Genomic DNA, 72,089 nt, shown 5'->3' on the forward strand with positions numbered 1-72,089 from the left:
AGACGGTTGTGGTGAGTGCCTTCTTCTACGTGGTGGTGTGCTGGGGAGGCAGCATAAAGAAGAAGGACGCCTCACGGCTGGACAAACTGGTGAGGAAGGCAAACTCTATTGTAGGCATGGAGCTGGACAGTTTGACATCTGTGGCAGAGCAACGGGCTCTGAGCAGGCTCCTGTCAATCATGGAGAATCCACAGCATCCACTAAACAGTATCATCTCCAGACATAGGAGCAGCTTCAGCGAGAGACTGCTGTCAATGTCCTGTTCCACTGACAGACTGAGGAGATCGTTCCTCCCCCATACTATGTGACACTTCAATTCCACCCGGGGGGTAAACGTTAACATTATACAAAGTTATTGTCTGTTATACCTGCATTTTTATCACTCTTTAATTTATTGTTTTTTATCAGTATGCTGCTGCTGGAGTATGTGAAATTCCCCTTGGGATTAATAAAGTATCTATCTATCTATCTATCTATCTATCTATCTATCTATCTATCTATCTATCTATCTATCTATCTATCTACCAAATCCTGGGCAGGGCACCAGCCCACCACAGGACACACACACATACCAAGCACACACACTAGGGACAATTTAGGATCGCCAATGTACCTAACCTGCATGTCTTTGGACTGTGGAAGGAAACCGGAGTACCCAAAGGAAACAATGGGTAAAGTGCGTTGACATTATAATTTGGAAACATGTTTAAAAATAAGATGAATTGAGGAAATTATCGTATAGAATCAAACCAATCAAATCATGAAATTGAAATATATATTTTTTATTATTACATCCACATCTCACTAAGAAAGGAACACAATTATTTAATAATCGATATAAAATAATATCCCCTTAAAGCAGTATTTATTTGCTGTGTCCTTTTTAAAGGCAAAGGCCAGGCCAAATCTGCAGTGTGCTTTCGCATTGACCCGTCACCACTCAGACAGTATTCTGACGAGTGCCGAATGTTGATCTCATTTCTATTCATTCCAATAAGTATTCCACTACCTTTGATTATAAATACATTTTTATCGTAATATGTTAAACAATAAACAGGTGATCTAGGATAATTTTTAGATTTGCATACTATTAGGAAACATATAAGACAGCGATACATTTAAGCGTCACGGCAGTAATTTATATCTGTTTTATGTTTTGTTACGTTTCAAAGCGCTGTATTAAACATTAATTTTAACGTTGCTGAGCATCTCAAATAACGGAAAACCACATCTCCGAACACCCGGTCTGTTGGATTCGTCACCCATTATAGGAGCTATCCAGCAATTCAGCAATTGCCTGGTGAGGACCTGAACAGTCTTTGCCGCAAGTATCTAATGGTGAAGTGAGTGAATATGTACCGCTTAGTGTAGTGTCCATTTCTTATTAAATTAAAATTACATATTCAATATTCGGTTACAAAAAACAGACTTAACGGGTCGTTGTGTTAACGGATTCAGCGTTTTAACAGTCAGGTTGTGTGTATCTTCGATCAAAGGTTTGAAAATTCTGTAGAACAGTTCTTAATGAATGCTTCGTTGTCTGTCACTCTGTCTGTCCTTAAAGCGTCTCCTTAAAGTAAATCCCAACCCTACTGCACTCTAAAAATGTTTTCATTATTCGTTTGTGATTAATCTTGATTTTTTTTATTTCCATTTCTTTTCTTATGATTATTCTGGGCTTTATTCATTGATTACTGATTTACTTTAATATTTTGAATCATTCAAAAGATTATAACGTAGTTGCTAATATTACATTATGATAATGCAATTACTTGATATTTACAAACAATTTTATTTTAAACTATTTCAAATTATGCTCCTATATCGTTTAGAAACCATTACAGTGTAGACTCAAAGACACGACCTTTTAGGGAAAGTGCAGAAAATGTGTAAAGTCCATTCATTATTGGGCGGCGATCCACTAAAGCAAAACCCTGCATAGGACTCTTACCAACTAGACCCCCGCCTTCGAGGTTGTTTTTAATTCTTCTCGTAACATAACTGAAGAAGCTTCTGGGGAGTTCCCCTTATGAAGCTGACGCAAGAATATAAGAGAAAGAAAGGGTGGGGAAGAGGAGAATGCAGTGTCGGGAAAGCCAAAGCGTGGAGATGGACACTTGGTGGGAAGACGCCCGTCTTCTCCGTGGACTGGGCTAAGGAAGGTAAGACCCCGTGCCTGTTCATTTTAGGTTCTGCTCACACGATCCAATACATGTGTAGAATTGTTTGGATGCGTGCATGGATGATGACATCTACGTCTATAACGATTGGCCGGCGCGCTCCTGCAACTCTTTTCTATTCTCAGCAATGACGTAATGCGCGTCTCCGTGCGTCCACACACTGCGGTGCGGCTGCCGGCGTGTCTGAAGGAGCAGAGCACGTCAGCTTGTGTCCAGCATGGCTTTGAACATTTCGGTAGGTTGATGTTATTTTGCATTTGTTCTCGCCTTCATGGTGGAAGGTATTGGTGCGACGTGCTGTGGTTCGTTTCTGTCTGTAGGGTTTCCTCTCTGTAGACGGTTTCTGCAAAACATGTCTCTCTGGCCAACCACTAACCTGAAGGATCAGACATGTTGGCTATAAACTGAGTGGCAGCCACCCAGTAACCTCTGTCAGGTAGCAGCGATGGAAATGGGTACTGGTTTTTGACAGACCGTTCCCGACAGCATATTGAGATACAGTATGCTTGACAGTGAAGCCATGTTGAATAACGTAATTAACCTTAGATTATTAATATGATTAATACTACAGACGATTCGAGTGTATTTTTCTGTGTAGTATGGAATGTGCCATTGCCATATTTTGTGGATTTGTTTGTGTTCTGGTTTGTGGCATAATGATTTGAAAATGATAAAAATAATTTAAAATGAATAATTAATATTCTCTTTAAGTCAACTGCACAGTCTTGCTTATTTGGTGTTGCTGTTGATATTGCAGTGTTAGTTAATTTGTCAGTTTGTTTATGACAATACTCAGAATGAAGGGCGCTATAAAAATTAAATCAGGCTTATGGGAGAAAATATAAAATACAGATTGAATGATTAATGCTAATTGTAAATGTTGCATTATCTTATAAGTAAATATCATATAGTTTTAGTTGATTGGCCATTAACCAAAATGTTTCAATCGAACAAATGTTTACTCCCTGGGTGGATAGCACTTTGAGTACTGAGAAAAGTGCTATATACATTAATTAATTATTATTATTGTTATTACTTTTTCACCTTCAATCACAGCCGTTTTGTGTGTGTTTTCAAATGACTGTATAATTCATTTAGATGTTCTTAATACAGATTTACTAATGACCGAGACTGTCTTTCCACTCAGAGATGAAAGTGTGTAATAATGACCTTGTAAATCAATGGTCAACATCTCTCCAGTTTAACAATAATTTCTGTTCATCTAGACTTACCAGAAAGTTAAAAATATGTTGCTCTTATTCAGACCCAAGAGGAGGACCTATATTGATTTGAACTCCTGGATGGTCTGACTAACTGGTCAGTTGTGAAATTCATGTGGCTAGTCCCTGCAGGCGGTCAGTGAGGAAAGTCAAGGGTTAGGATTTCCACTGCTGATAAAAGCTGGTTTTATTACATTGAGACTGACCGCACCCATTAGCTTCAGTGTAAGAAGAAAGGTAGACAGATGAATAAGCATGTGAACTAGAAATAAACACAGAATATTACTGAATACATACAATTATTATATGTTCATTTTGAAAATATTCTGTCTATATATACGCATTTACAGTATCTGCATAAGTGTCCCCCCAGAGATCCTATTTTTATTTTGTTCACAGTCCAAGTATGCAGTCATTCTTCAGAAACATATCTGCATTTGCCCTGAGTATGAGTTCAGGAATTTGTGTGCCCTGCAATGAAGTGATGTCTGTTCAGGACTGTTTCCTAATTTACTTCCGTTGCTTCCATGATGTAGCTCTAATTGTTTGATAGTGTGCACTGGAGAAAGCAGGCCCAGAAAATGGAGATATAGATGGATGGGGATTAAAGATAGGCCATTCTTAGAGTGACACTTTTGTAAAGCCCACTCTCCCAAGAGTCCTTTACATCAGATGCTGGAGGTGTGCCATGTATTTGATCTTTTTTTTAACATGCCAGTACATTGTGGAAATAGCAATAAAAGTTGTAGCATTTACTGCTAAAGTAGTAGGAGCCTATTTATTCTCTTTTTTTCATTGGTAAAGAGATTCCCTTTCTAAGATTCCATATGAGGGTCAGTCTGTAGGAAATGATCCAGTTGTTAAAATAATTTAAAAAATGAAAATGCTTTTTTTTCTTAATTGTGTGTAAACTTCAAACAAACAGCTAAAAATCATCTTTATGAATTCAGTATTATTAAAGATGACCAGCCCAGCCTCCTTTAGTCAAAGTGGGTTTAAAACTGGCTGACATTTTATACCAAGGATGGAGGATCGCAGTGGCTGCAGGCTTTCTTTCCTGCCACTTTCCTGATTAGTGACCAATTTCTGCTGCAAAGTGACTTCGTGTCTTGTTCAAAAAGCAGACGCCAAAAGCCCCTACTATAAACCCTGAACTTAAGGTTCGTGGGGGTAAGGCCAGGTACACCAGGGTCCCTAATCTTAAAATTTAGATTAGGTACCTAATCTTAAAATAGTGTAAGGGTGCCTAATCTTAAAGTTCAACCCTGGTGTATACTGATGGTGTCCGCTTTTTAAACAAGACCCGTGACTTCTTTTGTCTTGATTTTAATTGACTCGCTTTTTGAGACTCAAACCCCTTAATTGTTTCTTTATTCCTTCACTAGCAGACAAACAAAAATGCCATGTAAAGCAAGGCAACAGATGACCAGCAAAGTCAGGAACTCAAACTCCAGCCAATTTAACTCAAAGCCAATCCTTAATTAGAAGCTGATTCTTGTTGTGAATTAAACCCGTTATTTAATTCCATGGCATGTTGGTGCTTTCATTTTTCCACAGCAGACATTTTCCTGAGGGCACTGTCATAATATTTTGTGGACCAGAGTAGATTGATATTTCCCAGATCTTTCACTTTTCTTTATTTTCCAATATTGCATAACTGCACAGGTTAACTGTTGGCTCACTTTGCGTCTCATTATTGTTTGATTGCTAATTAAGGAAAAAAAAACAGTTAAGGGAGCTAAGTCTTAAAAAGCATATCAGATCAAATTAAAAAGAATTGATTAGCATCAAAATTTGGGCACTAATTAAGAAAATGGTTGGAATGAGAATATGTAGCCACTACAACCCTCCAGGAGCTGAGTTGGACAACCTTTTTCTATACCAACCAAAATACAACATATTAGGGAGAGATTTTGATAGTTAGTGAATCTCTTGTTTAGCAAATCTTTTTTTTTAATTTGCAGTATAATGCTAAGGCAGGCCTCTGAATTTATGGTCGGGGTCAAACAAAAGTTTCCGTCCATTCATGTAGTTTATGAGACTGTGGGCTCTTGTTCAGAAAGCGGACGCTACTTGGTTGTTTCACACAGGCGTCACTTGGTTGTTTCACAATAATTAAGATTAGGTATATAAATAGTTTTCACATTTCTGTTATCATTTTAGCCCTAAAATAGTGACTTAACATCAGGGACCTATTTTATTGACCTTAAGGTTAGTGTTTGGGTGAGGGGAAGGCCGACTCAAGTGGCATCCGCTTTCTGAACAAGACCCAGACTGTTTTTTTTTAAATAGATAGATAGATAGATAGATAGATACTTTATTAATCCCAAGGGGAAATTCACATACTCCAGCAGCAGCATACTGATACAAAAAACAATATTAAATTAAAGAGTAATAAAAATGCAGGTAAAAACAGACAATAACTTTGAATAATGTTAATGTTTACCCCCCCGGGTGGAATTGAAGAGTCGCATAGTTTGGGGGAGGAGTGATCTCCTCAGTCTGTCAGTGGAGCAGGACAGTGACAGCAGTCTGCCGCTGAAGCTGCTCCTCTGTCTGGAGATGATACTGTTTAGTGGGTGCAGTGGATTCTCCATAATTGATAGGAGCCTGCTGAGCGCCCATCGCTCTGCCACGGATGTCAAACTGTCCAGCTTCATGCCTACAATAGAGCCTGCTTTCCTCACCAGTTTGTCCAGGCGTGAGGCATCCTTCTTCTTTATGCTGCCTCCCCAGCACACCACCGCATAGAAGAGGGCGCTCGCCACAACCATCTGATAGAACATCTGCAGCATCTTATTGCAGATGTTGAAGGACAGCAGTCTTCTAAGGAAGTATAGCCTTAATTAATAATTAATCAATTTAATAAAAGGCGGTGGGAAATTGATGCACAACCTGGTAGCACTAAAAACAAGGCAGAAATGAGTCCTGAACAGGACACCTGTCTTTATAATAAAAACATGACTCACATGCCCAGTGGGCCAATTTAAGGTTACCAGTTAAACTCACATAAATATTTTTGGGATGTGGTAATAAAGTAAAGCACCTACTGCAAACCTATCTAGTCATAAGAGAAACAAGCATAACACTTCACAGTGACAGGGTCAGGAATCAAACCCAGGTCTATAATACTGTAGCAGCTGCACCCCCATTGACATGCAGCAGATCTTCCAGTCATTTTAAGCTCTTTTAGTAGCAGTTTCTCTATAAGGTGCTTTAAAATAGTGCTCACTCTAAAAGGTATTATATAACCTAAAGTTTAACTTTTTTTATCTTCCTTTTGGCAGGTGGTGTGAAGGAAGACTACATTTGTTTATCCCTGCACCTTCGCTGGCAAGTTAAGCCCTTTATGATAATTTTTCTGCCAAAATAGCAAAAAGTAAGAGGCTGACTTTCACATTACATTGAACTGAGTATCACTGTGGCTCTCAAAGCAAGTAGTTGGACGGTATTCAAGTTTGTTCTGTTCAGAGGTCATTTCTAAAAACTATTACATCACCTAATTTGAAATGGCATGCATACAGATTTTAGAATACAGTATAACTCTATCCAGACTATGGCTTGCAGTGTAAGATACTTCAACCTACAAAATGCCATACTGTAATGTGAAGTGCTGAGCTCAGAATTGTGGAGAACCCCATTTACAGCATAGCATCCTGCCAGCAGTTATCTAAAGCACATCACTGTCAAGTCTGTAGCTTGTGAGATATTCTTGTTACTAGTATAGAATATTATTGCGTGCATTACCTTCCTGTTCACTCTGTTGTACAGTATTAACAAGCTATCCCCTATAATAAGTGGTGCACACCCTTTCAAGCTAACAGTTTTCAGACATTAATGTACAGCACTACCTGGCTTGTATTGTACATAGTAATAGTATGAGTGTAGCATTTAAATTACACCTCAGACTTGAAAAGTTAAAGTTTCACCAAAAATAATGTCCAGTGAACGGGGATCTTTTTAAAATCTGCATCTGTCAGGTTACAATTTTAACCACCAACAATAAGCATCACTATAGTCATTTTGTAAAACAGCGGAGCAGATGCAACTTCAGAAGCTTTGCCACTGAATTTTTTTTACAGTCCTTACAATTGTTTATTTTAGCATTCATCATGATCTCATCCCTGGCCAACCTTTTTTCTTCTACAAATTTAACTAAGTCTCAAATACTGGACAATCATAAATGGGGAGAGATGGAAATGAGAAAGACTGCTGCAACTGGCATCCAGGGGGCTTCAGAAACAAACAAATCTGACAGCAGTGCTGCTCCGGTTCTATGGCAAACACTAAACCCAGGTGCGTGCCAGGAAGACAAGAGTGATATGATGAATGAGGGGGCCCAGAAATGTGTGCAACTGCTTGTAGGTGAAAATGCCAAGAACCCCATCACACTAAGACAGAGTTGCTCCCACTGCCTGATTGATACAGGATGCGTGGAGCGAGGTCAGTGCTTTCAGGACAGTAGGAATGGTAATCAGTTAGCTGACATAGAAGGACAGGTAGCCGAAGAACTCGATGCAAATTGTAATGAACCGTCCAAGGTATGCTTATGTTGCCAAAAACATGACGTTGCAGACAACGGTAATTTTCACCTTAGCAAAGAGATAAAGGAAGATACCGAATTAGCAGAAGAGCATAGTCTATCAAGGAAAAAAGGGCATCGAGGGTTGGCACCCCCCTCAAGCACAGACAGACTGTTATCACCAATGGAATTCAGGCTTTCGGCATCCAGTTGTTCTTCTATTAGTAGTTGCTCCGACTTTGAGACAGATGTCAGTCCTGAATTACATCTGCATTGTTCCCAAGATAACGTCGGAATGATTAACAACCTTTCACCTGATGTACAGCAGCAGCCACACATTGTTCCACTAGATGATGAGATGAATACTGAGTTTTTGGGAAGTCAAGTCAAGCAGATGATAGATACCATGATGCCATGTTCCCCTGATGAAGGTTATCCATCTGGGCACTGCTCCCAGTCCTCTTCATTTCCAGAGCTGGCAGAAGATGAGGCAATTGAGAATGGGGAGTTATTGGATTCTTTGGCTGGCAGCCCTGAAGAAGTAAATGAGGTGAATATTCATTCATCCTCCGGAATGTCTTCAAGCGGAGCTTCACCCTGCTCAGACCAAGAGTGTTCTCCCAGGACCAGCAACAGCAAAATTCAGGTTCAATGTCCAGATTCCTCCAAATGTTTCTTTGATTACCAGACTCAAGTGCAACCACTTTCTGGCTTTCTGGACACTTCCAAGAACACTCCAAAAAATGTTGCTGTAAAAAATTCAAGTTGTGAATTGCTGCAGTGGAACGATATTAGGTCAAAAATGGACAGGCTGGTTAGTGAGGACAAATCTGGGAACACGAGTCAGTCTGGAAGGACATCTTTCTTGGATTTTTCCTCCTCTTCATGTACAGAAACAACATCTAAGACTAACAATAGTACAGATCCTGCCACTGTCCAAAGCAAACGTTCTCACAATTGGGAAAAAGAATTGGACCCAAATTCCAATATGGTTTCAAAAAATCACTCTTTAAGGAATGTGGACAGATCGGCACTGACCTTAAATTTTAATCCACAGCAACCTCAAGGTATAGCAACAGATGCGGATTGTGAAAGGAAATTAGCTGTAACTGATCCATGGGCCTGCTGGGCAGATGTCTTGGGTGGTAAAGAAGATGATAAGGATGAAGAGAAATCCAGTGTTCTGAAGCCCATCGGAGGTTATGTGGATCGTCTCTTAGGCCAACGACCGCCATTGCTAGACTGCTGCACAGGCAGTTGTGAAATACGCAAGAATGTGACCTCGTTCCATGAAATGGCTAGACGAAGGAAACGTGCTGCAAATCAGAACTCTTTGAATAATGAAAGAGCAGATTGGCTCATTATCTTTTCACCGGACACTGAATTTCCTCCAAAGTCATTTAGCACTGGCTTGGGGGGGTCTGACCAAGCAACAGTAGAAGAAAGTCCACAAAAATGCTCTGACCAAGGAGGTTCTAAGGTCACCACATTTAAAGAGCTACGATATAAAAGTAAGCAGCCCCATAGTTCGGCAAACACTTCTGGATTGACCTTTTGTGACAAAAATGAGAGGGAGAGCCTTGCACATCTGAATGCGTCAAATCAAGGGTTAAACAACCTACCCCCCAATAACTGGATGTCCAGTCAGTCCAAAACAGAAAATGATAGTATTCCACTCTGCTTTGAACCAAAAACATGCACTAACGTCCAGAAGCCCCCTGCAGGATTGTATCTCCAAAGTCAGTCACAGTCGCCACTAGTTCGGAAGTCATCCCGGTCAACACTGCAGCCAATTGCTGAAGGGGTCGGAGAAGGAGATGTTAACCCAGTGAAGATGGGAACATCCACCAGCGAAAACAGTTTTCTGGCATCAGGATGTGACCCACTGGTGGACCGCGGGACTGCTGATGGCGCAAGGAGTAAGGACCATTCAGCTACAGGTGAGGCATTTAAACTTATCTTTCATTGTAATGCAACTGGCTCTTAGAACTTGCTTAGAACGCAACTGATGGATGAATGTCCTTGATCCAAACCTATTATGTGGTACTTACTTCCACATTGGTTTGTTTTAGCTCTTGATGGCATTATAAATTGCATTGAGTTGTCTACATTTGCATGGTTTGTAGGGCTGGGTGGCTTACAGTCCACATGAAAGGTTCTCAGAATCACTCTGATCCAATTTGTATGGCCCTAAGAGAGAATGACAGTATTATTTTCTCATTAAATGGATCTCTCATTTATTTGTCACAATGATATGCTGTGCTTGTTCTGTACTGTATCTTCATTTTACTCCTTTTTTGTGTAATGTATTTCTTACCATTTGTATCTCTAGTGCCCTTTTGTTTTTTCCTTTATGCTGTATGGACATCTTGCCTAGGCAGACAGTGGTAATGGTAAATGTGCTGGGTTAGGGTCAATCTGAGACAGACTGTTATAGATTTATAGGTTTATTGGATCATTATTGTGATTAGACTCCTTGTTTTTGATACTTTTAAATATTGCAGTTAAGTACAATTTATAGTGCATTTTGTGAAACATCCATTGAATTATCCCAGGATTGTCTTAGGTAGGGAACATATTCTAACATATTTTTAAATCTCCAGAGCTATTGTAAATGGCACCCACTAGCAAAAGATTAAAAGCCCACAGTGATGGCAATATGGCTACAGAGGGGACAGAGAGTGATCCACCCTATGTAATAAGAGGTGGGCAATGTGCTCTAAGGCATATTGTATACTGTATGTTTCCTGTATTGTGTGTGTTTCCATGATTGTGTCATATGTGCATTTTTGCCTGTTATTTTCATAGAATTTTTGAATGTTTCAAAGATGCCCCGGTCACATTCTGCATTTCAAATAACTGACTTATATTGTTTAAGTAGGAGTGCTTTGGGATGGATTTCAACATAAAAGTCAATACTTCAAAATGTTTGTTTGGCAGTCTTTCATTTTCATTGCCCAGGTAGTGAAATCCTTTATGTGTTGTTTTTCTATACAATGGCCCATATCAATAGTGCTTTATTTTAATTTAGATAGAGTAGACAGATATACTGTACATATATATTAAAGCTCTTTAAATGATGTTTTAACTTTCACACAGCCCTTATTTGTTAGACAGTATTTCCATGAAGAGACATTTTGTGTTCTTGTTGTCCTGGAAACCATTTATTTGGAAGTCATAAGAGTAGTGGGAATAGTCCTACAGTCACCCCAGGGCAATCTTATGAGGCGCGATGCAGATACTGAAGCATTGCAAAATGCAAGGTAAGATAGACCACTGGGCTCAAACTAAGTTGCTGAGCCTTTGTTACTTAGTAGAACCCAGAAGGGGTTCAGTGTTTTAGTTCATGAGACATCACATTTATCAGGAAGATCTGATCCATCTTTCACTCTTTTCTAAGTTTAGAGTTTTAATCTCCCCTGAAAAAAATCAGTTATGGAAAATAGATGAATATGAACAAAAATTTCAATGGAACAGAGAACTTCCATAATGGAAAACTTGACAACCTGACAAAGAGCAGTGAAGTCACAGGTACTGTTTGTGTGTCATTGAATGCCTGTACTATCTCATCCTTGAAAGAGTCTATTGGGAACATGAAAGAGGTGTCATTAGAAAGCATAGCATTAATCTGTTTTATAAATCAAATGCCGCAAGATCCATACATACAAGCGTTTATTGGCATGTTAGCTGCCTGGAAATGTTCTGACAAGATACCCATCTTTGCATGAGGATATCACCCATAATGAGCACAACTTATGAGAAGCAAAGAGCAGACCCTAGCCATTCTGTAAATGATGTGCTTCATATCGACAGAAGGGAGGAGCTGTGGGTTGAATTGAGTAGATGTGGCAGAGGGCAATCTGGGGAGCTGGATACTGACTGACTGACTGATCCTTTAGTCAGCAGAGAAAGTCGCTGACACAGCCGAGGTTCACAGTCTGCACTGCGCAACCTGCAGTGCTTGCTCATTACATTGCCTCCCTGGCAGGGACCCTTCCAGCCCTGCAGAACTCATGTGGTACTTCCTCCCTCCCTCAGGATTGTGCTGCTGTTTGACTTTTGGTGTGATGGACCTTAAGAGTGTCTGCTTATTGTTGTCCTTGTTGACTTTCCTTCCTCTGTCAGGACTGCCATGGATAAATATGCCAGAATTTCCACCTACCGCCCTTTTCTACAGGCCTGTATTCGGTAGATTCTAGTCAATGCTGAACCGCTGTGTAGTGGCAAGACCACAGACATACTTTTTATAGGTCTTCTCAGCCAACTGTAATCCAAGTAAGCTATCGTAGTTCTACTCTGCAAGGCTGCAAGGTGGGGAGACGGGAACACTGTCTTGTATGAATACGCAGGTTTCAGGTGTCATCTTTACAGCTGCAGCATCCACGAGATCTTTTCACAGTCACTTTTGTGAATGTGCCATCTTTCTGTCATCTGTGTTAAGGTACTAACATAATCTTCCACTTTTTTCCACTCTCTCTCTCTATTTCTCTCTCTCTCTCTCTCTCTCTCTCTCCATCCCTGACCCATTTTCCTGCTGTGTACCTACCTGTGCTCCTGTGTGATTGAATGTCTCCCCTGCTGTGCTGCACCATTTGCTTTTTTGTGAACGCTTCCTGAAATTTCTTCTTCTACCTACTTGCCAACTGCCATCCTTCTTTTTTCTCCTATACATTTTCCCCCTTTACACTTCCCTTTCATTCTTTTCCCCTTCTTCTCCAACCCTTCCCCATTTTCTGTTTCTTTTTTATTCTTTTTCATCCCCTGCTTTTCTTTTTACTCCTTGGGCTATCTGCAGGCACTGCTCCTATTCTGCCTCAGCAGCTTTCCCCTTACTTTCTGCACCAGTACCAGGGCAATGTCAGCCTGTCCTCTCTGCCATGTCGTCACCAGCGCCTGTTGTTTCACCACCACTTGGCCTCCACAGGAAGTCAGCTATTGTTTGGCACTGACTCTAATCCAGAACTCCCAGTTCTGGGGCCCAGGCCTTTTCTTTACTATGGACAGCTTGGGGAAGCCCTTTTTGGGGCTACTACACCTCCCTTTGACCTGTTCTCTCCTGATGATCCTCTGTTCCTTCCCCCAACTCCCCCCCGACTCTCTCCTGTAGGTGCCTATTCCCCTCCTCTAAGGTCATCCTTGCCCATTCTAGGTTCTGACCTAGCTAGTCTCTGCCAACCAATGTTCCCTCGCAGTTGCACCCTTCCCAGCCTAAAAACTGTCCACCTTTCTTCCCCGGACCCCTCATCAGCTCAGGACAGGACTGTCTGTAGAGATGCCACAGAAGGTAGCCACCCAGAAATGAGCGGAGAAGGCCAAGGGGACTGGGCATCAGTGTCTCCTTCTTCTACTAGATCATGTAAACAGCGTAAGAGTCTCCTTTATTTTTATCTACTATTTTCAAAGGTACTTAATTCATAAGGATGAGAGGTGTATATAGCATCTTGATTCATGTGAGAATTGGCACATCACTAGCAGCACAGGTATGTCCATAAAAGTGGGTGTTTCATTTACACTAATAAGTGAACAGAGGTTTATTTGAAACAAAGCTTTGGTTCATATGATCTTTATGTTTCGAGGAGCTTTTGTTCACCAGTTTGTTTATTTATTTTCATTGCATGAACTGGAACGATTTAAAAACTACAATGACTTGACGTTGTGGGGTTAAACTAAGGCCCACAATAACTAGGCATTGTGCAAAGTTTTGCATTTTACCAGTTGCTTTTGAACAGGTCATTTAATCTGCCTTTGAGTCACTGTTAAATTGTTTATCAGTATCTGCCAAGAAATTTGTCTCCACAGCACATTACAACAAAGTGAGAAATTAGAATATAAACAGCTTAAATCTAAATAACTGACATTTACCTGTGAATGACTATTAAAAAGCCTATTAGCACTAGGGTTAGAGTTTTTGTAATAAAATATGTTGATTTATGCCTAGAGAAAAAAATTAAAAACATTAAAACTTTGTCAGTCCCAATCCACAGATGTTGATGGTACTTTATGAATTATGGTATGGTTGATAGTGTTGGAGATATTACTGGGGGAAATTGCAACCCAGGTACTTCCTGCAACACACAACTTTTCTGCTGTGATTTTTGCAAAATATAAAAATATACATACTTACATAGTACAGGGTGATTCAAAAAGATTCATCCAATTTCAAAGTGCCATATTTTTACAACCGTGAGGCGCCTAGGAGCCAATCACATACCAATTGAAAGAGGGGTGTCATAGAGTTTCTGGCTCACACCAGAAGATGGCTCCCTTCAGTCTGCATGTAGATGGCGACCCCTGAGCAGAAAGCGTTTTGTGTTCTCCACTTCAATAAGAGTGACTATCGTGTTGATTTTGTCCATACAGCTGCAGGAGGTCATATTGAGCACTTGTAAAATCACATAATAAACTTTATGCTCACCTAAACCATTTACAATTTACTGCATTGTTCTGTAATGATTTACAAGTGAAATAAATCATTTTGAAATCGGATGAATCTTCTTGAATCACCCTGTACTTTATTGTCACAAGGTACAATTTTGCCTTTTGCTTAAGAACTATAGAAATATTATAACATACCATAACAACAACAACAGTGACCCTCAAACACACACAAGAATTACAAAAACGAACATAAAAAAAAACCTCTGACTTGGCTAAAGATAAGAGAGCAGTCACAGTGAGCCAATATAGAGGCATATTGCTATAGGTGTATGAAGGAGCCCCAGTAGGGATTCTTGATACACTACTGATGAATACTTTGGCTAAAAGCACCCAATAATAGTTACTCTGAGAGAGGGTAAGTGGCACAATGGTCATCTGTTTTGTCTTCATTCTGTCCTTTGCCACAACCTCCAGAGGTTTGAGACTGCCTCATATTAATAAGCCTGCCTTTTTATTCAACTTATTGATTCGATGGGCCTCTCTTGAAGTGATGTTACCAGCCAAGCATATTAAAGTGTAGAAAATTACACTGGCAATCACGGAATTGTAGAATATGTATAGGATGTCACTACACACATTAAAGGAGCACAGTCTTCTAAGAACAAGGAGCCTGCTCTGCCCTTCCTATATAGTTAGTGTGTGTCAGTAGACCAGTCCAGTTTGTCACTGATTTGGACCCCTCAAGTACTTGTACTAGTGTGCTACCTCCACATACACTCCCTGAATAGTGACCAAGTATTAAGACTCTTTGGTGCTGCAAACGTCAGTAACCAGTACCTTGGCTTTGTCTACCTGACTCCTATATTCTGTCTCACCCACCGTAGTCAATACACCCCATCTGTGCAGAGTCATTGGGGATTTCTGTAAATAACATGACCTGGTATTATATTTATGGTCTAAGGTGTATAGGGTAAACAGACAAAATGACCAGATATTTTCCTGTAGTACTCAAGTGTTGCTCACATCCACAATCCTTGAACCTCAAACTCTGGTCTGCTAGAAGATAGTCTATTATCCAGGATACCTTAAGCTCATTCCTAAACCTACTCCTTAACAGGGATAGCTTGATGGTATTGAAGGCACTGGAGAAGTCAAAAAACATAATCCTCACAGTGCTGGCAGCTTTGTAAAGATAATGGAGAACACAATTAGGATAGTTTGTCAATAGAGAAGAGACTCAGTTATACAGAATTATATGACTGTCAATTGTTTGTCTGGTAGTAGTCAGGAAATAAAGAGGCATATTGCATAACTGAGGAAAATCTGTGACAGGCAATCATTAGAATGCCTTTTAAAAGCGGGCCAAAATAACTGCCTCAGGGACACTAGGATTGACAAACATTATATATGGTGGGAACAAAAGAGTTGCACTGAACTGTCCATGAAAAATGTCCACACATTATCAACACAATATGATAAAATATTGTATTTATATTGGAATGTCATTATGGGTCCATTTACTGTATTTGCTAATCTGAGGCCCACTGCAATGACAACGCACTAACAGTTCCATTTGGTTTAGCTTATTTTTGGTTTTGACAGAAGAATGACAAATTAAAAAAAACACACATTAGTGCAATGTTAAGATGAAAATAGGTCTGTAACAAACATTGCATGTTGAATATGGCAATATTGTAGTTCTTAAATTTTTAAGATCATGTGGCAACAAAACAAAAATACTTTTTCCCTCCATTATCAAACTTGTTTAATCCAGTTCAGGGTCATGAGAGTTGGAGGCTATCCTGGCAGCACTGAACAAAATACAAAAATAAAACCCATTTGTAATAATTAAATTAAATATGGACATTACAAGTTTTCTTACCACATTTTACAACATTCTAGTTGGAACTGATGGAACAGGGCAGGTGTTTCAGTCATTAGTGAATTGGTAGGTGAAAGGAATTTTATGCAGTAACCCAGTAATACTTGACCTAGAGGCTGACCACTCAATGTATAATTTTATGATGTTTATATATTGTTATATAAATCCATAGCTTCTATCAATGCATAGCAAACAATAACTAATGATTTAGATTTCTTACTGAGCAGATTAGATATTCTAAATGAATAAAGAAGTTTAATTGTTTATGCATTACTACAGAGTTTAGTAATTTGAACAGACATTATGAAGGAATTTTCAATACAGTGAACCTAGGGCGGATCTGCTATCAGAATGTTCTGGGTGCATGCCCAGGGGCATGTGACGGCAAATAGCCTCCACTCGATGAAACACTGTACTGTAGTAACTGGGCATCAAAATGACTGTGGCAGAGAACTCTCCCTAACACCCACTCAATGAAATGATCAAGTATCCAGGAGTCGGAATAGCCAAGGGAACCTGCCGAAAGATGCAACTCAGTCCTGCACCAATGTCAAGAGTGAGAAATACCATACGCTGCATTGTTAAAAGAATGATCATCTCTCTGTTAAGTAGCTTAGTGACGCAGTGGCCTGTGAGGTTCTTAATCCGGCGTTGAGTGAATCAGTGCAGTGGTAAACCTGAAATATTTGTTCCATGCATACTTTCTCTTACATAGCATTCTAAGAGACTGTTATCATCTTTACGCCATGATGAATATCTTTTAACTTTAACCAGCCTTTTCTTAAGAAGATCTGATTCATTTATGCCTTGTGCCTGAGGTTCTCAGAAATATCAAGTCCCAATGCTATTAACATAGCATGTTGTACTGCTTCCTATATTCACTGGTGAAAACAAGCCCAGAAGAAAGGTAACTGAATAATTTATCTGAAACAGTTGAATATTCTGTATATTTAAATCCTACCTGTAATAATGGTTGAAACAGTGCTAAGTCACAGTGAGTGACAACTATAAAGGCGTAGTTTTGTGTCCCAGCCCCAGGTACTGTCTGCGAGGACTTAGTATGGTCTCTCTGTACCTTCATGGGTTTTTCCTCCTGCACTCTAAGAAATATTAACCGTCAACTCTAAACTGACCCTGTGTGTGTACCCTGTGATAGACTGGCACCCTCTTCAGGGGTGCAAATAGGTGGAAGCAGAGGATTGCTAATTTTCAAATGACAATGACTGTCTACCATTCCTGGCGGACTAAAGTACAGGTCTCAGTCTTCAAGGGGGATTGGTCATAGCAGATATTGCTCTGTCTTTAAAGGGGATGGCTGTAAGTATACAGTACTGCTGACTGAGCTGCGTCACTACAGGTCCAAAAAAACAAAAAAATTGGATACCCACTTCAAAACAACTCTCTGACCCTCAGCATCATTTATTCCTACCTAGTGCTCAGTGCTGCCAGTTTAGGCTCCACCTCCTCATAACATTGAACTGGATTAGCAGTGAATGCATACACGGACATCTGATAATGATGATAATATGTGTGATTGTGGTTTGGAGCTGTCAAAACTGTGGAAAGCTACTCCTTTTAACTTTAGCAGAGACAAACACAGGTTTAAAAAACTGCTGTGGGTGTTTGTCACAATGTTCAGAAATGTATAGTACAGTGTATAATGAATGGCTACTAGAGGGCCGATTTAAGAATGCCAAACTCTCATAAGTACAAGAAATATGTTGTGTTAGGCCTCATATTTTATTTTGTTTTGGTATCTAACATGTTCGCCTCAAAATATCTAAAATCACTTTGCATTTAAAAGAGATGTGATTATTTATAAGAATCAATCCGAGCCATCTGCTTTACAGATTTCCAGCGCCGCCACACGTCGGTAAGTGACACGGTCCTAGATGGAATCACGGAGACATTCAAAGCCAAAGTTGTAAACGACTGTAATATAAAGACTGTCACTCTAGCGCCACGCCCCATTTTGAGTCAGGTGTGCATAAAGTGCGGGAAGTGAACACTCTCGTTTGCACCGTTGGTAGACGCACAGCAGGTACACGCGCACAGTCGTGGCATATTTAACGAATGGGATCGTGTAGATACATTGAAGAAGCCTCAGTATTCAAAAGGCTGTGCTCCCTAGGTTATGAAGTTGCCTTGGGTGGTGTTTTAGTGTAAAACGTAGGGAGAAGCGAAAGTGAAAGCGCCGAACGCTTACGTGTCAGCAGGCCGCTGAGCCTAGCCGCTGACATCCTCCTGGTGCGCGGACGCAGAATGACTCAGCCTCACGCAGCCACTCGTGTGCGGAGGCAAAACAGACTTTCGTGACTGTCCTCTTTCTGTCCTTTTGGGAGCTGATAGTTCAAGCAGAGGAACTGTAGGTACGCGTCCAGTTTTTTTTGTGCATTAACCTAAATTTCCTTTCTCTGTCCTTAGCAGCAGTGCGCAGCCTTTCTTTCGCCGGCTCGCTACACGCTGGAGATGCTTGGATGGCCCAGTACGCCAGGACCTCTCTGTTGGAGCAGGAGGTGTGCCTTCAGCAAAAGAGAGGTAAAGGTACTGAACCGAACAGCCTTGGGGGCACTCTACGAATGACCCTTGCCTAGCAGGGCGTGGGATACGAAAGCCCTCCCTTCATTGGTTTTCTGAAGCACGAGTGGCTGCGAAAATAGAGGCAAACGGGGCTTAAGTGGAGTGAGTTGTAGCCTTTAGGTGCCCTAAGAAGGATAATGATTTGCCCCCATTGCAGTTATTACTGAGGTATCCTTTAAAACATAAACATCATGTACAACACATGGGAATCTAATTTACATATACACATCCAAAGGATAGATATGTCACCACAGACAGAACCACAAGTTATAGGGAAAATGTACATTTTTCAATAACACAACTCTTTTATTGGGACCTAAATGCAAAATATCTAAAATTGTGAAAAATGTGTAAGTTGGCAAAACAAAGCCAACAAAACAATACAGTATTTACAGTATAAACAATAGTAGTCATGGTACCAAAATAATACCTACACTGCAAAAAATGAAATCTAAGCAAGTGGAAAAGTATTTATATGATGACATTAAATCTTGTTTTCCTTATTGTAAGAATTATTGACTTATAATAATCCGTATTTACAGTTGTTTAGCTTACTTTAAGAAATCTTGTCAAGTAAGTTTTGCTTACCCCATTGGCAGATTTTTTTGCTAAATAAAAGCAAAGCAGCACCCATTTAAAGTTTTTTTTGTCTAGTTTTTGCATACGATTTTTTTTGCATTTTTTCCACTTAGAATAAATCATCAAGTAAAGATCAGCATGGAATGGTCTAAGTACTTCCATGTAAATTTTAGTTTAAGATACCCCAGGAAATCAGTCAACAGAAGATTAGACAATACAATACAACTGATTGTACTGTATAAAAATACTGTGTTCCATTTACTTGGGATGTCAGAGCTGGGAATGACATCACACCTGAGTTGACTACGTTCCTGTAAAACGTTAGGAAAACCAATACAGATGCATCTAGGAAAACCATTGTTGTGCTTAGTCTTTCAAAATACAGACAACTACCGAACAACACATTATGGATTATTTTGTGCATCCGAACACCATATCAGCATGTCCACAGATACTGTAGAAGTTGGATTGTACTCTGTGTACATTGTGATTTAATGATATACAAATAGAACAGAAGTGCTAATAAACAGTACAACACTACAGCTTTCCCTTAATGTTGATGGGAAGTGCAGGCATCTTGGATTTTAAGGGCAGGGTTGGTGAGGCTGTCACGGTTTTCCGAGTAGGAAATCTGACTTGTGGAGATGTTCCAGTTGAAACTACTTCCCAGTCCAAATGTAACACAGCATAATATACAGTCAAGTACATTACGTTTTATATTTATTATGTACACAAATAAATGCAGGGCTTGAAGTGGGCTGGTCAGTTTTTAGCACTTGCATACTGGCAGTGTTTGCTTCATACTGGTAGTATTTTCCAGCGTGCTAACTCACATTATGCATCTCCATGCCACAACCCCTCACCAAACTTTGATTAGTTGGCCTTCTCTTCCCGTGTTTGAAACTCCAAGTGGGACTCCTTTCTGCCATGTTCTTGGAATGACTGTCAGTCGGTGTTTAGCAGAAATAGAAACTAAAGCTTCCCAGTCTGGAATTTAATAAACTAGTCTTAAATATAAAAGTACCATCACTTATGTACAGTATATCCTCTTCAGGCACTGAATAAATGTACAGTAAAATAAACAGGAATTGAATCAAGTAAACACCTTCAATTATATTGAATTTGAAATGAATCACATTGGGTCAAATAAAGTAAACCAAGTTGAATAGATAGATTGATACAAGGATGGCTTAATGCTTCTGTCCATGTCGGCCTTTATAGATCTAGTTCTCTGTGTGTGATTTTTTTTTGTTTGTTCATTTATTTCTCTTCATCATTCAGCACTTGAACTAGTACAGCAAGCAAGCAGTCATTTTATCTTCACTTTTAAAGTTCTTTGGGTGTGTAAGTGTGCTTGTATGCAAGCATGTGCTTGTGTGTGCGTACATGTATATTTAGAATATAATGTGTACCTCAAAAACTGCTCATGCAAAAACTTTGCAAATCAACAAGCCTGGTTCCATGACTAAATGGAGCTGACTGCAGAAAAACAAATTCTAGATTAATTAAGCAATTTCCACAGCAGTTACTGTTGGACATAGATCAAACCATTTTTGAAGTATCTAGAGATAAGTACTGGGCCCAACTGGACAAAAACAATAGGTCTGGGGCCTAGTTGTTTGAAAAAGATAGGTCAATTTTTTCAGAAGTTATCATTGTTCACAAGTCTCAGAATTATGGACAGATATCTTGAAAACCACTCATTCAAAATTTTTATATCTTTGTTAGAATGTAGTCTGCTTGGAGTGCCACACAACATGAAACTTCTTCTGAAGAAAATTGTAATTCTAAATGAAAAATCAGTTTCAGTTTTCCACAAACACTATGATAAAATCAACTTTTATCAACGTTTTGAACATCGCAGAATCAGAATATGACCTTAAATCTATAGTGAGTTTTTGACTCCACTGCCAAACTTTAATTTATATGGAAGTAAAAAGGAATTAATAAATAACACAATTATGTTAACAGCTGGGGCTGAGGTGGTGCAAGAACAGTGAGTTGTGCCAGTTATATGTGCACAGGATAAACCATTAGGAAAAACTTTTTTTTTTATTTATTTTTTTTTTATTACTTACCTCTTGTTGTTTGTAGCAATGGAGAAGAACATTTTTTATTTCATGTTTTTAAAGAGAATGGAGATAAATAAATTTTTGATACAATGGTAGGAGAGGCCAATATTTAATAATGAAAAACAAAATTAAAACATCCATAGAATATAATCGTAAGTTGTTCATGTTACATAATCTGTGTCAGTTATCCAGTCATATGCTAACAGTATCCAAAATGCTTACAGTCTTTTGTAAAATATTGTTAAATAAATACAGAAAATCACAGTTGTGCAGTTCAAAATCTGGATCCCATTTGAGTGGGATCCTTTAATATAATTTTTGGGTCATTTTTTATTTTATTTGTTAAATAGGATCTGCTGTCACTTTAGCAAATACTGGATGTGAATCCCTTCTGTGTATCATATACTGTATGGTCTATTTTCTAATACACTGCAGTACATGGACAAAGTATTGGGACACACCTCTTAATTATTGAATTCAGTTATTTCAATCAGACCCATTGTCACAGGTGTATAAAATCAAGCACCTAGTCATGCAGTCTACATTTATAAATACAAGTGAAACAAAATGGGTCACTCTGAAGAGTTCAGTGACTTCAAGTATGGTACTGTGACAGTATGCCCCCTTTTCAATAAGACAGTTCGAGAAATTTCATCACTGCTGGATATTCCACAGTCAACTGTAAATTATATTATTGGAAAGTGGAAACGCTTAGGAACAACAGCAACTCAGCCATGAAGCGGAAGACACAAAGTCAGAGAGCTGGGTCAGTGACTGCTATGGTGTGTAAAAGTCACCAAGACTCTGCTGATTCCATAGCTAAAGAATTCTAAACTTCCACTGGCATTAATGTAAGCACAAAAACTGTGCGGCAGGAGCTTCATGGGATGGGTTTCCATGGCTGAGCCACTGCATGCATTCCTGACATCACCAAGTCCAATGCCAAGCATCAGATCGAGTGGTGGAAACGTTTGGTGGTCACATGGGCAAGTCTGTGTTTGCCGGATGCCGGGAGACTGTTACCTGCCTGACTGCACTGTGTCGGTTGTGAAGTTTGGTGGAGGAGGGATAATGGTGTAGGGCTGTTTTTCAGGGTTTGGGCTAGGCTCCTTACTTCCAGTGAAGGGCAATATTAATGATTCAACATTACATTTTGGGCAACACTATGCTTTCAACTAGGCAGAAACAGTTTGGGGAAGTCCCTTTTCTATTCCAGCATGACTATGCTCCAGTGCACAAAGCAATGTTCATAAAGACATGGTTGGATGAGTTTGGTGTGGAAGAACTTGACTGGCCCGCACAGAGCCATGACCTCAACCCCATCAAACACCTTTGGCATTAACTGGAATGGAGATTTATTTATGTCATGTAATTTTTACATCCACTGGTAGATCGAGCATTGATGTCAAGAAAGCCCTATTTGCAGCTTATTTTTATTTTATTAAATTTTACTTATTTATTAATGGTGATGCAATTAAAATTCTGAAACTTTTCTGTATGCCTGCAGATAATAAGGTTTTCAAACAACACAGTTATCCTGAATTTTGATTGAATTTAATTAGGCAAACTCAAATTACATCTTTTATCATTTTAGTATAGAGATACTATAATTCAGGCACTACTAAGCAATTTGATTTTTGGCTTGGTTTCTGTTTGTTTGGATTTTGTCCATGTGAAACCCCTCCCCCACTGCCTGAGTATCCACACAATTAAGTAATATTTAAATTAGTTTGACTTGCAGCTCAAAATGGTCCCAGTGTGTGCATGTGTGTGTGTTTCTGTTTTATTATGCTCTTGTACCTCAGCCAGGTTTGGTTTCTGCCTTGTACTTAGTACTGCTAGGATAGGATCCATCTTCTCATACTTCTGTAATAGAAAATATGAATTAATAACTGTATAGACCATATACCCAAAGATGTTAAAATAATTACATCCTTATAATGTTATGGTTATTTTCATAATGTTTCTTATTTATTGTAGCCATTTTTAAAACATAAATTGACTTGTCAAATGTGATGCTCCATTTAACTTAGCGTCTAGTTTCCCTGTGGGACAGGCTAATTTTGCATGTTTACCTGTATTTAAAATGCAGTTTTTAAAGACGGGATGAATTAATATTTGGAGTCTGTTTCCTTCTTTCATCTCTTTTACACATTTATTGACTTGAAGACTCATGAGTTCGTGGCAGCTGAGTTAAAGGTCTGTCATTTTCACAGTGCCTTCATTCAAACTATTGTGTTTTTCCATAGAATCCTTAAGCTCATGGTGTGAAAGTCACAGAGGATATGAACTTCAGTGTGGAGTTTGACTTTTTGTTAGTTCTTTTTGTTTTGTTCCCAGCTGTTGTTTTACTCTGTGGTAAAGTGTTGTCTTACTGATCTGACATTTCTAACTTGACCTGTCATGTGCCTATACAGCTCTGGTTGGTGCAGTCAGTGCAGCGGTGGAGGAGATAGTGTCTCATTTCAGCTCTTCTCGGACACTCGTACAGAAGGTTGGTAAATATTGTAGCAAACAAAGTACTAATTCTTGTGTTTTCTCCTCCTGCTCTCTGACTATCTGAATGACTCTCTCTGTCTAAGGCTCAGTCTGGAGACAGCAGATTGAACCCGTCTCTGGCTCGCGTGGTCCTCCAGTCCTTATGTCCTGCTCTATGCTGCTTGTTGTCAGATGGCTTGAGGCCGTACCTGAGTGACATCATTGTGGGACGTAGAAAAAATTCACCATGGGGATTGGTTGAAGCTTCCACTCAGCCAGGTGATGTATCTGTGAATAAAAAACCTAGAATATTGCACTGATTTCTGTTATTCATTGATTGCTGTTTTAGTCTTGAGTCACTAATAAACACAGATTGTGGATAATAGGCTATTATCACATCTTCTGTATTACAGTACATGTGGACTTTCTTCAGAATTGAAGATCCACCGTTCCTGTTAATAGATAGATAGATAGATAGATAGATAGATAGATAGATAGATAGATAGATAGATAGATAGATAGATAGATACTTTATTAATCCCGATGGGAAATTCACATTCTTCAGCAGCAGCATACTGATACAATAAATAATATTAAATTAAAGAATGATAATAATACAGGTGAAAAAAACAGACAATAACTATGTATAATGTTAAATATTAACGTTTACCCCCCCTGGTGGAATTAAAGAGTCGCATAGTTTGGGGGAGGAACGATCTCCTCAATCTGTCTGTGGAGCAGGACAGTGACAGCAGTCTGTCGCTGAAGCTGCTCTTCTGTCTGGAGATGACATTATTTAGTGGATGCAGTGGATTCTCCATAATTGATAGGAGCCTGCTGAGCGCCCTTCGCTCTGCCACAGATGTTAAACTGTCCAGCTCCATGCCAACAATAGAGCCTGCCTTCCTCACCAGTTTGTCCAGGCGTGAGGCGTCTTTCCTCTTAATGCTGCCTCCCCAGCACACCACTGCGTAGAAGAGGGCGCTCGCCACAACTGTTTGATAGAACATCTGCAGCATCTTATTGCAGATGTTGAAGGAAGCCAGCCTTCTAAGGAAGTTATAACCGGCTTTGTCCTTTCTTGCACAGCGCATCAGTATTGGCAGTCCAGTCTAATTTATCATCCAGCTGCACTCCCAGATATTTATAGGTCTGCACCATCTGTACACAGTCACCTTTGATGATCACTGGGTCTATGAGGGGTCTGGGCCTCCTAAAATCCACCACCAGCTCCTTGGTTTTGCTGGTGTTCAGGTGTAGGTGGTTTGAGTCGGACCATTTAACAAAGTCATTGATTAGGTCCCTATACTCCTCCTCCAGCCCATTCCTGATACAGCCCACGATAGCAGTGTCATCAGCGAACTTTTGCACATGGCAGGACTCCGAGTTGTATTGGAAGTCCGATGTATATAGGCTGAACAGGACCGGAGAAAGTACAGTCCCTTGTGGCGCTCCTGTGTTGCTGACCACAATGTCAGACGTGCAGTTCCCAAGACGCACATACTGAGGTCTGTCTTTAAGATAGTCCACGATCCATGCCACTAGGTATGAATCTAATCCCATGTCTGTCAGCTTGTCCCTAAGGAGCAGAGGTTGGATTGTGTTGAAGGCGCTAGAGAAGTCTAGAAACATAATTCTTACAGCACCACTGCCTCTGTCCAAGTGAGAGAGGGATCGTTGTAGCATATAGATGATGGCATCTTCCGCTCCCACCTTCTCCTGATATGCAAACTGCAGAGGGTCAAGGGCGTGTTGAACCTGTGGCCTAAGGTGGTGAAGCAGCAGCCTCTCCATGGTCTTCATCACATGTGATGTCAGAGCAACAGGCCGAAAGTCATTCAGCTCACTAGGATGTGATACCTTTGGGACTGGGGTGATACAAGATGTTTTCCAAAGCCTCGGGACTCTCCCCTGTTCCAGGCTCAGGTTGAAGATGCGCTGTAGAGGACCCCCCAGCTCCGATGCACAGACCTTCAGCAGTCGTGGCGATACTCCATCTGGACCCGCTGCTTTGCTGGCACGAAGTCTCCTCAGCTCTCTGCTCACTTGCGCTGTTGTTATTATGGGTGGGGATGTTTTTCCTATGCTGGTATCAGCAGAAGGATGTGTGGAGGGTGCAGTACTCCGAGGTGAGAGTGGGTTAGGGTGGTCAAACCTGTTAAAAAAGTTGTTCATTTGGTTTGCTCTCTTCACGTCTCTCTCAATGGTGGTACCCCCGCTTCGAGCTGCAGCCCAGTGATGATCTTCATCCCATCCCACACTTCCTTCATGCTGTTATTCTGCAACTTCTGCTCCAGCTTTCTCCTGTACTGCTCCTTCGCCGCCCTGGAGTTGGACTCGGAGTTCCTTCTGCACGCGCTTGAGCTCATGCTGATCACCATCTTTAAAAGCCCTTTTCTTCTGATTCAAAAGGCCCTTGATGTCACTTGTAATCCATGGCTTGTTGTTAGCATAGCAGCGTACTGTTCTTACTGGAACTACAATGTCCATACAGAAGTTGATGTAGTCAGTAGTGCAGTCAACAACTTCCTCAATGTTCTCATTATGAGATCCCTGCAGGATATCCCAGTCTGTAGTTCCAAAAAGTTCTCTCAGAGTATTCTCAGCCTCCAGGGTCCACTTCCTGAATGATCGTGTGGTTGTAGGTAGGACTCTAACTTTTGGTTTATAGTGAGGCTGAAGCTGAACCAGGTTATGATCTCCTTTCCCAAGCGCAGGCAGCGGGGTGGCGCTGTATGCGTCTTTAACGTTTGCATACAGTAAATCAATAGTCTTATTTCCCCGGGTGTTACAGTCCACATACTTAGAGAATGCAGGCAATGTTTTGTCCAGCGTCACATGGTTAAAGTCTCCAGCGATTAGCACAAGCGCCTCAGGGTGCTGCGTTTGTAACTTAGCAACAGCGGAATGGATGATGTCACTCGCTGACTCCACGTCTGCCCGAGGAGGAATGTATACAATAACAACAATGACATGTCCAAACTCTCTGGGCAAATAGTAGGGACGTAAACTTACGGCCAACAGTTCGATATCCCTGCAGCAAGTGGAGATTTTGACGTTAACATGTCCAGAGTGACACCACCGTGTATTAACATAGAGAGCGAGTCCTCCTCCTTTGTGCTTCCCACAGGTACTTGCATCTCTGTCCGCTCTAACTGTGCTAAACCCGGGTAGCTCCACGTTGGCATCTGGGATGGTGTTATTTAGCCACGTTTCACAGAAACACAACAAACTGCATTCTCTGTAGGTCCTTACATTTTTCACCAGCGCAGCCAGTTCGTCGATCTTATTTGAGATTGAGTTTACATTCCCCAGAATCACAGAAGGCACCGAAGGCTTGAAACGCCACTTTCTCGCAAGCCGCTTCTTTTTTAGCTTAGTGCCGGCTCTGCTGCCACGATACCGCCTTCTTACCTCGTCGGGTAAATATGGAACCACACCGGCACTGGCATTTGTTCTCAGCGCCCGAAGTTGAGTACTTGAATAGGCGAGTCTCGGCGTGTTAAAATCCATGCCCACGTTGTAAAAGTAAGTGTGTCCAGGGAAGGAATCCACATAAAATAAAGTGGTAGGAGTGATCAATAAATAAAAATAGAAAAATAAAAGTAGAAAAGTACACATACATATACAGTCATACACGGAGCTGCTGAAAAGGCTGCCACTCACGGCGGCGCCGGATGAACAAACCATGTGCATGTCTTTGTATTGTGCAGTTTATTTAATGTCAAACAGTGATGTCATCTGTTTTTATCCATCCATCTATACTTTTCTTAATCCAGTTTAGAGTTATGGGGCTAAAGCTTGTCCCTGCAGCGTTGTTTGCATGTCTGGAATGGAGTACCAATCCATCTCAAGGCATGTTCAATCACCCACATTGAGTCACCAATTAACCTAACCAGCACTCACTATGTGCATCTTGTCAGTGGTGGCCCTCCAGTGATTAGGTACCTTCTCTGTAATGAGGGTTTGATTTTAGTAGAGACCGAAAATAACAGGAAAAATTAATGCGTCTTATTTCAATGACTTAGTATGTCATGCACAGAATCATAAGCTTTTCAAAGTTCTTTTGTATTACTCAAACTCTGGTTTACCTCGTGGCCTGGGGGTACTTTGTACAATCTTGTATCCTTTAGGGATTTCAGTGTTCACATGCAGCACAAGTAAGTGCTCGAAGTTTAAAAGTCTATGTTATGGGTTGCAATGATGTCCCATCCAGTCCAGTCGTATACACATTGATGCTGGAATAGGCTGCAGTATCCAGTGTCTCTAAAATGCAAGAAATGGAAATTGAATTAAACTATTTAAATATTTCAAAACGTTTTCAAATAAAAATTAATCACATACATCTTCAAACAATATTTTATTTTATGATTTTGAATAAACATGTACTGCCCTGCATGTGGGAGCAACCCAGACTTTAAACTCATTACAGGCTTAATTTCTTTATATACCAATTATATGTCAAGAACACAGGTATTGCCTAGCATCTAAATATGAGTCCTTAATAGTGAGTACCATTGTACTGCAGACCCAGTTATTTGAAGTTAGTATTTCTTGCTGTTGGTAGGTTGATTGAATTGGCTTATGATGCCTTCCTCTGCTCATACAGGTCCTTGTACACAAGCACTGTATTCTCTGTATTGTCGGCTTGGGCAGCTGCCTCAGCTTTGCAACTCTACAAAGAAGTTCAACGCTTTCATCTTTGGCCTACTCAAGTAAGCTTCATTTTCACCTTTCTAAATGCCTTTCATTGCAGTATTCAGTTGCTTTAGCTAGAGAAATGTGGAGATTTTTGTAAACGTTGCCCCACATTTTCTTTTGTGCAGGCTGTAGACTTAGGTAATCAACATGCTGAGACTCATTTGTGAAATTAGTAGTTTCTAAAAATTAAGAAAGAACTGGAGATTTTCATTAGTGAGTTGTGGAAGATCAACTTCAATTTTCAAACCAGGCTGACCCTGTGTAGCCCCACATTTATATTGTCTTCACTTGAGCTTGGTTTCAGTAAATTCACCTACTCCTTTTAGATATGTGTTAAAGTGCAGCTGTCCAGAAATATTGATGGGTCAGTTTTAATCTACAGTTTTTGAACATTAATAATTTGTGCCTATAATGAAGGAGAACAACTGAATACTTTATATTTGCTAAAAAACAAAATATTACATGAAAAAGTGGTGCTTTTTACTCAGCAGGTCTGCCAGCATATTTCTTTCTACTCATTTTAGCAGGTTTGTGATTTTGATCCAGTACACCCAAATCTTCAGGATCCTTCTTTGAACCTGATATTGGTAGAATAAACTTTTGTCTATGTATCAAAACACTCTCTCTCTCACTGACCTCTCCCAGAACTAGTGAGGCTTTCTAATAAAATCTCCTTTGCAATAATTTAATGTTTCTCACTGTGGCTCGAAGACCTCTCCTGGGGTCACTAATGGAGTCAGCTAAAGCCACACCAGGCTAAATCTCCCTTTAGTGACTCCTGATGTTCATACACCTTCTATTTAGGGACTGGGTGCTGCCTCCCATCTAGAAGTTGACTGGTGTTTTGCCAGTTTTCTTGGATTTCAGCTTTGAAAGGGTAATAACATGGTTCCATTTCTCTCAGCTATGGGCCGTGTGCTGTATCCTAAATGTCAGAAGTTAGTATGCCTCCTTGGAAGCCTCCCATGATCTTTTTATGTCAAGTAGAGGGTAATGTGAACCCACTTTATATCAGTAAGGAAAAACCAAGACTGAGGGAGCATGTCTGTTTGCTTTAAGGATAATCTTCTGTCTCTTTGATTCTCTTGAGCTGTTACCTTTCAAGACAACACTCGTAACAGGCTGTGCTTCACCTCTAGTAACACCTAACATGTATGCCAGTATAATTCTTTCTGGAAACCTGCAGCATGCCCATTTACAAGTACTGTGTATGATTTCATGATCAGGTGCTCTCCAAAATAGCACTGGCCTTAATTGCTTGCATTTTTAAGCCTTTTTTTGGAATTTGTGATATACAGTATTTAATTGAATAGGTACATATTCCTATATATTTTTCTCATTCTGTTTTTCTTTGTGTTCACTTTCTGCAGTCTAAAGCTCCTGGATTTCTGGATTTCACACCTCCGGGGATGTGAAGGTAGGAATTTCATCTTCCAGTTTTTTGTGCAGATATTACTGTAATCTATATTTTACATGACTTTCTTTAGAACTGGCAGTTGGTTAGATATTTGTACCGTAAGCTTTGAAAAAGCAGAGCTGGCAGAAATTCAGTCCCAGTGACCTGTGTGGTCCTGTAATACATCTAGACCACATTTCAAAAGTGAGCTGTCCACAGCCTGTGGGACCCATGTGAGACATGGCTGGTCACAGTTTTCAAACAGAGGCAGATGTTCAAGCAAAGTGAAATGTCAGTTTTACAGTCAGTCATTAGATAAATAAGAATAACTTGAATTGAGCTGAATAACAGCAAAGTCTAGTAGCAGTCAAATTTGTCTTTATATGTTTATTCTCAGAAGAATTTGTACAGGAGTTTAACATATCCATCCATCCATTATCCAACCCGCTGAATCCGAATACAGGGTCACGGGGGTTTGCTGGAGCCAATCCCAGCCAACATAGGGCACAAGGCAGGAACCAATCCCAGGCAGGGTGCCAACCCACCACAGGGCACACACAAACACACCCACACACCAAGCACACACTAGGGCCAATTTAGAATCGCCAATCCACCCAACCTGCATGTCTTAGGACCATGGGAGGAAACCCACGCAGACACGGGGAGAACATGCAAACTCCACGCCGGGAGGACCCGGGAAGCGAACCCGGGTCTCTTAACTGCGTGGCAGCAGCGCTACCACTGCGCCACCGTGCCGCCCAGTTTAACATGTAAAATACAAATTCTATATATTGGCATTGAAATGCTTAATACTGTATATTGTAAATAAAAAGAGGCAGGTCTAATGTCTGTTTTCACAGTTATATTAATGCAGACAAGAGATTCTGTCATCCTTTTGTTTTTTTTTTACTTAAGTTTACTCAGCAAACGTGCATTTTCATTCTTCTTTCCTGCACCATTCTTTGTACATGAGGTAAAAAGCCAACCTTGACGTGATGCCATCACTGTCATTAATTTGTATTACAGTATTTTCTTATTAATATTTATTGAATATTTACACTATATTTATTTGTTTATAACCTGTTTAAATCACTAAGTCTTCCATTTGTTTTTTTACCTACTTTATCCAGTTTTGTTTCACAGAGATATTTAAATGAGGTTAATTTTACAATGATCCACATTTCATTTTTGTTTACATATCTATATGTTATCTTTATTAACTGGATTTACATATTCATTGGTTAATTTGCATTTCAAATTATCCAAACACTGGTCAAAGGTAATGGACAAAAACAAAGTGGAATAAAATATAAATTGCTCAAAATTTGATAAAACCACATTTACCATGTGTCAAGTTATATGCATGTTGCACCATCAGGATGGCTGACTTTTGTGAGCAGCTGCTTGTGTCTATGCTACAGTAACCTCAATGGGCATTTGACCTGCAAAATTCACTCATTCTTAGAGCATTTTGACAGTATTTTTCTAGTCTTTTTCCCACTTTCTTGTGTTTTAGTTGTTCATCTTACAGTGGCATTGCTGTAATTGTCTGAGGTTTGGACTTCTGAAATAATAGACTAGGATCCTGATTTGCATTGAGTTTGATTGATCCTACAACCACGTACAAAAAATGGTTTACATTTAAAAGGGAGGGTCATACACAAAGACAGACACTATGTTTTATGAGTTTTATTGGTCTCTCTTGGTTGCATGATAACAAATAAATCTTTTAGTTCCCATTAAAGTCAGTTTGCCAAAGGTTGAGTTGCTTCTCTGAAAAGGAGAAGAGGAACACAATCTTTAATGTGGTGCAAAATGGTATTCCTTTGATGATATTGTTATTGCTTAAAAGATTTTCAGTTACAATCATTGTGAAAATCCTTTAATTTTCGATTTCAGCTATATACTGTGTTTGAAATAATAAATATCTATAAAGGAGGGTAATGTTCATGCAGTTGTAGTGCACAGAGACAGATGAAACAAAGTAAAGCATATGTGATGTTTTTGTTAAACAGAAGTCAACACTGCTGCTTCATAGTCCAGTATACTGGGTTCAAATCTAAGGCCCAGCCATTGTGTGGACTGGTGACTCCCACTTGGCTCAGTAGGTGTGAGTGAGTGTGCACCAGTATGCTGCCCAGTGGACTTATGTTACATCCAGAGCTGGCTTCATCCTTGTGCCTAGTTCTGCTAGGATGGTTGTAGGTTCTTTGCAGCCCTGAAGTTCAATGAAGCAAGTAACTCTACCAGGGTTGCAAACCTCTCTTTTCAAGATAGGCTGGCATTGGTTTGTGGGGAAGTCATTCTACGTTTTTGTGGGAAAACAGAATTGTCTTTACAATTGTATCTGTTAAGAATGTGTTACATAAAGGGGTCATAGTTCCATTCCCTGTATTTTCTGAATTATACTTATTTTTATAATATATTGCCTGTATTGTTACGTCTTAATATGCCATTTCATTGAGTTTAAAACTAAAGTAATGTGTCTTAAATTTTGTCTGTCAACTGGACACTTTGATTTTTCAGATGTGCTGTCCATACACTACAACACCAGCTCTTTCCTGCGACTGTCATATTCGTCCTGTGAATACCTCTTTGAGGAGCTGCTTCTTCTACTGCAACCACTTTCTGTTCTGACCTTTCACCTTGACTTGCTCTTTGAACATCATCATCTAGAGACTGCAGCTTTGCCACCAGCCAATCAGAGTGTACAGAGAGCCATCTCTTCCAGTTGTTTTCCTAGCTCAGCAAATTCAGTCAAACAAGTTCCAAATGGAAAGACTGTCACCAAGCAGGAGTGTCACAATCTCAACGTAACAAATTTAGTGCCCTGCAGAGAACGATCATTAAATAAATCGCTCTTGCCTAATGTTGAGCACAAGAGAAACTGCATAGCCTTTGGTAATTCTGCTGATGTGGTGGATTATACTTCCAGTGGTGTTGGGATTGCAAAGCACCAGGAAAAAAAAGAGCACCCTGCCAATCAGTGCAGTTCCACTGGAGAAGTAAACCAAATGCCAAACAACAAGTCTGTCTTAACTAATCAGGAAATTACTGAAAAGGAGAAAGTAAGTCAGATGCCTGCAAACATGGTAGAAAAAAGAGACTGGCAGCGTGCCTCTTTCCATACTGAGAAGCCGGTGTCAAAACAAGCTGGCCAGGCCATACAGCATAGTTGGAATCAGTTAATGCAGTTGGGTGGTAAACTTGGCCAGAACTGGTCTGGAAAAAACGGTGATGAAAAAGCCACAAGAGAGAAGGATGCAACAGAAAGAGAAGATAGCTGGTGGGGTCAGCTGAGCCAGAGTTCAAAAGTCTACTTGTCACCTGCACAAAATAATTCATTTTTAGCCAAATGGTCACGAGGGAAATGTAGCAGTAAGGTGTCTCAAACCATCTCAGTGGGTAATTCTTTAAACACCCATCCAAAACATAATGATATTTCTGTTACCCAGTTGTATAATAATACAGTGCCAGTGTCTGTGACTGACCAGAGTGGCTTTGGGCATAGTCAACCAACAGAAGTACCAGCTACAAATCTGACTGATTCTAATAAGTGCATCAGTGGTGAGAGTCCAGTTTGGAGGTTGGGGAGGTTGTTTGGTGCATCAGTGAGCTCCAAGGTGTTAAACCAGGTTGATCTTAAAGGTGCCCAGCAGAAAATCAGGTAGGTTCAATCATCTCTTTGAAATATCCTTGTAAGGTATAGCAATAAAAAGTATTGTAGGTGTCAGAGAATGCAGGTGATACAGGTTTAACAGCCAAAACTTAATATTTCTATCCATTTTATTTAATACTTTAGCACAGTAATGTATAATGATACTTTGTTTTGTACCATAAGTAATACTCAAATCTCAGAGACGTGAAACTTCTCCAAACTAGGATTAGTCTCACTGGCAGCATATTGGCACGCTAGCCACTGTAAAACAAAAAAACACACTGTTCCAGTGTGGTGCTGAGGTGTCACCTGTTGCACGGCTACACTTGGGTCCCAAACGGTGTGGTTTGTAGTGTGGTGGGGCACATACTCCCAACCTCTTATTACTGATCTGTCGGGCAATCATTGTACTAAAACACTGAACTCAATAAAATAATTTAAAACCGAAAAAAAGAGCCAGAGGGATTTAGCAAACTGGAAAAACCTGTAGTAAAGTGAAAACATTGGCACTATGATGGAGGTTTCAAAGATTCATTTATGTAAACATAGGTCAGTAATCCTTCAAAGGCAATGTCTGTTTTGTTTATTAAACAATCTAATGTTCTATTGTGTACCTGAAATTAATGTGCATACAATGTGAGGTATTATGTAATGACATCTGCCAGCTTTCTCTCTTTTAAAATTGCTTAATGTATCTTGTGCATATATTCATATTTTTTATCTGTGTAATGATGAAGTGAGCATTTCTCAGTCTTTATCTGTGTTACCATCTTTTACAGACGTCCGTCTAGTTGGCTGGCACCTAACCTGTCTGTCTTTAACCGCTTCCTTGGAGGTGCATCCCTAGAGCAAACTGAGTGGTTAAACTCTGCCCAGGCTAAGACGCAATCATCCAAAACTGCTGAAGAAGAGGCCAAACCCAGCAGGTAAGCACGCTTTTAAATAGTAACTGATATGACTTTTGGTTCTGTCTGTTGGTATTCTTTCATTTTAGTCTCTCTACACCCCATTAATTAGTAGAACTGGTTATTTTGTTACACTTTTGCTAACAGTGAAAAGTACCTATAATCACCAGTTGATCCCTCTTCCTGTTTTCATTTTCAGGGCAGTTCGTGCAATTTGTGACCATGAGGGCTCCGGGGAGGAACTTAGCATTACCAAGGGAGAGGTACTGATTGTGGTTGAGGGTGTAGATGAGGAGTGGATTCGTTGCCAGCAAGGAGATCAGATGGGACTGGTTCAGATTGGCTACACTTCACTCATCATGTAAAAGCCAGCTTGCAGAGTTAAAAATGTTACAATTATATACAGTAAACAGGAGGTGAGGACCTATTGCGTCTTAAAGATTTTGGCTGAATATATACTAATGCTGCTTGGCAAATGATCTGCTCAACATGACACCCCTTTGCCTTGATGCACACATCTGCTAAGCAAAGCTTTCTTTTGCACCTAATATGCAAGTGATAAAGACTGCTGGGAGAAGACACACTGGAGCTGAGGCTGATGTGGCACACCGTCTTATTTTGTGTTTTCTGTTTTTTGACCGAGACTGAATTAAGTAGATGTCCATCTTTGTTTTGATGGCCAGCGTATGTCCTGCTGTTTGTATGTGTAACACCATTATGAGCATAAAAACAAAATATTCATTAGCCAAAGAACAAAAATAATGACATAAGCATGGTGTAAACAATCGTTTGGTCAACTGAACAGGTTTGGTGAATGTCCAGAATCTGTTATGAAATGTTTTCTTTTCAAGAAGATTCTGTCTGTCCAAAAAGAACAGCGTTTCAATATGTAAATGTGTCACAAAAAAAAATATCCTTCATTGACACTTTAAGCCAGAGTAGTGCTGGACAATGTGGTGGGCACAGAAAGGCCTTTCTGAGAGGCTTATAGAAAGTGAAGAATGACTCCTACTTTCAGATATTAAATATAAATGCATTTTGTTCAATTTACTATAGTAAGATAATCTTTGAACTTAACAACAATGGCAGTGTGAACTAGAAAATGTGAGGAATAGCTAAACATGGAGAAAGGTATGGTGTAGTATTTGTTAAAAGTTGTTTCAGAGTATATTCAAGCTAATCAAGGAAGCTACAGAATCATCTGCTTTCCTGTCCCTTTACAATGGGTAATGAGTATAAATGGCACAACCTCAGTTAGATAAGGCAGTCAGAACATGCCTGCTTGCATATACATATGACAACTTGGCAGACATCAACACCAGGGTGCTGCTGACTTGTTTTATTTCAGTTTTGCAGACACAGATAAGCAATCCAAAAACAGGCAGGTATTACTAATAGGTAAAGGGGTTATCTCATAATGCATTGTTGCAGCTAGCTCACTGTTATTCCACTTTTAGCTACCTCCAAAAGGTGCTGCTTACCTCCACATATTATCTGCTGGTTTATGCTACCTCTATGCCTACTAATACCCTGGTCCACACTCCTCCCATGCAGTTATATATGTCACGTGTACAATGAAATTGTTTGTATATGATTGGCCAATATATGCCATACTAGAAATCCCTGGCACTGTGATCATTGAGTGTTGTTAGTCAGACTTGCACTGAATCCTTGATATCTCTGCAATGTTCTTTTTTCAGAAGTTGTATGTTAAAAAAAAGAACCTCAAAATGCCCAAATATTCATCTTACCAAACTGAAACATGCACTAATTCTAATTAATGCAGAGATTACAAATGTACAATCTGAAAAAATAATGAAAAAACATTTCAAAGTGTTAAAAAGAATTGATAGATAGATACTTTATTAATCCCTAAGGGGAAATTCACATACTCCAGCAGCAGCATACTGATAAAAAACAATATTAATTAAAGAGCAATAAAAACGCAGTGCAAGTTTAAGAAAAAAAAAGCAAGGTGTAGAGTGCAAGGCAGGTATAATAGAAAATAATCTTGTACAGTATAGTGTTAACGTTTACCCCCCGGGTGGAATTGAAGAGTCGCATAGTGTGGGGGAGGAACGATCTCCTCAGTCTGTCAGTGGAGTAGCTCCTCTGTCTGGAGAAGATACTATTCAGTATCATTTACTGTACATGTTTTACATGTAAAGTTTACATGTCAACATGTAAAGCATGAGTCCCTTGGCATTAAGAGGCTCACACTGCCTTCCACCTCTCCTGGCCTAATAAGAATGGTGGTGTGTTCTATACAGGCTTGGAATTGGATGAGTTCTTTCAGTGTTTTACTCAAGTTCCCATGAATAAATAGCTGTTCTACTGATCCTAAAGAGAGCAGATCCCCCTGTAATAAAATGGAGTTTAACTCAACCAAGTGGGAGAATCTGAATGTGCATTTACATTGATGTGCCCATATTGACTTCACCATAGGTGGAGTTCACCATGTGACATAGTGTGGCTTTCATATTTCGGAAAAACATTTCTTACAGGTAGTCTTTGTAGATTTAATGTCTAGACCTTACTGAATATTAGTGAGAAACAAAAAATGAGAAAATGTGAATTATGTTTATATAAACTTTAATAATGAGCAGTAGTACCACAAAACTCTTTACAGATCAGGTAAGAATGTGGAAGAACAGTAGGGATCAATAATAAATAGAAGACATTGAGTGTGAACAGGATGGATAGAAGAAACTTTTAACTGTTCTTTTATAAGGATATTGGATCAGGCTAGTGTAGCAATAAGGGTGTGTCATCTAGCGAGAAATTACTCACAAACCTGGCCCTGTCCATTTCAAGTTCTAACAAGGAGAGGCTAGCTACAAACCTGGATGCCCCCAGTCAGTAAACTACAATTTCTCCATATAACATTCTTGGCGCAATGGCCCACTATAAACTTCATTCTGCAAGGGAACTTGTTATACAGCAGTAGTCTCTCCCTCTCTCCTATCCAACATCTTTCCCAAGAGAATCCTGGTAACAGCATCATTTGTGTCTCCTGAGGAAGTTGCCCAGGACAGCCCCTCCTTCTCGGCTGTCCAACATCTCCTGAGACAGCAGCAACAGGACTCAGCTTGGGCCCTTTGGATTGCAGAACAAATCTTTTGAAGTAACGGCAGAGAGGAGTGCTTTGAAATAGGAAGGTTGTGGGTTTGGGTCCTGCTGCTGCAGTGTCAATGGAGTGTGCTGCCCTGGCCAAATTTCTGTGAAGACAGAATTTAAACCTTTAAAAATAGTATGGCTCCAACCAAGGACTAAGGGGAAAGTGAACCTATGCCAATTCTCCTGGAGTAATAGAGGCTGTGACAAAACATCCTCAAGGGTAGGCAAGGTCAACTTCATGTTTGTTAATAAATGCATTAGGGGAAAAAATGGGCAGGTGGAGTTTCCCCAATTGCCCTACACAATTAGGGCACTCTGTCTAAAATGCATTGATTGCATCAGACAAAGCCAGACCACTGGCCTTCTTATAAGAGCAGGTTTGGTTGTCCTCTTGCTCTTGTCATTTGTAGTTTTTGTTAAAAGCCCTGGGCAATCTTTTCTGAGATGTACCTAGGATGTGGTTAGTCTCATGAGGCAATAGTGTTTTCTGGGAAAATAATATAAACAGCAGTGAGACCTTCACTTGGTGGCTTTTTCCATGTCTCAAATGTTTCTCCATAACAGAGTCATTGTAGTCATTCTCGTAATCATTTATATTTTTATCCTTTAGATCCAAATACATGTGGCACGCAGGCCAAATGGATGCATTTGGCCACTTAGTGACAGTCCATGTTGAACCTTATTGATCTCATGATGCATGATCTTGAATATCCCTCTAATCCTGTGCCACATGCATACTTGGTGACAGCAGCTAAGATCCAAATATGTGGTTAAACTGTGAAGATCATTTGCTTAAAGTAAAGGATCAGACAAACTATAATGCAGATTGTTGTTCAACATGTCTTAAAGTCTTAAAATCTCATAGGAATTTAAAAAAAAAATACTGAATGGAAGTGGAGAGGCTTCCACAATGTAGTATTTGAGCCTCCTGAAGAAAGCAAGGATCATTAAAGAGGCTCTGAATTCATAGTCATATAGCCAAAACCTTGGAGACCTCATTTTGCTGGTTTGACACTCTGCCATTAAATATTTTTGTTGTCTTGTAGGTCTCAGTCACAAACGACAAAGTTACCGGAACTGGGTGTAAAGATTTGTGTGGCTGTGCAGCACTCACAGTGAGGGTCCTCCATATTTGTACAGTCTACCCTTGGAACGCATTATAGCAGTGCAGGACCCTCCTTCATTACCTAATTTGCTACAATTCTTGCATGGACATGTGATAAGAAACTGGAATTTTCCATTTTCTAGTGGGCAACGTGAAGTGTGCTGTCAAGCCTTTTTGATCTTTTGGTCCCTGATACTAAGGTGCTAAACCACTTGTCTAAGTATTTATGGTTGTGGATACCAGCCCTCATTTGAAAAAAGGTCATTGCAGATCCCAGCATATGACAGCTACTTTTGCCATGCCTTTATTATTTACTCAAGTTGAACAAAACTGTCAGTGCACTAGAGGCAGTGTGGAAAGTGTGAAATCCACCCAGGTAGTAATCATGCATGATGGGGAAGTCAGCCTTATTACCTGGGGTTTCATTACTAAAACTGGAAGACACCACCTTAGGGATGTTGAGACCCCTGACTTGTGCTGCAGGGGGAGGAGGCTTATCATTCTGCCCTAAAATTCCAAGACATGGGTTACACCAGTCAGGTAAATTAGCATGTGGGGGACAGAAGTACAACAACTTAAAGATATGGGCACCTTTGGTGGCACATAGACACACTTTAAAGACAACACTTATTTAAGTAATGTAACGCGTCAGTGAGCTTTTCTTGTGGATTGGTGTCAATGCTGGATAAGAACCAGAAAAAGCCCTGGATCTGCTCTAGCGACCATCAGCACCTAGTACTGTACTGTATGTACAATTGAAGTCTCTGCTTGCTGACAAGTTGTGTTCCATGCAGTGGTTACTTCCTTATTGTGCATCCAATATACATGCTTCCAAGAGATGGCCTCTGGTGTTTTTTGTTTTGTTTTTTTCCTGTAAATAAATATTTATTTAATCTCAATGTCTGACCTATATGAGTTCTAGTCCACTTTTATATTATTATTTTTACGTTTGCACATTTTCTTCATTTTGGCCATTTTTTGTAATCTGGCCTTTATCCAAATCATGATGCTTATTTGGTTTACTTGATAAGCAGTGGCATTCAGCACACAACATCCCTGTTTGAAAAAGTCATCACCCCCAAGACTGCCAATCTGATAACAGCAAATGCAACCAAAAACCAGGACCACCGTCTGACTTTTCAGCTGTGCAGTTGGACTGCAGCCTCCAAGCTCTCTCTCACACTGTACAGTAATGGCCACGTAAAGTGCTCTGGAACTGTGAACTCCATTAACAAGAGAGATATTGGTGGGCAATTGCCAAAATCAAACTAATTATGCCCTGAGCATGAGGTCGACTATGCTCAATTCAGTTTTTTCTTCTTTAGCACCCTTGGCTGTATACAGGCTAGAAGAGGTAATGCAGATTTAGAAATGCAATTCAGCAATCAAAAGTACTTAACCACACAGCATCTACACATCTATCCGTTTATGTGAATCCATACACTTTGATTTGAGGAGTTTTGCAATTGATTGCAGGGTGCGAGTTTGCAGACCCTATATTGGTACTATTATCAACCACCAATTCTTTAAGTGGCAGCAAAAACAAAAAAAAAAATCCAAAAATATGAATGACCAACACTACACTAGCTATTGGAGCCAAAATAAAACACAAAAAAAATGAAAATTTGAAATTGGAAAACAAAGCAGCAGTATTTACACTTAAAAGCTCCACATCATATAATCACAGATCAAAGTTCACAAACATGATGACACACCAGCACTGAGTGCACGATGAGTTCTGCAAACAACATCCTTTAACCTACGTGGTATTAACCCCGAGAATCTCTTTAGTGCGATGTCTGTGTAAATATGGTTAAGCCTGAGTGTCTCTCAGGATACGCTATTATGATCAAATGTACAACACGAATAATACATTGGACAGTATTCAGCTGTCATCTAGCGGATAAATAAAATAACATGCTGCTGCAACAAAGTCAGGAATATTTCCATGTATTCCATGGTAACTCATCAGTATTCATGAGTGGGGTTGAGCGTTCAACCAAAACACAATGGCGTGTAAATGAGAAGCTGTGAGGACATTTTTAGAACAAACTCAAACCGAACCATTAGCCAAATCAAGAAATAGTGATGATGATGTGAAATGGATAGTGAAACTCAGGCATGATACGGCACTGCTGTGTTATGGCTGGTTACTTTGGTCACATAACACTAAAGTGGGGCAAAAAGGCAAATGGACTGTGATAAGGGAAAGGACAAGAAAGGCGTTAGCCCCCTAAGCACAGTTCATTCTGTCAGTGTTTGTGTCAGGGGAAACATGGAAGTCACACAGCCTGTGCTGTGCTAATAAGACATTGGGGTGAAGCGATCATGCAGATCAGCCACTGACATTCTACCCTCTCGTGCACAAGCAGCAGAAACAGTATTACAAGAAAGGTGCAGAAAGAAACACACTTCTACTATCCTGATTGTAATGTTTAAAACATGTCGCACGATGGACGTGTAACCAAATCTGCATCACGACGGCAGTGGACGCGACACATACCTTTTTCTACAATTTTACAGGTTTCTGTTGCACATACTGTAATTCCTCATTTTTGGTTTGTTTTTCCAGGGATAAATAGAACACTAAGGAAGGCTACGTGGCTGCAGAAAAGTTCAAAGATAGGAATGTGTTTGGCATTGTCCCGTCATCAAGCCCCCAAAATTCAAGAAGAACAGCTTCTTTGGACCAGGCAGGTCCTCTCCCTAAACTTTGTGGCAGAATCCGCAGTTTTACCAACGAGACCGGGGTTACCTGTTGGATCCCGAAGGTGGGGTCGTTTCTACTCATCATGGTGGCTTTGACAAACTTTCCTCTCTTCTCATCTCCTCTTTGCTCCATTTTTTTAAGCACTTCCTTCCTTTGCTTGTCCCTGATTTGCCCCCATTGCTGACTTTTGGCTTCTGTACCAGAAGTAAGAGAGACTCTTTTTACAAAGAGAAAGTGATGCAAGGGGTGGTCCCAACAACAAAACACCTAGGAACATAATGACATTTAAAGAAACAGCACATACATAAATAATTCTAAACATAAGAAAAGCAAGAGTATATCAAGCATAAGAAATAAATGATAACTGAACAGAGTAATATTCTAAAAAATAATCAAAAATAAAGACAAAAAAAAGAATATAAACACAAACCAGGGAAGGCCAACATGCAACAGGAGGCATCTCAAGCGGTTCTGCGACTCTGAGTGAGCCTCCTTGGTCCAAAGCTTTATGTGGACTCCAGCAATGCCACCTGGTGTGGAACTCATAGGATTAACAACATCACAGCTCACCAGCTCTGAAGATGAAGATGACCAGGACTCATCGGTCTGAAATGGTGCCTCAGTTCCAGTGGAACCAACAGGGCAATCTCTGGAACTTTGGGCAGCTCACAAATCCTATCAGTGATGATTACGATGAAGCTCCTGACTACCACTCTGCTCCCAGCTTTATTCCTCCATCCAGTCGATGCAATTAGGTTCTGGATGGGAGGACCTCCATGTCTGATCACAAAACACCAATGTCCTGTGTTGGATCAAAACTCAGCAGTGGTGAGCAGCATACGACTTCCACCAAACATGCAGACCATTTGCTCCACTCTTGAAGATACTCTGCTCAGTCCTGGGGAGCAGCCGGGACATATAAAATCCTGGAAATCATCCTTCTCTAGAAGCAGATTGAAGTGTGTGTATCATACTCCTGTACACAAGGGCAACTCTTAGCAGGCGTATGACACAACCAAAATGAAAATCAGGAGCCAACAATTAGTAGGGGGACCGATCACTCAGAGGAGGAAGAGGAGACACCAGAACTTCAAGTTACGTGAAATCAACACTCGTAAAGCAGCATCAGGAAGGCTGTGGGTCCTCAGTATGGACTCAAGTCTGTCAGCTTCCTTTTGGTTTAGGGCTCAAGATGGGTGGGTGATGCACATCAGTATCAGGGGGTCCTCAAGTTTAGCCCTGGGGTGTCGTCATAATTGCAGTTTTTTTACTTAATTACTTTTTTAGTTCCTTAATTAGACGCCAATCCTCACCAACAACAGAACTTGTTTCATTTTGTGGCTTATTAGTGTTTTCATTCTGCCGCATCAGATTATTCTTATATTATGGATTTTTCAATTATAAGGATTTTATCCAACTGATACGTTGCATCGAGCAGGTCAGTAATTCTGAGTCCTCCATTTTTACCCTTCTTCATTTCTTTTCAAATAATTTTTTGAATCGAATGCTTCATGATGAACGCACACAGTGGTGTAAATCTGGCCAGGTTTGATGGTGAGCTACTGACTACTTTATCCTTTGCATTTCATTGTTAACTGCATGGCAGCTGGTTAAGAAAATAAAAAAAAACAAAAGAAAGCAACTGTTTAAGATAAAAAAAAAAGAGCAATTAGGAGTGGGGAATCTTAAGTGAGCTAGCTGAAATGAAGTTGAAAATGTTGCTCGAGTAATAACTGACTTCGAATTAAAGAGTTGGGATAAACCAAAAACCAGCAGCCACTGCGGCCCCCTGAACATCTCTGACCTGTGCAACTGTCTTCATGTGCCCAACAAAGTTCAGTTCTGTGGTATCATGAATTTTTGTTGACTACAATTTAAATCGACAAGCACTAAACATAGTTACTACACACACCAGCTGTGCTACCCATCTAAGGCAGGATAAAATCTCAGTAATCAACGCAGAGCTCACTGTTAATGCTTGTAGTGCACCATCTGTTGGAATGTATTCTGAAAAGCATGTAAGTATAAAATGCATTGCACTTGCCATTCCAATAGATGGTGCATCACAAACATTTGTAGAGTAAAATGCATTACTATAAATATTTGTGATGTACCATCTGCTGGAATGACAAATGTAATGCACTTTATCACTACAATTGTTTGTAATGCACCATCTGTTGGAATAACAGAAACACATTGACAGTATATAGGGCTTTTGAAGACACACAAAGAGCTTTATGTTGAGAGTGGGGAGCCAATTTAACTACCAGCAGTCCAATGGCAGCACCACACATTAGCTATTAGGTGGTGAAGGGGTGTGAGATAGTTAGGCAGTTAGAGACAGGGGAAGATAAGAAGGCCAGATTGACTAGGCCATGTTGGGCAATTTAGCCAGGATATCAGGATACACCCTGCTCTTTACAAGGGATGCCCAGAGATCTTTATTTACCACAGAGAGTCAGGACCTCGGCTTTATGTCTCATCCAAAGGATGGCACCATTTTTACGGCACAGTGTCCCCGTCACTGCACTGTGGCATTGTGATCCACATAGAGAAACAGGGTTAGCGCCCCCTGCTGGGCTCACCAACATCTCTTCCAGCAGAAACCTAAGTCTTTCCTAGATGGTCTCCCATTCAAGAGCATGCTTAGATGACCTGTTCTGAAGTGCAGATGCAAAAACCAACCAGCCAGCCAAAGGGATACAGAGACACTTATCCTTTTATTAAGGTATGTATATATAAGATATATATATATATATATATATGTATTGCGGTGGGCTGGCGCCCTGCCCGGGGTTTGTTTCCTGCCTTGCGCCCTGTGTTGGCTGGGATTGGCTCCAGCAGATCCCCGTGACCCTGTAGTTAGGATATAGCGGGATGGATAATGGATCGAAGGATATATATGAATATATTATACACACACACACAATATGGCCACCTTCATCAATTATAAAGGCTGCATCTTTGCTTAGGTGTTTATTTGGCCGAGACAGAATTGCTCAATGTGGCATCTGCTTTATGTGTTCCAGTCAACTTATTGCCTAATATTGATTTTCTTATATACCTTCCAGAAACAGCATTTTATCATTACCAAGTTTCAAATCTTCATTTCATTTTCCACTTTCTGAATGACATGGATATGCTGGACCTCACAGATTTCAGTATCCAGCTGCAGTACCCGAGGCTCACCGATGGGCAGACCGACAGAGCGCTCACTCTGGGCTTGTGGAGTTCTGCGGAATTACTGAAAACACTGAAAGGGCATTTTTAAATTGGCAGGGTTGGGGGTCTGGACCTAGTTGATGTCCATGAAGACTATAATATATAAAGTTTGACTTTTCCAAAAGCTTTTTAGTCCATGAGGTCACTCAGTCAGTGAGCAGAATTACTAGAGATATTTCTGCATAGAAAAAAAGCAAGAAGTGCCATCCAGTGGTGTAGTTAGAAGGAGACAGCCTGAGTGAGGGGGCAGAAGGGTGGCGGCTGTGTGATGCCCCCCAGAAGTTTTTTATTTTACTTAAGACAATGATGGGAGGAAGACGAGGATGTATCGGAGTAATTTGCATTCCTCATTGATTCTCAATTGTCACAGGTCATCCGCTATCCGTATTTCTAACCTCACTGTGTAATTCTGTACGATCCACAGGGAAAATAAACTAAAAAACATGAACACACCTGAGTACACCCCTTACGAGGATGTGTTGCTATGACAACGGTTCTCATAGGTACAGGCTTGGCCACGGAGGTTGTTGAGAAGATGGGCTTGTTACCATGGCAACAGTCACAGGCACAGAATAACAAGGTGGGAGGAAACAAAGACGCTTTGTCCAGCAGCAGTGGAGCTGGTCCTTCAGCCGATGAAAATTGAAAAAAGAAAACAAAATAGAAAAGGGACAAAATGATTCAAGTCATTCAAACATGTGTCACAGCTCAGTGAATGAAGGCTCGTCGTCTGATTAGGATAAGACACGGCACTGCCACTGATGGCCGAATGTCACATTCAGAAAAGTGAACCCCACTGAGCTTCTCTGGACTCAGCGGCCCGTTTCTGACTGTTCCACATTCTTCTTGCTGTTCAGTCTTACGTGACATTCAGTAACCTGCTAGTAGGCTGGAGCCCATCACAGCAGCAAAGGTGCAATGCCAGAACCAACCCTGAACAGGCCACTTGTGAATCACGAGACCAAGTTGGACACCTCACAGGTGGCGCAGTGGTAGTGCTGCTGCTTGGCAGTGAGGAGATTGTGGGTTCGCTTCCCGGGTCCTCCCTGTGTGGAGAGCAATTTGAGTAGTGAGAAAAGTGCTATATTAATGTAAAGAATTATCATTATTATTACAATGTTGGGGATGTGGGAAGAGGACCAAAGTACTTGAAGGGAATGTCATGCAGCCAAACTAACAGACTCCACACAGGCATATCTGGGATTATGAATATGGGAGAGAACAGCGCTAACTGCTGTGCCACCACTCCGCCCGCTGCGTATGTTGATGCTTGCTCATTAAACACGATAATAATCCACTATTGTACATGACCATTCACTGGTAACAAGGCTCTTGTTTGGACCTAGCAGCTCATTTAGTGTTTTATCTGCAGAGCATTTCAGATGTTCAACAGTGTTGGTCATCACTTTGCTACGGTCAGCACAGACCACCTGTTACACTCACACACACATGCAGGTTAAGGACGAATTGGTAGGATGTGTGGATGGAAGACAGCAGCTTGCAAGTCAGGTAGTTGTATTCACTACTCATCGTGATGTGTTGAATGTTGTCCATCACATGGAAGTAACACGCTCTCTGTACACGTGACAATAATGGCCGAACAAACTTGTAACATTCTGTACAAGACAACAGTCTGGCATCCCAAGGTTCCACACGGTTCCTCACTTTCAGCAGCAGCCCACCATTGACCAGGACAGCGGTAAGTGCTGCAGTCTGGGTGCCCCCCCTCAGTCAATGTTCATATGGCATTGGCATGTTCTTCACACATCAGTCATGCCACCTGAACTTCAGAACAGCTTATCTACCAGAACCTAAGCATGTTTGGGAGACCATCAAGGAAAAACCTTGGGTTTCTGCTGGAAGTGGTGTTGGAGAAACCATCAGGGGACATTGCCATGGTCTGTGTGGACCTCATTGCCTCAGCGCAGTGACGCAGGCACCGTGCTGTAAAAAACGTTCTTCGTACGAGAGGTCCAGACTCTCGCTGCTCATAAAAGATCCCTGGGCAGCTCTTGGTTGAAATGCCCACCACGGCCTAGTCAGTCTGGCCCCCTAATCATCCCCTGTCTTTAACTGGCTAACTATCTCTCATCCCTTTGCTTCCTAACAGCTATTGTGTGGTCAGCATGGTGGTGCAAAAATGGCTGCCATCGCCTCATCCAGGTGGATGCTACACATTGGTGGGGGGGTGAAGTGTTACCACAGCGTCTACGTAAGGCACTCTGAGGAGGTTAGAAAGGCGCTATATCAATGCAAAGTAGTTCATTATTATCTGCATGGATTTTCCTCCAGATGCTCCGTGTTCTTCCCACATCCCAAAGACCTGCGTATTATAATAAGTGGTAACTCAGTGGTGGCCAGTGTGGGGGTCCAGCCATGTCCAGAGCCCCCGTTCAGTGCTCGTTTCAGCCCTCAATTTGTTTCCGTTGCTCCTTTACTCAAGAAAGGGAAAAAGTGGATCGTGAAAACAGAAATCTGGTAACAAGTGATCGCTTAGTAAGGCAGAAAGAAGAAAAAGATAAACCAGAAAATATCTGGTCTGTGGGCCTAACTGCTTTACAAACTGGACACCTCAATATGGAAAGTAGTTTGGCTTGAACTTCATTTGTTCACTCTTCAATTCAGTTTCTAAAGGAACAATCTTAAATTATTGAGTTTTAGCAAATGGAACAAAATGGCAGAGAAAAAAAAAAAAATCAACCACCGTCAATTCCATTCCAGTGAGGAGCCAGTAGAGTTCAACGCCGTTGTCTTCTGTAGCCTACAGTTCAGAGCCGACATCAGAAGCACCATTCTGAGGGGCGGCGTCACCAGCTCTGGATGAACCGCACTTACGAGGGCCTGACTTGCACACACACATGCTGTCCGCACACAGAAGGAACATCAAAGTGTTACACACCCTTGTGCTGATGTGACGGCTGAACTGAGGACACCCCATCACGCCATTGCCCACCAACACTAAAAAATACAAACGGATCGTTTTTCATTAAACATTAACAGATCAGAACGTGTTAGATGCAAACAAATGTGTTATACATACACAGTTTGCTTGATGTTTCAAAATAAAATAAATCAAAAGGGAGATGTAAGATATGATTTAAACACGATGGAGGCAGAAAGACGGAGACTTTTCCAGAAACGGCCACTTTGATATCATGAGTGCAGGAGACGCCGTGTGCTACAAAGGTGACAGGTTGACCCACCGTCTACTCATAACCAGTACAAAACTGAAAAAGAAAACGTGTCAAGCGCGCTCAGCATACAGCAAGTGGATGTGTGGATTATTTTGGTTGTTTTAACTTCTAATATTTGCCCTGAAACATTTCAAACTCAGGAAGGACAGCCAAAACATTTGGGCTTTTGTACTCAATCAGCAGGACCAAGATGGCCATTGGGGATCCTGCTGCTCCATGGGCTTCCTTCAGCTGCTATTGTTTGGGTGTGTAAGTCAATGTTCAGAATAAGCAAATCAAACGGAGGACATCTTAGATTTAGTCTTCTCACTTCCATCACTGCCGTGGCCTACAGAGGGGATTGGCGTGGTTTCAAGTTTCAAAGATCGGGATTGTGCAACTCTTGATGAATACCACCAAAAACCTTGCCTGTTTTTAACATTTTTTTTATGTGCAGAATTTTTAAAAAATTAAATTTTTTTGTATCTTTTTTGTAGGCAGTGGTTCCTATCTTCAGAAATAGATACAATTAAAACATTCATCTTACTAGGAAACAAGGTAGGAGGAGGGTGGCTTTCCCACCTTATTCAACACAATTCTTCCAAATCAGATCTCTTTGTCCTTCCTCTCTCTCGTCATCTTTTCTCACCTAAATTATTTCTACAGCGCATCACTTTTTCCACATTTTGTTAGGTTACAGCCTTATTCCAAAATGGATTCAATTCATTTTTTTCTTCTGAATTCTACACACAACATCCCATAATGACAACGTGAAAAAAGTTTACTTGAGGATTTTGCAAATTTATTAAAAATAAAAAAACTGAGAAATCACATGTACAGAAGTATTCACAGCCTTTGCTCAATACTTTGTCGATGCACCTTTGGCAGCAATTACAGCCTCAAGTCTTTTTGAATATGATGCCACAAGCTTGGCACACCTATCCTTGGCCAGTTTCACCCATTCCTCTTTGCAGCACCTCTCAAGCTCCATCAAGTTGGATGGGAAGCGTCGGTGCACAGCCATTTTAAGATCTCTCCAGAGATGTTCAATCGGATTCAAGTCTGGGCTCTGGCTGGGCCACTCAAGGACATTCACAGAGTTGTCCTGAAGCCACTCCTTTGATATCTTGGCTGTGTGCTTAGGGTTGTTGTCCTGCTAAAAGATGAACCGTCGCCCCAGTCTGAGGTCAAGAGCGCTCTGGAGCAGGTTTTCATCCAGGATGTCTCTGTACATTACTGCAGTCATCTTTCCCTTTATCCTGACTTGTCTCCCAGTCCCTGCTGCTGAAAAACATCCCCACAGCATGATGCTGCCACCACCATGCTTCACTGTAGGGATGGTATTGGCCTGGTGATGAGCGGTGCCTCTTTCCTCCAAACATGACACCTGGCATTCACACCAAAGAGTTCAATCTTTGTCTCATCAGACCAGAGAATTTTCTTTCTCATGGTCTGAAAGTCCTTCAGGTGCCTTTTGGCAAACTCCAGGCGGGCTGCCATGTGCCTTTTACTAAGGAGTGGCTTCCGTCTGGCCACTCTACTATACAGGCCTGATTGGTGGATTGCTGCAGAGATGGTTGTCCTTCTGGAAGGTTCTCCTCTCTCCACAGAGGACCTCTGGAGCTCTGACAGAGTGACCATCGGGTTCTTGGTCACCTTCCTGAGTAAGGCCCTTCTCCCCCGATCGCTCAGTTTAGATGGCCGGCCAGCTCTAGGAAGAGTCCTGGTGGTTTCGAACTTCTTCCACTTACGGATGATGGAGGCCACTGTGCTCATTGGGACCTTCAAAGCAGCAGAAATTTTTCTGTAACCTTCCCCAGATTTGTACCTCAAGACAATCCTGTCTCGGAGGTCTACAGACAATTCCTTTGACTTCATGCTTGGTTTGTGCTCTGACATGAACTGTCAACTGTGGGACCTTCTATAGACAGGTGTGTGCCTTTCCAAATCATGTCCAATCAACTGAATTTACCACAGGTGGACTCCAATTAAGCTGCAGAAACATCTCAAGGATGATCAGGGGAAACAAGATGCACCTGAGCTCAATTTTGAGCTTCATGGCAAAGGCTGTGAATACTTATGTACATGTGCTTTCTCAATTTTATTATTTTTAATAAATTTGCAAAAACCTCAAGTAAACTTTTTTCACGTTGTCATTATGGGATGTTGTGTGTAGAATTCTGAAGAAAAAAATGAATTGAATCCATTTTGGAATAAGGCTGTAACATAACAAAATGTGGAAAAAGTGATGTGCTGTGAATACTTTCCGGATGCACTGTTAGATGAAAGGGTCCTGACCTCTTACTACCCAGTGACACGATCATGTAGGGGGCACTCGGTGTTCAGACTGCTGCTGTCTGTTGTCAACAGGCCCCTCACAAAAATCCACAAAGTCCATGAAATACAGCGGGCACATGTAACACGGTCAGGCCGACTTCATTTAAAAATCGCTACCCATACTGATTGTGCTGTTTCTTCCACCCTGAAAAGGACCTACACAGCTAAGTATGTGAACGGATATTTTGTGATACTGAGTGCCTTAAATAATGTGAAAAACTGCCACGTCACAGCGGACTGAAGCAATCAAAGTGTACAAGTTGAAGCCTGCAGCTAACGTCAGACAGTCTGCACAAACTACTCAGGCTGAGAACTTTAAAGGAATAAAAAAGAAGAAATGAATATCATTACCGTGCGCAGCTTGGAAACAAACTCCGGAAAGCTTGACTTTTACCAATAAGCAATAATCATACTTGCATGTTTACCGTGTACAGTACTGTGAATAAGAAATAAAGTCAGTTAAAAGAAACAAACAAAAAATCGCAGCCCAGAACAAAGCAGAGTAGCCAGTAGCTGGTAAGTAAAAACGACATCCTGTAAATAAGAACATGAATTCAACAAACAAGTGGAGGCCATTCAGTCCATCAAGCCTGTTTGTTTGGCTAATACAGAAGCTAAGCTGCCCCAATATCTCATCCCGATTCTTCTGCTTCAACCACAAGTCTTGCTAGTTTGTCCCAGAGCCCCACAACTCTTTTGCGTAACGAACAGCTTCCTGGCTTCACTTTTCAATGCACTTCCCCTTACTTTCTTTCCAGTGATGTCCTCGAGTACGTAATTAGATAAGTTGGTATTTTTAAAGTGGAAGCGATTTTTCCACAAACATGGTATATGTGCACTTGCTACACAAAATTGTATTTGAATGTACCATTTTCTAAAAAGGTAAAAAATACATAGCCAATCCTAGCATTTTATAATGGACCCAATAGGAAAATAAAAGCATAAAAACTTGCCAAACACATCCTATATGAGCTTCAATAAAAGAAAACACGCCTTCTGTGTTTCCGATGCAGGTTTGTGACAACCAAAGGAATCTGGAAACAATCTTTTTATCGCATATTTCTGGTACTATTTTTCTCAAGGTAAGCGGCGTGATTTCTATTCACTTATACAAGTTCTCACATACAATTGTGAGTAAATCAAAGCCAAACCATCCACGGGACACAAAAGGCTTACTGTGATTTTGAGCTTCAAGAGGACGCTACACAAAGGGAGGAAATCGTGGAAGAAGACACACTCTGAGGTGGCGTGCACGGCTGGTCATGTTTTAAAATGGCTGAATCTCACAATACTCTATTTGTTCAAAAATGATATGCATAAACTATTTTACAATGTGCGTGTAATAACAAATTGTGGATGAATACTTGGCAACTGTGTTGGCTTGAAAAATGGACGTATTTGGGAAGTTTTAAGGCTTTTATTTTGAGTCTTCCATGCCCCATACGGTTAAACTATACTACAGCAAATTTGCTATGTATTTTTTTTTTAGAAATTATAGAAATGTTTAACTTTATTAACTCATTTATTAACTTAAATTTTGTCAGGCAATTGTATATGCGCCAAGTTTGTGAAGAAATAACTTTGACTTGGAAAAAAATAGCAAACTTATCCTTAAAGCTAAAAGAACGTTGCTGGATCTACTTTATCAATCAATGCCTTTGAGGATTTTAAATGCCTGGATTAGGTCTGCACTCAGTCTCCTCTGCTTGAGACTAAACAGGTTTAATTCTCGGAGTCTGTCACAGTAGGACATGTCCTTACGTCCTGGGATGCGCTTGGTTGCTCTCCTCTGCAAATCATCAAGTGCTGCTATGCCTTTCTTGTAGCCTGCTGATCAGAACTGCACACAATACTCCAGATGCCGTCTTACTAGTGCATTAGATAGCCGAAGCAAAACACCCCTTGATTTATATTCGGCAAAAAGCAGACTTGTGTCAAGTGTGCCAACTGAACATTATTCACCATTCATGCATATCGAAGATGTGCTGTGGATAAGAGCCAGTTTGTGAGAGACATCATTAAGTGCCAGAATTGCTAAGTTGCATTTTGGAAATGGCCTACACTCAAATAATTATGGGCCAAAACTTTCATATTTCTCTCTCAGATAGCATTGGATTTAAACATCATTCCTAACACCATCGTATAACTTGGAATTGGGCCTGGACTGAGTGTTCAGTTTGATGGGTTGTCTTCAGAACATATTCGTTGTACGTTGTATTTGTTGTATTGATCTATATAAAAATGATATAAAGCTGACTGACTCACTCACTCACTCATAAACAAAAACACTATTTCCCATTTATTTAAAAAGCTGAAATTTGTCAGGATGGTGCATCTTCGGTAGTAGTTATCCACTAAGAACATTTTGATATACAGTACTGTGCAAAAGTTTAGGCAGGTGTGAAAAAAAGCTGTAAGCAAAGAATGCTTTCAAAAATGGAAGTGTTAATCATTTATTTTCATCAATCAACAAAATGCAGTGAATGAACAAAACAGAAATCTAAATCAAATCAATATTTGGTGTGACCACTCTTTCCCTTCAAAACAGCATCAATTCTTCTAGGTACACTTGTACACAGTTTTTGAAGGAACTTGGCTGGTAGGTTGTTCCAAACATCTTGGAGAACTAACCACAGATCTTCTGTGGATGTAGGCTTCCTCACATACTTCTGTCTCTTCATGTAATCCCAGACACACTCGATGATGTTGAGATCAGGACTCTGTGGGGGCCATACCATCACTTCCAGGACTTCTTGTTCTTCTTTACGCTGAAGATAGTTCTTAATGACTTTGGCTGTATGTTCGGGGTCGTTGTTCTGCTGCAGAATAAATTTGGGGCCAATCATACGCCTCCCTGATGGTATTGCATGATGGAGAAGTATCTGCCTGTACTTCTCAGCATTGAGAACACCATTAATCCTGACCAAATCTCCAACTCCATTTGCAGAAATGCAGCCCCAAACGTTCAAGGAACCTCCACCATGCTTCACTGTTGCCTACAGACACTCATTATTGTACCGCTCTCCTGCCCTTCGACGAACAAACTGCCTTCTGCTACAGCCAAATATTTCAAATTTTGACTCATCAGTCCAGAGCACCTGCTGCCATTTTTCTGCACCCCAGTTCCTATATTTTCGTGCATACTTGAGTCGCTTGGCCTTGATTCCACGTCAGAGGTATGGCTTTTTGGCTGCGACTTTTCAATGAAGACCACTTCTGGCCAGACTTCTCTGGACAGTAGATGGGTGTACCTGGGTCCTACTGGTTTCTGCAAGTTCTGAGCTGATGGCACTGCTGGACTAAGTTTCCTTGGCCGACCACTGTGTCTACGATCCTCAACGTTGCCCGTTTCTTTGTGCTTCTTCAAAAGAGCTTGAACAGCACATCTTGAAACCCCAGTCTGCTTTGAAATCTTTGTCTGGGAGAGACCTTGCTGATGCAGTATAACTACCTTGTGTCTTGTTGCTGTGCTCAATCTTGCCATGACATGAAACTGTCTTCCACAACCTCACCTTGGTAGCAGAGGTTGGCCGTTCCTCATCCAGTTTTAAGCCTCCTCTGTTTCAGTTAATGACTGTGTTTCAACCTACGTGTGACATTGATGATCATTAGCACTTGTTTGGTATAATTGGTTGATCAGACACCTGACTAGAATCCTACAAAATCCCTGACTTTGTGCAAGTGGACCTATAAGAATTGATGCTGGTTTGAAGGCAAAAGGTAGTAACACCAAATATTGATTTGATTTAGATTTTTCTTTTGTTCGTTCACTTTGCATTTTGTAAATTGATAACAATAAACAATCATTATTTATATTTCTGAAAGCATTCTTTGTTTACAGCATTTTTTCACACCTGCCTAAAACTTTTGCACAGTACTGTATATATCATATATTATATATATATATATATATATATATATATATATAGTGAGTAGGACATTCTAATGCACTGTGTCACAATTTTGTCACAGCACTGACGATTGCACAGAGAAATCTGGCATACCGTATAATGCAGATGAAGAGCAGTTGGTTGTGAGGATAGTAAATTTCGTGCAGCTGCTCCAGTAAGAAAGGACTAGTTTAATATATATTACCAGCCCACCCCCTTCATCTTATCTGTAACCTTGTGCCTATGCCAAAGTGGGGACTACAATTCTCATCAGCCAGTGGCTGCTCCAAACAATTTCATAGGGGCTCACAAGGTTTAAAAGGTTAAATACGAACATCAATAAAACCGGCATGTCATGAAAGGTGGTAACTGCTGTGTTTATTTCTCAACCGCTTTGAGATATCAATTTCTTTGCCTCGCTGGATGACACCATTCATCACAGAGCAGAGTTTCTCAGGCTTTGTGGCCTTGGGACCCAGTTTTACCCTTTTAAGTTATCTGATGACCCACAGACAGCATCTGAAGAGCAGGTGATTTTCTCCTTTGTGAACTGAATGTCCACCACTTCAGAGGACCGGGTGTGGGTCACATGTGACAATAAATCTGAGATAATCGGATTACACTACTAGTGCATAGCTTTTAAGTTTTTGAAAAAGCAAACAAAAGTTACAAAAATACAAAAAAAAAAAGCAAATACAAATTAAGTGATGGAATCAAGCCATGACTGGTCAGAATGAAGCATGATTTTCTCACAATTTCTTTTTATTGCTGTTATTTTCAAAATGAGATAAGAAGAGAGCAGGATGGTGCTTTTGAATGAGTAAAGCTAATTAGTAACTTTTTTTGTTGGTAGACATTTTCTCAAATTCAATGTATGCTGTGGTGGTTTTAGGTTTTGATGCTAAAGGAGAGTCAAGATTTTTTCAGCAGCTTTTATCTTTGAAATAATTAACTTTAAATCATCTTTGTAACATTACCAAATACTGCTTTAATACAGAGTTCTCCTGCAGTCTATTCACATCAAAGCCACAAAAAAAACCAAAAAAAAAACCTGAAACAGCAAACACAGCGAGGGTCCGATGTGATTCCTTGTTACGTCCCCCTTTCAATCTCCACTGAGAATATGTTTAACCAGCTCTTATCCATATAATAAAATTTCCAGTGAACTTCTAGACAAACGATACAATTCCACAAAAAAATGGAACATAATCGGGTCTATTTGCTGAATTGATAATTTTACTGTATACATTTTCTTTACATTTGACAGCAAGAAGAGTGCTTGGCATGACATCTGGACAGAGGAAGGAGGAAATGGAAACATGGTGGTGGAACGTGGAAGTACAGGAGAGTATACAGAGGAAGAGGTTGGCGAAGATGAAATGGGACAGTGAGATATGCAGAAAGTAGACAAGAGTACAAGGAGATAAGGCACAAGGTGAAGGGAGAGGTGGTGAAGGCTAAAGAAAAGGCGTATGATGAGTTGTATGAGAGGTTGGACGCTAAGGAGGGAGAAAAGGGCCTGTACCAATTGGCTAGACAGAGAGACCGAGCTGGGAAAGATGTGCAGCAGGTTAGGGTGATAAAGGATCAAGATGGAAACATACTCACAAGTGAGGAGGGTGAGTTAAGAGTACTTTGAGAACCTGATGAATTAATAGAATGAGAGAGAGAGAAGGTTGGATGATGTAGAGATAGTAAATCAGGAAGTGAAATGGATTAGCAAGGAGAAAGTAAAGTCAGCTATGAAGAGGATGAAGAATGGAGGTGTTTAGGAGAGATGGCAGTGGAGTTTTTAATGGAATCTTGGAAAGCGAGAGGATACCTGAGGAATGGAGAAGAAGTGTACTGGTACCAGTTTTTAAGAATAAGGGAGATGTGCAGAACTGTAGTAACTACAGGTTTTGCCAGTATGGTTTCATGCCAGGAAAAAGCACCACAGATATAATGTTTGCTCTGAGATTGTTGATGGAGAAGTTTAGAGAAGGCCAGAAGGAGCTGCATTGTCTTTGTGGGACTGAAGAAAGCATATGGCAGGGTGCCTTGAGAGGAGTTGTGGTATTGTATGAGGAAGTCGGGAGTGGCAGAGAAGTCATTATGGAAATGAATGAGCTGCTCTCATTTTTCTGTACATCATCATCAAATGTACTGATTCTTGGAGATCTGAACATTTATGTGGACACACCCTCTAATTATTCTGCTGCCCAGCTCTTAGAGCTCCTGGACTGCCTAAATCTGAGGCAACTTGTCGAGGTCCCCACTCACAACAAGGGCCATACCCTCGGTTTAGTCATTATTGACTCAGTCCTCATCTCTGACCTCCAAGTACTTGATCTGGGTGTTTCCGATCACAAAATTGTCTCAATGGATTTACCCACAAATTCACGATACTCTAAACCGCAGCGCTGTATCTGCTTCAGGAACCTGAAAAAAATAAATTTGACTGATTTAAATGCTGACATTAAGATCTTCTCCATTGCTCCCCACCTTTCTTCTGTCAGTGGAATTAGTCGATTACTACAACAATGGGCTCCACAACATCCTTGAGACCCATGCCCCAGTTAAATCACGTGTGGTCTCTTTTGTAAAATCTGCCACGTGGTTTACAAGTGAGCTTCAACAGATGAAAGCAGCTGGGCGAGCCCTCGAGCGGCGTTTTGTTGCAACCAGTTCAACGGTCCACATTTTAGCTTATCGGGAACATCAAAAAAACTACTCCAGAGCACTGACCACTGCCAGATCTCAATACTATTCAAATTTAATCAACAACAGTCCTGGAAATTCCAAACAACGTTTTTAAGTGATAAACCATTTACTCAATCCTCACACCTACGCCTGTAATAAATTCACAGAGGAGCAGTGCAATAATTTTATTGAATATTTCACCTCTAAAGTGGACAGCATCTGCTCCTCATTGTCTGCCTCCAGCCCTCCATCACTGGATGTTTCTACATCAAAGCCAATGGGCTGCCTTCCCCAGTTCCTCTGTACCACAGTTAAAGAAGTTGAGGACATCATACAGAGGATGAGACCTTCAACATGTTCATTGGATCCTTTTCCTACTCCTCTGGTAAAAGCTAATGCATCAGATATAAGCCCTCTTATTGCTGATATCATTAATCACTCTCTCCAGAGCAGCTTAGTCCCACTGACCTTGAAAACCGCAAAAATTAGACCTTATTTAAAAAAATCCTCTTTGGATCCTGAAGTGATAGCAAACTATCGTCCGATCTCCAACCTTCCATTTTTGTCTAAGGTTTTGGAAAAGGTTGTTTTGGTTCAGCTTCAGGATCACCTCAAAAAATTCAATCTGTTTGAAAAATTTCAGTCTGGTTTCCGAACTTCTCCCAACATAGAGACAGCCCTGGTCAGAGTCACCAATGACCTCCTGATGGCTGCTGACCATGGCTCTCCATCACTCCTTATCCTCCTGGACCTTACAGCTGCATTTGATACGGTAGATCATAATATTCTCCTTCATCATCTTCACTATACAATTGGACTTTCTTGCATTGTTTTGGAGTGGCTCGAGTCCTATCTTAGACAGGACTGAGTATGTTGCCTTAGGGGATGCTAAATCTCATGCCCACACTGTTACCTGTGGGGTCCCACAAGGATCAGTCCTTGGGCCAACCCACTTTAATATCTACAGGGTGGTCCAGATCTAACTATGTAACTTTTAATGCAATGCAATAATTGCATAGTTAGATTTGGACCACCCTATATATGCTACCCCTGGGTCACATCATCCGCAAGCATGGAGTTTCATTCCATTGCTATGCCGATGATACGCAGCTCTATGTGAGACTGGATTCGACTTCTCTTACACCTCCATCAACTTTTTCCTCCTGCTTGGATAAGATTGAGGCCTGGATGTCTAAGAACTTCCTCAAGCTGAACAGCACCAAAACTGAAGCTCTTTTAATTGGCACCCCCCATCAACTTCGTTCCTCTGTAAATTGTATTTACTTTTCTGACCATACCATTACCTTCTACCCTTCTGTTACAAATCTGGGTGTCAAGTTAGACTCCCATCTGTCATTTGATATACATATCCATCACCTTTGTAAAATTGCATTCCTTCATCTCCGAAACATAGCCAAACTCTGTCCCTACCTCTCCCACTGTGATGCTGAAAAGCTGGTTCATGCCTTTGTCTCCTCCAGACTGGACTATTGTAATGCACTCCTCATCGGGATACCCAACAACAGCCTTCAAAAGCTACAAAAAATTCAAAATAGTGCTTCAAGAATCCTGATGAGGGTGCAGAAATATGAACATATCTCACCAATCCTTCGCTCACTTCATTGGCTCCCTATCCATCTCTGTATCAAATATAAACTCTGTTTGTTTACTCACCAGTGTATCCATGGAAATGCTCCACAATATCTTAAAGAACTCCTTTTATTACAATCCACTACAAGAAACCTCCGTTTTACAAATACCTACTGCCTTCACCCACTGTGACCAAACTTCATACAATGGGAGACCGAGCCTTTTGCAGCCGCTGCTCCACGGCTCTGCGATGCCCTACTAGAGAGCCTAAGAACACAGCAGATTGTGGGCTGTTTTTAAAAAACAGCTAAACTTTTCTATTTAGGAAAGCTTATTAACAAGAATGCTATAATTATTGTTGTTTTATCTCTGCTTTTATCTTGCTTTGCCTTTGTTTAAACTTTTTATGTTGCACTTTGAGATTTACTGCTAATGTAAAGTGCCCTATAAATAAAATGCATTATTATTATAAGTATGTAAAAGTTGTACAGGATGTGTATGAGGGAGGTGTGACCATGGTGAAGTCTGCAATAGGAGTGACAGGTGCATTCATGGTGGAGGTGGGATTACATCAGGGATCGGCTCTGAGCCCTTTCTTATTTGCAGTGGTGATAGACAGGTTGACAGATGAGATTAGACAGGAGTCCCTGTGGACTATGATGTTTGCTGATGACATTGTGATCTGTAGCGATAGTAGGGAGCAGGTTGAGGAGACCCTGGAGAGATGGAGATATATTCTAGAGAGGACAGGAATGAAAGTCAGTAGAAACAAGACAGAATACATGTGTGTGAATGAGAAGAAGGTCAGTGGAATGGTGAGAATGCATAGAGTAGCGACGGCGAAGGTGGACGAGTTTAAATACTTGGGATCAACAGTTCAGAGTAACAGAGATTGTGGAAGAGAGGTGAAAAAGAAAGTACAGGCAGGGTAAAATGGGTGGAGTAGAGTGTCAGGAGTAATTTATGACAGACGGGTATCAGCAAGTGTGAAAGGGAAGGTCTACAGGACAGTAGTGAGACCAGCTAATATATGGTGGCACTGACCAAAAAACAGGACACAGAGCTGGAGGTGCCAGAGTTAAAGATGCTAAGATTTGCACTGGGTGTGATGAGGATGGACAGGATTAGGAACGAGTACATTAGAGGGTCAGCTCAGGTTAGAGAGTTTGGAGACGAAGTCTAAGAGGCAAGATTGCGATGGTTTGGACATGTGCAGAGGAGAGATGCTGCATATTTTGGGAAAAGGATGTTAAAGATAGAGCTGCCAGGCAAGAAGAAGGTTTATGGATGTGGTGAGAGAGGACATGCAGGTGATGAGGGTAATAGAACAAGATGCAGGAGACAGGAAGATATGGAAAGAGATGATCTGCTGTGGCAACCCCTAACAAGAGAAGCCAAAAGAGGAAGAAGACTGTATATATTTTCTCATTCTGAACTGAAATTGAAGTAGAACATTATGCAGTTTCATTGAATTTTGACAATCAGTAAGCCACACCACAGTTTTTATTTTTACATGTCTGTTGGTCATGAAAAGCACAGCAAGTGCCATGCATTGTTGCTGCTGGGATCACCTCTGACCCATCACGATCATGAACTGGCTTGAAAGTGCATGTAGATGTATATCCGCAGTAAGTGAGAAATGAGTACCTTGACTAGCCACTGTGCTCTTTGGTGTCATCACTAATTGTAAAAAGGTGAGAGGGATACAGCTTATAAAACTGGAATAATTAAATATTCCAGTGGACCTCACAAGATACACAAAGGAAAAGAAAAACAAAATGTTTTATTTTCAACATGTTCCTCTATGGACATACTTTTTGCCATTGTCTTCTTAATAGTGTAGGATTAGTCAGTACCATACTGAAATTTGGCAAAAGCCCTACATAACTGTAGTTAAGTACACTGTGAGGACTTCATTGATTTCTCTGTAATTTTGACTAATGTGATCACAGAACTAAAGTTGGTCTGACAAGATTATCCTTTCAGAATACAGCACAAGGCAGTCTGAATGAAAATACATCTTTCCTTAGAAATGTGGCACTGCAACAGTCACCCACTGCAATAAGCCTTAAAAAGCCTCCAATTGTTGAAGTGACTTAAAATAGTTCCATTAGTATGAATGCATACAAGATTGTGATTAAATTATGTTTGTAAAGAGAGTTAATATTAAATATCTACTTTTCTGAAGACATCTAATATATACTTTATTTATTCCCAAAAAACTGGACAATATGATGTCTTGAACCTTTAAGTATTCAGATGTGGCATGTATGCTTTATGCTGCAGACAAAAAGTGTTGAGTGGCGCCAAGTAATACTTTATTATGTGACCAAGGAGAGGAAAAAGCCAATGGTGATCAAGAAATCCATACTCCTACATCTACCAACAAGCTGTGGAACATTCTGTTGAATTCCAGCAAAATACAAATATACAAAAAATTCCAGCAGTATTTACTGTATTTCTGCCAATAAGTTTAAAGCATCACAAGTGGCTTTTAAAAAAACTGTTCAAAAGTGCCTAACTGAATCTGTTTTCCCTTTTAAAATTGTTTTTTGGAAGAATTTCCTTTAACTCATGGATTAAACAAAGCTATATAAGATCATAAGTCAGGAACACATATCTGGCATATCAGAACTTTATACACAAGACATTTAAAGGAACGGCCGATGATAATTTCAAAGCCCATCTAAACTATTCACCACTCCTTTAAATTCCAATTAAAACAAATATATACGGTTATAGAGGGGAATTATAGAAATGTAAAAAAGTATTTCTTATGCAAAAAAACTGTTTCAAGCAAATTAAATAAGTGGAGTGTACTTGTGTATCTTAAAGTGAATTTGTGTTATCTTTTTGTTATAGGTTTTGTAAAATTATTATTTTCAAATGAACAGAGTTCAGCTATATTTTTACATCAATATACTACATATACATCGTCATTGTTGGATGTCGGGATTATTGAGTAGAATTGCCTTACCTCAAAACTTCTGCTTTCCTTATCTGTGGCTCCAGAAATCTTTGTCCAATACATGTTTTACAGATTAGTGTTTAATTTTCACATTTTCTGTTCTTGGGGATTTGAGCTAACTGCAAGACATGATTTTCATTCCCCATGTAAGCATGACAAAGACATTTTCAGATGAACATGTATGTAAATAAATAAGTGCATTCATAAAGAAAGCAGAGACCAGCATGTTTGTGCATAGCTCTGTAAACATTGCTCCTGCTACCATTTTAGAACTGCTTCCACTTGGCCCTTCTGTTATCAGGAGGACAGAACGTTTTCAAATGTCATCAGAAGAGGTAACCGTCAGGAATGAGACTTTTCTGCTCCCTATTTTAACAGTTATTGACAGCTTCTTTTGCATGTATTATTTTCAGGATGTGAATGTCTAGCATTACTCTTAAAAAAAAAAAAAAAAAGTGCCGTACTAATGCTGCTTTCCATTTCGCCTACATAATTTCAAATAAATATATAAAGCAGACGTGAAAAAAAATATTGTGCACCCAAATTAAACCTGAACCCAGAGTGACAAATGATGCCTTAAACTGTGAAGGAAAAAAAAGAGGATGACACAAAACAAAACTTTTGAAAAAGATCCCTCATTTTAACACCATGATCATAAACCATGTCAAGTTCATGGGTCCTCACCTTACACTTTAGAAGTATTGGGGCACACAGTCAGTGTGACCATAAGTAAGAAAAAGTGTATTTATTGCCAAAAAAAAGCAATATAAAAAATTAAAATAAATATTTCAATAAGCAAGATGAAGAAAAAAAGCAATGTTTATTAAAACCACAAAAAAGATTACAACCACCAAATGGCACACATCCATAATACAAAAAAAAAAATCTCCTTTTTAGTGGGCTCCTAGTATTGAACTCAAACTTAAAGAAAGAAAAAAAAACTTCTTTATAGGACTTCTCTCTGTAGCCAAAAAAAAAAAACTCAAAGGGAACGCTGGCTTTACTGGTAAAACAACAACAACTGTTCACTTGCCTGCGAATCACCCGGCAAACGCTTCAGTCCTGAATGTAACTAAAAGGAAAGCACCCGATCTTCTATTGGTCTGAACTGAATTACCAAAGCTGGTGAATAGACCGGTTCTAATCCTTGGTCAAACATCACCTAACCCGAGTGTAACACCCCTTGCTCCCTGGTCATGCACCTAGCCTAGATGATATTAAATTGAGATTGTCACACCGCACGCACACACACACACACACACACACACACACACACACACACACCGGGCTGACTCCCTGCTAGTCCAAACTCCACCAACAAATGGCCCGATTCTGAAGTCTGTCATGTTCACCTGTAATCAGTGCCCACCAGATGGCAGTCACCTTCATAGCGTTTCCTCACAAACACGTAGTAATGTTATAGACCAGCTGCAATGAACAAGAATTCATACATGAAAGATTTAGATAAAGTTCCTTCACTCAAAACCAATTAAAGTGGAAAAGACTTACTGTGTTTAGTGATGACACACACTGTCTGAAATTAGAAGGCTGAAAATCCCAGCATAAATGGATATCAACAAAACTGTAAGATTACCAGTCTGCATGGACTGAGAGTATCAAGAATGATTACTAATTTGGGTTTACTGTTGAGTTTTATTTAAAGAAAACAGCTAACATGACAAAGAAGAAATTTGAACTGTCAGATAAATTCCACTTAATGTTAACAGCAATGACTGATGAATTAGTTTAATCATAAACCAGGTAAAATATGACTATAAACTGAGTAATCAGCATCTAGATCTAACAGTGCTGTATCACATCTTGTCATTTCTTGCATTTAAAACCCTAGTGAAGCTGAATTAAAGACGGAACAGGACATTTTACCCTTCTGTAACAAAACATAGTATTTGTCCATTAAAACCAATTCCAAATAGTCTGTTGAAAAACTATAGACATAATTAAAACATCTTTATTAAAACTGAATTTTCCCTGATTCCACTTTGTTACAACTTTATTGATGATTTTCGATTATTTTCAAACTTTCCAAAACTTTGGAAAAATTGCAATGTCACAGCTCCAATTTTACCCATTAAAATGCACTCTTCATTAGAAATTTCAGGCTGGCCTTTAACGATGATTACAATACAGAGACAGACAGAACTCTTTTTTGTAAATCACATTCTAATTTTCTCCGATGCACTGAATCATTGTCATCAATATGCTTTAAGGTTGAATATTTTGATATTGTTGACTAAAATATTTGTCTACACAGGCAAAAAATGCAGAACGCTAGTCAAGCTTCTTTCTTCACTGGTTGCAGTGCCAAAACTATTGTTAGAATTTAGAAAACATACTTTTTTTTGCATACAGCTTTTTTTTTGCTATTTCAGTATTAACTTTTCATTTCCCTGTAACTGTGTACTGTATTATTTTCTAATAGTACTATATTCATAATTACCTTTTAAGTAGACGGGCACTTTATAACAGAGGAGAATGAAAGCCTTCCTGAAAGGTTTTAAAAAGAACATCCTGGGTGATTGAAAAACAATGTCACCGACATCCTGGTACGAATCTTTGACATTAAGATAAGTAAGCATAAAACATTTTTTAAAAGATAAATAAAGAGGGAAGTACTGTCCAACAAAGTAAAAAAAATGTAAATGAAGACACAAGACAAAAGTTTTGGAAAAAGATCTCTCCATTTAATACTAGACTTTATCATGGAGATGCAAGCTTTGTTTTTTTCTTTTCAGATTTTTCTTTATAAGCAATTACATCCAATGTTAAAATTCATAATAGATAATTTACAAAGATTAAAGTCAAAACAATCATCTATTTAGATATGCTTTCGTAAAAAAGAAATGTATTAGCAGCATTTCTGTCCAGCACAATCATACAGCGTACACCCATGCAGACTAGTGAGAATATAATCTATTTGCAATAATGTAGTGCTTTTTATTTCAAAAACTAAAAAAAAGTTTGTTTTTTTTTTTATTTCTGACACATAATTAGAAAAATAACAAAAAACTAAAACTTAATTGTTTTCCTAACTTTTGATTGTCTAAAAAACATGATCTTCCAGAAGTGGAATAAAAGAAAACCAATTCCTACGCTAGTGTTTTTCTCAACTGTATCATTTGCTTTTGTCCTTTTTAGTGTTTCACACTATTTAACAAGGTCTGTTTGCACGAGAATTCAGTCCGCCTAAATGAGGTCCTGGACATGCACTCAAAAGGTGTCGAGTATCTGATACCCTGCTCTTCTTCGTGCTCTCTACACTGTTTCTTAACAGTAAGAAAATATTCCCAACATTTTCTTTTTTTTTTTAATTATTTTAAAATGTTCTCAGTTTTTAATAAAATATTTCCCACATTTTTTCCATTTAGATTTTTTTGTCTTTATACCATTCAGACAAGTAGTATTTGAATTAGATGGAATGAAAAACATTTCCACAAGATTAAAGTAAAAAAAAACATTAACAGGAACAAATGACACTAACAACAATAATATTAATAACAATAATAATAATAATAATAATAACAATAATAATAACAATATTATAATACATTTAGGACAAGGTTGGTCCAATACAAAAAAAGAATACGTAATCAATGTATTGCTTTCACGCCACACAGCGAGTGTATATAGGAGTATATACAACTTGGCACATCTTATTTTAGCCTCTTATAACAGTTTAAACATACCTTAAGCATAATTAACTGGCTAAAAGATTGAGCATTTTATTAAACATTGAATAACTAAGGAGCTGCAAAATGTGATAGTTTGACTTGGTTTGTTTTGGTGCGCAGAACCTAAGCAGTCTTCAAAATTGTTAAAAAGGGAATTTTTCAAAGCACCCTTCTCATCCCATTCAGTACAAAAGGGACTTCCAGGCTTGTTTACTGTTTTTTTATTTTTTTGATGATCTGTTCCTACTGGATCATAGGCTAAATTTGAAAACGAGAGGGAAAATAGCCTCCATGCTTCCTTTTATACACTGACTGAAATACAATTTTGTACCTGATGTAACAAAAAAAGTAATAGTCCTTGAAGTAGCGTTTTAGCTTTAACCGTTCCTTATTAAATAAACAGTGAGCACGTGTATGAATTCCTGCCCCTAGATCCAGCTTTTGTGTTTAACATATTGATATGCAGTATATACATATACACACGCATTACAAAATTTGTATGTATATATACGTATGTTGTGTGTGTATATGTATATATATATATATTTATATAGGATTTCTACAGCACACAACAATACTTGGCTTCTATGAATACTGATTTTTTTTTTTTTTTTTTAGCAGTGGATGCTTAAGAGAGTTTTTTGCTTAAACTTTTTTTTAACCCATTTGTTTATTATGCACAGCACACTCAAACACTACTGTAAAACCACAGCTTATTAATTCATTTTTTAAGTACAAAAAAATGACAGCAATATTGGTGTATGTACGCAAAGTAAGAATATTATTTTTAAACTATGTTTGCCTTTTAAATATTTCTGACAAAAAATGTACATATTATATAGAAACAAATATGACTTTAAAGTCCACATAAATCATTCACAGCTGGCCTTCATACAGGTGAGGGCGCAAAGTGCCATGGGCACTGTCTATAAATACTACTGAAACAGCAGTAGCAAGGGCCTGGGATCATGAGGGAAGAGATCCTGGACAGGATACTCAAGTATCCAACCAAAAAATAAAGTTAAACACTGTTTTATACTAAAACTGATTATCCTAGTGGTATGGGAGGAGGGGCTGATCAGGGAAAAACAGGCAAAGCCCAAAAAAAAAAACAAAAAAACCTGACATTCTAGACAAAAGAGAAAAATGCATCAGTTTCTCTATCTCAGGTAGATCTTTTTGGCGATTATACATTTGTTTTTACATCACTGTCAAACTATACTCAATAAATAATAAAAAAAATAATATTTCCATATAATTAATTCCTTGTTTTGAGTACTTTACTTGTCGAAATCAGAGTGCTCTTTCATTTGTCCATCTTTAATATTCAGATGGATTTATATGGCCCCAAATAACACCTCAACATCAAATACATAGTACCTTCTCACAGAAAAATAACATACCAATAGACACACAGACATAAGTACATGTGCAAACACATGCACAGCGTCACAGCATCTTGTGGCCAGATGGGAGGCAGATCAGTTGTGCTCAGAAGCACATCCAGGATTCACCTTCTTGTTCCCCAAGGTAATCATTTCCTTCCCCCATGGATAAACCTCCTTCTCATTTTTCTAGACCTTGGGAGTTCTCTCTCTCTCCCTCTTCATTTTCTCCCTCCCTCCCCTCCTGATTTTGATTTTCCACCTTGCATGCTTGCTTGATGTGGCAGGTTTCCTTATGCCTTCTGTCTTCATTTTCTGTAGATTTTGCTATCCCCAAATGTCAGTGTCCGCCTGCGTAGCTTACGCCCCGAGCCTTCCTCTAACAGGTAGGTCACATCAATTGCTGAGAAAGAAGATTAAGTTAAGAAAGAGATACAGACAGATGTCATTTATGACAATTTAAAAAATCCTTACAAGATTAACTGAGTAAAAGATAATACATTTTACTATGAAGATAAGGACAGCTATGACAGCCACAAAAGTACAAAGGACAAAGCTATCCTTAAATGAAGGACTTGCATTAGCGTGTTTCTTGACTGTATGGTGAAGTATTAGAGCTTGTACTTTATGTTGCATCTTTCAAGTTAATAAATTTTCATTTTCCCAAATGTTTCAATAAATTAACTATTCCCCACTGTTAGAGCATCCAATCCTAAAAACAAGAATTAGTTTATCCTACATTAGTTTACTTTCCTAATGATGCCTTGGGTGTTGTACAATGCTTGCATATGTACCTCTGCTTTAATTGGTTTCAAAGACTGAAACTGTAGTACTATTTAAATGACAGATAACTATCAATCTGCCATAGTAAATTAAGCTGGAATTAGGGCAGAAATACAATTTTCACCTATCCAGCCCCTTCTCTCACCATTTTTGCCCGGGATCCTTTTGAGCAAGTGCAACAGTATCTTGTTGAGCCTTTCTCTCTGAATTGTCCTCTTGTCTCCAGGAGGGCCACAGTCAAGTAACTCTGGGGTACTGATCCCCGCATCCTCCTCTGGTTCCTCTTCCTCCAGCTGTTGTTGCCTCTGTTGGGGATGGAGCTCACCATCCCCAGCTTCAGCTCTGGCTTTTGTATCCTCCTGTAGCCTTGGGGGCATTTCAACTCTGTTTGACTCCATATCCATAGTTAAGTCACTCATCACAGGACAGGAGTCCTCTTCAGAGACACTCAGCACTTCTTTACATGTCAGCTTGGGCCTTTCACTTTTCCAAGAAGACCTGCATAATTAAAATAGTTTTTATTATACTGAGAGGAAAAAATGATTTACTTATAAACTTAATATTGAACAGCACAGTGGATATATACAACACTCTATTTTGAGCCATATGCTTGCTGAGATAGGCTCCAGCAAACCCACCAAAGCTGCCATCCCCCAAAAAACCCTCGCCTTCCCCATTCCATCCAATGCCCTGCCCCACTCTAGCAACTGAATCTCTGCAGCAGCCATGTAATCAAAACCACAGTTCACAGGTAACCAGGAACATTTTTTCGCAATATAGTAAATCTTATTCTGTTAATTTTGTATGATACAGTATGTGTTTTTCATTATGTAACAAATGCACTAAAACATTGATGCTATATATGTATAAAACGTTTTTTTTTAGGAAATTATGCTGCTGGTGCAATTGATTGGGTGCCCCCCATTATACTGACCATGCTTCAATATCGTTTTATTAAAATATATTACTTATTTTAACTGTAAAATAAGTAATAAAGCATTAAGTATTTTCACCTATTTGTCATTTGTGAACATTTTTCAGTTCCAGTTTACTTATAAAATTGGGTTACTAACGTCTGTAGGAACCGTACAGAAAAAATTTGACTAATTTAGTATTCCTTTGTTCCTGCTTTAAACATTAACAAATTTCATGTCTTTATTCCAACACTGGTTTCACTAGTCTTTTCCCTAGATTAATATTGAATTTATTTCAGAACTCTGCTGTCATTTTAAAAACCCCTTCCTGCTTATCATCATTGCTTTACTTTACTCTTTACTAACCTGTCTGACACTTTAAAAATTTTAAAATCAGCTTTTTTACTATTATACCTTGATAGCACAATTTCTAGTGAAACATTTGAATCATGTGGCTCCAAATCTTTGACATTTTTTGCCACGTACAGTTTAACAGTAAACCAGATTTATCTTTCATAAAATTCAAAATCCTTCATGAAAACCCCAACCTTTTCTTTCTTACATTTTACAATGACTGTATCAGTGTTTATTTAAATATTGCTTTGATTGTTTTACTGATTTCTAAAATAAAACCTATTAAAATGTGCACTGGGTACTTCTCAGCTGTCATTCTGACCATGTCTTTATCCAAACTAAAATACTGCACAAGAAATACTTGTGTTTCTAAACACTTGCATAATCAGATGTTTCACTATTTGTTTAACGTATCACTGCCAAGGGTTGGCTTTTGTACTCCTGTTAACTTGCTCTTTAATAAGTACTCTGTGCATATTTTGCTTAAATATAAAAGCTAATGTCACCGCTAATCAAGTGTATTAATGGTTACAATTATCTTTCATTGACATCAAAACACAGAGGAGTTTGCTGCCTGTCAGTTTATTCTGTATAAAATGCTATATGATAAAACACTAAGGTCTTTGTGTTCAGTCCCTTAGCGCAATCTGATTGGTCAGTTTGACTTTGGAGACGCAAAACAAAAAAAAAAAAAAAAAAGGAGGATGTGCGAGTGTGTAACACAGGAGGAGGAGTAAAGACACATGCTGAAAGAATCACCTTCAAAGACGGAAAGTATAAAATCAGACAAGCAGTGGGAAAGGTGCCATGCAAAATAATGACAGAGTCTTAGAAGCATGCTTTATGGGAACATGCTCGTGAAAGGGAGTGCCAGTCACAAGACATTCAGACATACACAAATACAGAGGAATGGTGCTGAAAGTACGTGTAAGGCAAGAGATAGGAAATATTTTTTAATTATTCCGGCGCCTAATCTTAAGTAAAACAGAAACCAACCAGCAGAGAATGTTTGTAAAATATGTAAACTGTGACATACCATATTCAATTGATATGTGGGTTGCCCGCTCTGATAAATCTTTCTTTCTCTCAAACTTCCAAAGTCCTTTACATTTAATAACACTCTTCCTGAATCACAGGTCCTTTTGTATTATTACTCTGAGAAAGATGCCCTCAGAATTAAAAAAAAAAAAAATGCTATGAAAAAAACGTCTATTGTTTGTTACCCTGATCTCAAACTATGAGAGGAATCCAGCCTTTCACTAAGGTAATATATTCTTGTTATTATAGTGGAATGTTGCATGCTTATTGAACGTGCAACCAAGAATTTCACTGTAGTCTGCACAGATAACAATACCCTTAACTATTAATAACTGTTTTTCACAGGTCAAATCCCATTAGTCATCCATCAACATGTGTAAGACCAGAGCATGCAGAAATGAAATGATACAAAATGTGGACCTTCATGCAATCAGGTAATGGCAATAAATAATAACAATGATGACCAGTGGTCAACCTGGACAACGATGCAAGAGTCAAAACATTCTTTAAGGATCTTAGTTCAACAACTGAACCAGCTGACTGCATCTTGGGATTACCCATTTTCCGATACAGAAGTAGACACCACCTCCATGCCTAAAAACCACAGACAGCCCTTGCTGACATCATACCACAAATTTAAGTGGATGGAGTTTGCTAAAGGTTACTGTTATTTTGATCGCACCTGGGTTTTATAGTCAGATGAAACAATAATAAGGCTTTTGGCAACAAATGTCATAGGTGGATTATGAGTTAAGATCATGCAGAAAAGAACCTAATCCTCACTGTGAAATATTCCCATGGATCTGTGATGATGTGGAACTAGGATCTAGGAATATTCGCAGGAACACAATGCATCATTAACTCTATTTAAGATCAAAATCTGGTTGCCCCTGCCAGGAGGTTAAGATGGTGTCATGGTTGGATGATCTGCAGCAGTAATTTATCCAAAACATACCTCAGAATTCACATAAACTGATTCAATGTTCTTAGAGTAAAGGATATGCAGTGCCCACTCCAATCCCCTGACCTAAAACCATTTGAAAACTTGTGGGTGAGCAGAAGAGAAGAGTTACCAAGTGAAGGTCAAAGGACTTTGACAGATCTGTAGGGAATTTGTATGGGGGAATGGTGTAAGATCCCTTTACATGTGTTTTTTCATCGCATCCAACTTTTCACTAAAACACCTAGTACTGTTATCATGGAAAGGGAAACGTGTAAAATGTATTAAATGGAGATGTGCCAATAACTGTGCTTTGAGAAAAGTGATTAATTTTTTATAAGGATGTTTTTTGTGAATAGTTTGTCTCAGTGAAAGTTTACCCTGATAATTTGTGTACAAGGTCATGGTAATGTCTTTATTCTTAACAGCCTTTTTGATTTTCTTTACCAACAATAATCATGGGGGACACAGTAGATATAAATTGGGGCACTTACTGCTTATCTGTTTTAAACACACCCACACTTTAAATACTAAAATGCCAGGGTCTGTAAAGTGAAATCAATCAGTGGATAAAAAGAAAAGAAAGTCCACACCTCAGCAGATCTTAACCTATTCCTTTTTGGTTCATACTTATCAGAAAGGGGAAATTTAATTGTTTGTATATTGTATCTAACCGAAACACTATCCAAATGTGCTTAACTGGGCATCAAAGAGGATTATACTGTTCTTGAAAGACATTATGGCATTTGTCTGTGTGAAAGAGGCTTCAATAATAAACACGAAATGCAATTAACACTCTGATTTCAAGAGTAAGATTAAGACCCTAGTAAGTAAGAGTAAGACCCTAACCTCTGATTTACTATATACTTGGCATAAAAATACAGAAGTAAGAATGGCAGAAAAATTTTCTCACCTTCCTCCATTCCTCTTGTAATTGTCAGGGACATAGTGAGGCTGTCAGTGATTAAAAAAAAAACAAAAAACAAAAAAACACAAATATCATCACTAAAGCAATTTTTCAGAGAAAACATAGATGGATGAGATCACTTTTAATTTAATGAAATATGTAATATAAAGCAAGGATGGCTAAGGTAGTCAGAGGAACAGAAACACTAAAGGTAAATGTACATGATAGCAATATTTAGGACACTTGTTTCTTCAATAAATAGTATTGTGTGCTATTAAAAGGTAAAGGAACGCATGTCTAAGCTTATGTCAGATATAACTTTTGTTTAAAAGCAAAGAATCTTACTGAGAAATCTCTCTTTGGTGTGAGTCTTTTGGGAAAGTGATTGAAGGCATATGATTTCGTGCAGACAGGATATCGGTTGCGATGTATCTTATAAAAAAGATGGGCAGATTTGTCAAGACGATAATCACAGATGTAGACGTCTTGTTCTTTTACCCCCTTTGGCCTTCCTACAGCAACATAAAAGAAAAAACAAATATTGTAAATCAAAAATAACTGTAAATTTATTTTAAACAGCTCATTAACACTGAAATCCATGGAAGATTTACAAATTTTACTACATAACACAAGATGGGAATTAAATTCATTCACAACTGTTATGCAAGAACAAACCAGGTTGATCTGAAAAATCATAGTTTGTATATCAATTATTTACACAAACTTAAGCAAAA

At 39.6% G+C, this 72,089-nt stretch overlaps 2 protein-coding genes across 6 annotated transcripts in view; one reads left to right on the forward strand and one right to left on the reverse strand.

Moving 5' to 3' along the window:
• The first annotated feature begins 3,935 nt into the window (after positions 1 to 3,935).
• On the forward strand, positions 3,936 to 39,672 carry rusc1 (RUN and SH3 domain containing 1). Of its 5 annotated transcripts, none has more exons than XM_051923064.1 (11): positions 3,936 to 4,081; positions 6,688 to 9,862; positions 12,718 to 13,287; positions 18,607 to 18,720; positions 23,831 to 23,907; positions 23,996 to 24,170; positions 28,501 to 28,606; positions 29,963 to 30,009; positions 32,515 to 33,655; positions 34,426 to 34,572; positions 34,751 to 39,672. In XM_051923064.1, the coding sequence occupies exons 2-11, from the start codon at positions 7,513 to 7,515 to the stop codon at positions 34,914 to 34,916; spliced, it is 4,893 nt and encodes a 1,630-aa protein (XP_051779024.1). In that variant the 5' UTR covers positions 3,936 to 4,081; positions 6,688 to 7,512; the 3' UTR covers positions 34,917 to 39,672. The 5 variants fall into 5 exon arrangements, with proteins under 5 accessions (XP_051779024.1, XP_051779025.1, XP_051779026.1 ...); XM_051923065.1 differs by having other exon boundaries at positions 18,610 to 18,720; XM_051923066.1 differs by having other exon boundaries at positions 13,171 to 13,287.
• Positions 39,673 to 64,025: 24,353 nt separating this feature from the next.
• The window catches only part of ash1l (ash1 (absent, small, or homeotic)-like (Drosophila)), a 230,528-nt gene continuing 222,464 nt past the window's right edge, over positions 64,026 to 72,089 (reverse strand). The window contains 4 exon segments of the mRNA XM_028795096.2: positions 64,026 to 66,822; positions 67,348 to 67,700; positions 71,362 to 71,402; positions 71,701 to 71,867. Coding sequence (XP_028650929.1) covers positions 66,728 to 66,822; positions 67,348 to 67,700; positions 71,362 to 71,402; positions 71,701 to 71,867 — 656 coding nt within the window. The 3' untranslated portion in view covers positions 64,026 to 66,727.

This window comes from Erpetoichthys calabaricus, chromosome 2, assembly GCF_900747795.2.
Source record: "Erpetoichthys calabaricus chromosome 2, fErpCal1.3, whole genome shotgun sequence".
In the NCBI taxonomy this organism is placed as follows: domain Eukaryota; kingdom Metazoa; phylum Chordata; class Cladistia; order Polypteriformes; family Polypteridae; genus Erpetoichthys; species Erpetoichthys calabaricus.

Coding starts and splice junctions, on each gene's coding strand:
- rusc1 (XM_051923064.1), top strand. CDS start 7,513: ATGATCTCATCCCTGGCCAACCTTTTTTCTTCTACAAATTTAACTAAG. Junction 13,288..18,606: donor TACTAGATCATGTAAACAGC/GTAAGAGTCTCC, acceptor CTCTGTCCTTAG/CAGCAGTGCGCAGCCTTTCT. Junction 24,171..28,500: donor TGAAGCTTCCACTCAGCCAG/GTGATGTATCTG, acceptor CTGCTCATACAG/GTCCTTGTACACAAGCACTG.